We start from the raw sequence: 71,890 nt of genomic DNA on the forward strand, positions 1-71,890 counted from the left end.
TAATCCCTGTAACTGTTTGACCTCCCTAAACGTATGACCTCACACTTTTCTATGTTAAAATCCTTCTGCCACTTTACCGCCCACTCCACCAACCCATTTATATCGTTTTGGAGATTATGGCTATCCTCTACACAATCCACTACTCGGCCAATCTTTGTGTCATCTGCAAATTTCCCAATCATGCCCCCCACATTCACGTCCAAATAGTTAATACATAACACATACATCAAGGGTCCCAACACCGAGCCCTGTGGATCACCACTTGAGACAACTTTCCATTCGCAAGGGTATCCATTGACCATTACCCTTTGTTTCCTGTTACAAAGCCAGCCTTTTATCCAGTATGGCATATGGCTCTGAATCCCATGGGCTTTTACTTTCCTGACCAATCTGCCATGTGGGACCTTGTCAAGTGCCTTGCTAAAATCCATGTACACAACATCCACTGCACTACCTTCATCAACCCTTCTTGTCACTTCCCCAAAGAATTCAATCAAATTTGTGAGGCAAGACCTTCCTTTAACAAATTCATGCTGACCATCCCTGACTAGTCCATGCCTTTCCACATGACAGTTAATCCTATCTCTCAGGATTGATTATACTAATTTGCTCACCACTGATGTAAGATGAACTGGCCTATAATTGTTTGCCATTTCCTTTGATCCCTTTTTTAAACAATGGAACTACGTTTGCATTTCTCCAGTCCTCCGGTACCTCCCCTGTATCTAGTGAAAATTGGAAAATCATCCTCAGAGCATCTGCTATCTCCTCCCTGACTTCCTTCAGCAGCCTCAGAAACAATCCATCTGGCCCTGGTGACTTATCAACTTTCAAGGATTTCAACCCTTCGAGTACTTCCCCTCTCTTTATGACTATCCCGTCCAATATCTCGCAGTGTTCCTCCTGGACTACTATATCAACATCCTCCCTTTCCTTTGTAAACGGAGACAAAATATTCATTCAAAACCCTTCCCACAAACTCTGCATCCACACACAAGTTTCCATCTTCATCTCTGATAGGTCCCACTTTGTCCTTAACTAACCTTTTAGCATTAATGTATTGGTAAAACATATTTGGGTTACCTTTAACTTTACTTGCTAATCTTCTTTCATGCCCTCTTTGAATGCCTTATTTCCTTTTTTACTTTGTCCCCGCACTTCCTATATTCATCTAGGCTGTCTGCCGTGCTTAGTTCTTTGTGCCTATCGTACGCTTTCTTTTTCTGTTTGATCTTCCCCGTTATTCCTCTAGACAACCAGGGAGGTCTAGATTTGGCAATACCACTCTTATTTTTGTAGGGGACATGTCTACTTTGTACAATTAGGATCTCGCTTTTTAGTGCTTCCCACTGGTTTTCCACTGTTTTATCTTCCAGTAGTGCTGTCCAGTCCACCTCAGCCAAGTCCCTTCTCATTTCTGCAAAACTTGTCTTCCCCCAGTTCAAGACTTTTACTCCTGCCTTAGCTCTGTCCTTTTCCATGGTAAATCTAAATCTAATTGAATTGTGATCACTGCCCCCAATATGGTCGCCAAATGTCACTTCACCCAGTTGCCCTTCTTCTCGGTCTAGAATTGCATCTCCTCTCATTGGGTTTGTCACTAATTGGTTGAAAAAAATTTCCTGGACACACTGCATGAATTTTTCTCCCTCAGTGCCCCTTATATCGTTTGAATCCCAGTTGATATTAGGATAGTTGAAGTCTCCTACTATTATTTCCCTCTTGTTCTTACAAGCAGAAATGTGCCTACATATTTGTTCTTCTATCTCCCTTTCACTATTTGGGGGTCTGTAGTATACTCCCAGTAGTGGGACTGCCCCTTTTTTATTTCTAAGCTCAATCCATAAAGTCTCGTTTGTTGACCCATTTAGTATATCATCCCTTCTCACAACTGGAATTGATTCTTTAACAATTAGTGCTACCCCTGCCCTCCTTTTTTATCTCCTACTCTATCGTGCCTGAAGACTCTAGAACCAGGGATATTTAGCTGCCAGTTTTGTCCCTCCTTTAGCCAGGTCTCTGTTATAGCAATGACATCCTGCTGCCATGTGTCTACCTGTGCCCTTAACTCATCTGCCTTGTTTGTAATACTCCTTGCATTGAAGTATAAACAGTTTAACCCCTTCCTCGATGGAAGTCTGGATTCCTGAGCAGCGGCTCTCTGATGACAGACGCTACTCCTGATAGGAGAGAACTCCGGCGTGAGGCAACCATGTTCCAGATCTTAATCAGTTCCCTATAGAAGATAGGCAACTCCTGCAGGGAGGAATGGAGACCCCAGGTCTATGAACAGGTGCTGCAGGTCGTAGCTGAGGCCGTGCACCTGGCAGGAGAAATATGTCGCCAGGGCAGACCATCGGGTAGGGGGCTCAATGTAAAAGGCATCACTGCAGGGTCTGGAGATGGAAAGTCGCCACTTGAGTGTGAAGGCAAAGTTAATATCCAGGCAAAACTCTAATCTCAATGTCCATATTTGTGTTGTAAACAGAATACATGCAGGTTAGCCAGTGCAGTGAGCCAGTGGATTGGCGAGTCCCTTTTTATATTCATTTGAGTAAATTAAATAATCAAATAAACCAATTAACTAAAGAACCACTCCGTAAATGGGCACTGTAACAAAACGCAAACTTTAATGGAAACTTATAAAGTTAAATGGTTAATTCTGGGGCTCTTCTGAGCAAACAAAAAAAAAACAAAAACTAATTAACCAACTAGCAGCCCCACAAACTTCAACAGAAACTTAGCAAATTAAATTAAAATGTCATTTTGGAGGCTGACAATGCATTCCAGAAATGCCTTTTTACACTCTTTTGAAAACCAATCAACAAATATAAACTAATTAACTAATTAGAGGGGCACTGTAACAAAAAACAAAACTTTCAAAGGAAATGTAATAAATTAAATTAAAATGTCATCGCTGGAGCTGATGGTGCACTCCAGCCTCTGTGGTGCCCACTGGTCTCAGGAGGCCTCACACGTACAAGCAGACACTGCGTGCTTCCTATCGAAGGGCATCTGAGCACATACATTGCCATGGAATAGGGGCAGACTGTCGGGTCTAATGACCCCCTCCACGGCCCACTGCCTGGACCTGCTAATGGCCACTTGGCCAGGCCCAGGAGGTCCTCTGAAATGCACTCTGCCACCACCTCTAACACTGCACCGGGTGACCAAAGAATGAACAATTTAACTTTATGAGTTTCCATTAAAGTTTATGGTTTTTTTGCTACAGTGCCCCTTTAAGGGGGCACCAGTGAACATTGCATGCTCCCTTTCCAGGGTCACCTGGACACAAAAGGTCCCTTTTTATATGCGCTCAATATATTTAATCAATCAATACCTTCCACCTGTTTATCCTTAACATTAACACTACAAATAACATAACATTAACACATAGGGCGGGGTTTTCCACACCCGCCCACCCCCGTGATCTTCCGGTCCCGCCGCAAGTCAATGGACGTCTGGCTGGGGTGGCGCCTCGTCCAAGGGGCCGGAAAATCCCGGCCATAGTCTCCGATTGGAGATCACAGGAAACATAAGGAATCCAGAAGATTTAACCTGTCGAGGCTGGGGGAGGGAAGAATCACTGGAATACACCTTATTGTTGATAATCGGTTTGGGGTTTCTCCAGAAACGGAGCGAAGTGCCTTTTGACAGTCTCTCGACTCAGTTATGCCTCAGCGAAATGGAGAGAAGCAAAGCCATTAGAAGCTGATTGCCAGGTTGGACTAGTTCCTGTGGAAACTGTAACTCTGTGGATAGCAAGCATTGCAACAGAAACTACATTTCGAGTAATTCATTGGCTGCAAAGCATTTTTGGGTATCTTGAGGTTATGAAAGGCATGCAAGTTCTGGAGGTACCAGAGAGTGTTGTGTTGTCCATGAAACTCTATGTCAACATCAATCAGTTCAGCAGAGGGGAAAAATGTGACAGGATCTCAAACACTGTTCAATTAATGAAATTGTGGCACAGTCACAACAGCTCCACAGGAACTACCTGGGTTTCGACACACATTAAGGAGCAAACCAGAACACTTCATCACAAGGATAATGTCTAGCTCTGCACTAAACGTAAACCAAGGTACAGAACCTTGGTTAGACCACAATTAGAGTCCTGTGCACAATTCTGGTCTCCACACTATAAAACAGAACATAGAAGCTCTGGGGAGGATTTACAAGTATAGTACTATAACTGAGCAGCCACACTTACCAGGAAAGATTGAATATACTGAGGATCTTTTCTCTAGAAATGGAAAGACTGAGGAGTGGCCTGATAGAGATCTTTGAGTTGATGAAAGCACTTGATGATTTCACTTTTCACAGAGACCAACATTACGATGCATAAGTGTAAGATAGTGACCAATAAAGCCACTAAGGAATTCAGAAGAAGCTTCTTTACCCAGGGAATGTTTTGAATGTGAATCAGTATTTGAGATGTCTTTAAAGGAAGATTGATAAATGCATGAGCATGGTGGATGAGGGTATGCTGCTTAGATTAGATGGAGAGGCTGATGTGGAGCATGAATGACAGCACTGGCTAGTTGGGCCAAATGGCCAGTTTCTGTGGTGTAAGCCTAACAGACTTACTTTTGATGGACAGCTGACAGATGTTGCTCCTTCGACTGACTGGGTTTTCGCTAGTGCAGGTTTAGTAGCCAGAGTCTGATTCCTCTACATTCCTAATGGTTAAAGTACTGTTGCACGCGGAAAGAAAATAACGCTCGTCATCTGGCAGTGTGAGCCCTCCTCTGGCCCACCAAACGGAAATGGCTGTCCCGCTCTGCACCGTACAGATCAGAATAACCGTGTTCTTCTTGAGGCTGTCATTTCTGGTGATGTTGGGTGTGGAGATGGGATCTGGAGAAAGGCACTAACAGAGGGCATTTCACTTAACTTCACAGAACGAACTGATTTACATTCGTATAGTGTTTTTCACAATCCTAAAGCTTTTCACCATCAAGAAAACATATCCACTGCAGTAATGTAAAAAAACTCAACTACCAGTTTGTTCCCAACAAGGTCACACTGAGCCAAGAACGGCCTCAGCAATTAGATATCTTGGGGTTGAATACAGGACTCCTTTATGTCCATGAACTCTCTGTGTCATATTCATTTTTTAAAAAAAATGAGATCTTAATGGATGACAAAAAATTGCATTGTGATTTGTATGAATGAAATCCCAGAGCTCATCGCCACCTCTGACTGTTGAACTTTACCTTAGCCTCTGATCCTGAAGACTTCCTCTGCTGAGGTCGGAGTTTAAAATCCAGAATGAACTGTTCGAGGTGGTGTCTTTCTGATGAGTTGTTAAAAAGAGGCCCTGTCTTCTCTCTCAGGAGAACGTTAAGTGATCCCATGGCACTATCCGAAGAAGAGATGTGAAGTTCCCGATTGTGTCCTGGCAAATATTTATCCCTCAACTAACCTCACAAGAAACAGGTTATCTAGTTATCATCACATTTCTGTTTGTGGAAGCTTGATGCACTTAAATTGGATGGCAGGTTTCATACATTGCAACAGTGGCTGCAAAGCACTTTGAGATATTGAGATCATGAACAAGGCCATATAAATGTAAGTTCTTTCTCCCTTACTGCACTAATTTTGTCCTCAAGCCTCTGGAGTGGAACTTGAAACCACGACCTTCTAGCACAGAGGTGAGTGTACAATCCCTGACACATGGGCCTGGATTTTCATGTAGGGTCCAGAAGATACAAGTTGTGCACTTTTTGTGGCTTCTGGAATGAATAAATGCAACTTATTTTGCTGGTGCGATTTGGGTTCTATAATCGCTTTCATGGATGGACTAGTTTGGGTGAGGAGGTGAGTATTTCTTGTCCTCTACCCAATAAAAGGGCAGTAAGTGGTGCAAAATCACCAAGTCACTCACCGTCCTGACTTGGAAATATATCACCGTTCCTTCACTGTCACTGGGTCAAAATCCTTGAACTCTCTCCCTATTAGCACTGTGGGTGTACCTACACCACATGGACTGCAGCAGTTCAAGAAGGCAGCTCACACCATCTTCTCAAGGGCAATTAGGAATGGGCAATAAATGCTGGCCCAGCCAGCGAAGCCTACATCCCATGAATGAATTAAAGAAAAACAGTCCAATAGCCTTTCCAGTATGAACACAGTGGGTAAAGAGTGCCCTGGAGGGAGGGCAGTATAAAATGGGCCGAACGTCACCCAGCCAAGTCAGTAAATCGGAAAAGGAAGCCGGTGGAGAACGGGTAGCTGATTCCATTTTGGCCAAGAAAAGTTTCACCTCCCACAGCCCCATCCTCAACACAATGAAGATCCCAGACTCCTGCCTCTGCCACTGAGCGACTCCCATAGACACTTAAAACCAACACCCCAGACACAAAGCCAATTCATTCAGATGGCAGATTTGCCGGGGTCTCAGTTAGTGAGAACCGGGCCTGAAAACTGAGTTGGGATGACTCAGAAGCTGTTTAAAAGTGGCAGATGGGTCCTGATTCCAGGATTCCCAAACCCATTCCCGGGCTGTCTGATTTCCGTGACGGCCTTTGAAGGGTGCAGGCTACAAGCTGGCTCCTGTCAAAAGCCCGCACCTGGTACTCCTGACCTGGCCGGCTCCATCGCAGGGATTGGCATGTCCTACTCCTCTGCAATTTTCATGGAATTGGGCCAGGTTTTGGGTTCAGGGCCTCTCAGAGGAATCTGCATGAGAAGGCCTTTTAAAGGATGAGTTCAAAAGGTCCTCCTCTTGCCTCCCACCCCCCCCCACCCCATGCCAAGGTGGGGCCCGCACCCACCCCCATAGCCCCTCATGCCAAGCTGTGGAACTTCCATGCTCATTGACCCACTATATAGTATGCAAGTACAGCAAGTAATTAGGGAAGCTAATAGAATGTTATCATTTATTGGGAGTGGAATTGAATACAAAAGTAGGGAGGTTATGTTTCAGTTATACAGGACACTAGTGAGACCACATTTGGAGTACTGTGTACAGTATTGGTCACCTTATTTAAGGAATGATGTAAATGTGTTGGAAGCAATTCAGAGAAGGTTTTCCATACTAATACCTGGAATGGGCGGGTTGTCTTATGAGGAAAGGTTGGACAGGCTAGGCTTGTATCCACTGGAGTTTAGAAGAGTAAGAGGCAACTTGATTGAAACATATAAGATCCTGAGGGGTCTTGACAGGCTGGATGTGGAGAGGATGCTCCCTCTTGTGGGAGAATCTAGAACTAGGGGTCACTGTTTAAAAATAAGGGGTCGCTCGTTTAAAACAGAGGTGAGGCAAATTTTTTTTCTCTGAAGAGGGTGGTGAGTCTTTGGAACTCTTCCTCAAAAGGTGGTGGAAGCAGAGTCTTTGAATATTTTTGAGGCAGAGGTGGGTAGATTCTTGGTAAGCAAGGGGGTGATAGAGCTCTGAAGAACCACAGAATTGTTATGGTGCAGAAGGAAGCCATTCAGCCCATCGTGCCTGCACCGGCTCTCTGAGAAGGGTCATACAGACTCGAAACGTTAACTCTGTTTCTCCCTCTACAGATGCTGTCAGACCTGCTGAGTTTTTCCAGCATTTTCTGTTTTTATCTCAGGTTTCCAGCATCCGCAGTATTTTGCTTTTATTAGCACGGCCTCAGCTTCAGAATGCATTACTTAAGGCATCAAAGGTTGAGGAAAGTTTCTAGCTAATGACTCAATACGTCCCTCTGCTGTCTTATCATTGCATTGCACATACAGACAGAAGGTCAATAAATAGAATCGTACGTCCAGACTTTACAATGAGGATAATGCTGCCAGCTCAGTTCTCACCGTTTCAAAGTCCGCAAGTTTTCAGGTAAACGTAGAAATCGGGAAGTTACTACCTAAGTTGCCCAATTCCTCCACAAGCTCCACTACCTCAGTATCTCACAGAGATACTTGGCATTAAAATGCATGAAGGGTTAAAGCTGCAGTTCTTACCCACTAGTTATGCGCTAAACACATTAGGAAAGGTAAGGCCTGTGCAAGAAGTGTAAATGAGTTTTTAATATTACGATATCCTTAATTAGTATTAAACAACCTCTCTGGCAATGAAAATTTACTTTTACAACCCTGGAATCTCATTTCTTCAGATTTTAATTATTGTTAGAAATTTTTTTAAAATATTTTTTTCTTTGTCTCTCCTATCTCTTTAGTTACATATTTATTTGCCTCTCTTTATTTCACTTTCTGTACATATTACATTGAATTTACCATGCTATCAGACACTGCTTCAGACTGTGGCGCAATGAAGTTCCTTCAATTTGGTTCATTAAAGAGGCACACTGTTGCTTGCCTTACTCATGAGGACGTAAGATTATAAACAATAGGTGCAGGAGTATGCCATTCAGCCCATCAAGCCTGCTCTACCATTGAAAAGATCATACTGATCCGATTGTGGCCGTAACTCCACTTTTCTGTGGTCCCCCATAACCTCTGACTCCCCTGTCAATAAAAAAATCTAACGCAGCCTTGAAGATATTCAATGACCCAGCCTCCAGTGTTAGAGAATTCCAAGACTAACGATCCTTTGAGAGAAGAAATTCCTCATTCCTTAAATGGGAAACCCTTTAATATAAAACTGTGCCCCCCACTAGTTCCAAGATCTCCCATGAAAGAAAGCATCCTCCCAGCATCTAACCTGTTAAGCCCCCTCAGAATCTTAAGTTTCAGGAAGATCATCTCTCATTTTTCCAAACTCCAATCAAGGTAGGCCTTACTTGCTCAGATTAGCCTCATGAGGCAAAACTGTCAACCCAGGAATCAGCCTAGTGAACCTCCTCTAAACTGAGAGAATGCAAGTTCATCCTTCTTTATTAAAGGAGACTAAAATGGTACACAATATTCCAGGTGTAGTCTCACCAATGCACAGGATATCCTTACTTTTCTACTCTACCTCCTTCCAATAACATTCATTTCCTTCCTAATTACTTGCTGAACCTGCATGCTAACTTTTTTGAGTCATTTACAAGGATACCAAGATGCCTTTTTGTTGCAGCATTCTGCAATCCTCTCTCCATTTAAATAATGTTCTGCTTTTCTATTCTTCCTGCACATGTCAGAAACCTTTCCCACATTATACTCCATCTGTCAAATTTTTGCCTACTCACTTAACCTATCTTTATCCCTTTGCAGGCTCTTTTTATCCTGCTCACAACTTGCTTTCCTACCTATTTTTGTATCATCAGCAAATTTAGCTACAATCCGTTCATCCAAATTATTAATATAATAGTTGAGGCCCCAGCACTGTTCCAAACAGTACTACAATGTTTGGTTTGCCAATCTCAAAATGGTCCATTTATCCCAAATCTGTTTCCTGATAATTAGCTAATCCTCTATCTATACCAAAATATCACCCCCAATACCATAAGCTCTTATCTTCTACAGTAACCTTTATGTGGCATCTTATAGAATGCCTTTTGGAAATCCAAGTACACTACATCTACTGGTTCTCCTTTATCCACCCTGCTTGTTATATCCTTGAAGAGCTCTAATATGTTTGTCAAACAGGATTTCCTTTTCACAAAACTATGTTGACGCTGCCTGATTGTGTTATGATTTCCGTTTGCTTCCTTTCTTGAACATTTTTGGTTTTCCAATCTTCTGGGACCTTTCCAGAGTCAAAGGCATTTTGGAAGGTTACAACCAATGCACCCACTATCTCTGCAGCCACTTGTTTTAAGACTCTAGGGTCTTTCCTTTGTTTTATTCCTTTCCAACTGCCGCTGTTCTTTTTTTTTTTACAAATCTGATGTCAGTTCTAAACATGAAAAAAATGGCCCAGAATTTGCTGGGTTGGGATATCACTCAGTGCTGCCTGATTAATCTGTTAGGTAGACCCTTCAGCTGAAGAATGATTTGCATTCAAGGCTTTTGGAAATGGGAGTTGACAGCAGCATGGTGAGAGTAATGGGGTATCTGGTACCTTGCTAAAAGAGAGGACTAACAGTGTATCTCCAAGCAATAAAATTAAAGAATTGGGAAAGAAGGCATGAGGATGAGAATGAGTTCAATGTTAAATCAGGTACATCAGATACAAATAAAGCGAATAAAGATTGGATTGAGAGAGAGAGAAAAAATGGAAAGGAAAAAAGGGAAGAAAAATGAAAATTTTAAGTTTGAAATTTTAAACATCTCCAATGCTTCATAACCTGAAGGAGGCTCCATTCTTAATTATTAATTTTATTGGCAGATATTGATGGACAGCCATTAACATTTATCATGGTGTTAAAAAGGTACTTAGAATATCCATCAGCGATGAATAGTGTAAGCACTCCTTTGTTACTGAGTACTATTTGTCCTCGTGAGCTTTTAATCCGTTACAAGCATGAGCACAAATTTCTGTGCACTTACACACATACACCAACCAGAAAGCCTATGTTTTCAAAGAAGCAAGTCTCCATCCTCTATCTCACCAAATAACTTGCCTGAGCCGAGGAAGTGATTTCTTTGGGTATTCCTGATTAAAGCTGACACAGCAACAACAGTATCTCAAAACATTTCATGTCAGCAACTTCCTATCAATGCCTTGATACATGGTCTACCTTGAATAAGAACATGGAGCAATGCCAGGACCACATCCGACTTGTAGGCTCTGGTTACCAACCCACCCGCCAGTGAAAACAGTTCCTCCTTATTTACTCCATCCAAAACCATTCTTAGCTTCATCACCCATAAGTCATGTTTCTGTTCGTGCCAGTACGTGCACAGGTTCTCCATGAACAATGCCCAAAATTGAATGGGAGACCAGTACAGTAGTGGTCGACCGATGACTTTCTGACAGCAATTGGGTGTGGGGCAGTGAAAGAGAAAGCAAGTCAGGGAACAGGAAAGCAAATGTAACCCACTCGAAACGAAACAGTCGCCAGAAACAGGGGGTGGCACAGTTGGCGTCCCTGCTGTGGGAAAGACCAGTGATGAGGTGCCGTGATGACCATGTGAAAGTACCAAGGGAGATGCAGAGGCAGACTGCAGGCTTGATCCTGGAGGTCTTCAGCTTGGGACACTGACAGCAGAAAAAACCCGAGGAGCTGCATTATGTTGGATGAAGGATGAAGAGAACAATGATGCTGGGAAACCGGTTGAAAGGGGGATAGCCAGATAGGATAAAGAGAGAAGACAGAGCAGTTTCCAGAAAAGGCTGAAAAGAAAAAGTAGGAGAAAAGGGAAAGGCTTGGAGTGGCATTCATAATGCAAATATGAATAGAAGCAGAGAGGAACCTTACAGTAAGTTCAATTGAAAAACTTAATTTAACATTATATTAAAACCCTTCAAAGCTGCAATGTGCAAACATTCAGGATACATTTATTATAATATGACATGAGATTGTACATTGTACATGAAATGTTTTAACTTTTTTCTCACATCAAAATCTCTAACAAGCTGCCTCAGTTTGTCCCACCCAGCATCAATCTGGAGTGGCTATTAAACACATTTTTGCATTTCTAAGGGAGTAAAATATCCCAAAACATTTCACAAGAGTATTATCAAACAAAATATTCCTCTCCTCAGTCTTACTGATGTATGCTTGCGCCACATCATTCTAACCAGTGCACTGGCATTTCGTCAATCACAGTGAAAGCTGCTTTAATGGATCATGTGGCTACTTCCACTATGTCTTTGCCCAGTCTACTATTTGGCTATGCCATCCTTACACGATAAGATGCCTTGTGTATAGTCGCATCCTTTACTACAATCAGTACTTTTTGGTGATGCAGAATTTGAGCATTGCTGAAAAAAAAAGAGACAATTTGTTGAAGTTTTTCATCTTGCATTCATCAGGACAGATGCAAGAATGTCAAATCCCCATGGCAATGCCTTAACCAATCAGAGTTAACCTGCTTGGATTGAATTTTGGCAGTTAACTGTTCCCTGGTACATTCTCCTTGGTGACATCTCTACCAATCAGAGTTCACTTGCCAACCCTCTTCTCATGCAGTATAAATTGTTGTTCCCTTTGAGATTTGGTATTCTTGCATCTGTCCTGAAGAATGCTAGACGAAAAGCTATGAAAACCTCTTTGCAAAATTTGCAGCACCTGTCTTTTTTGTGCCTGGAAGGAGGCATGCTCAGCCAGCTGAGCAGCTGGCCAGTTTTCAAGTAGCATGGAACAATTCAGGACCCAAAGTTTTCCATTAATTACTCCTTTACCTATTGCAGCCACTTTTAAGAAAACTAGGGGAAATATTGAATAGTTTCTGGATGTCTTACACTTGAGATTCAAGTCCACAGATTATCTCACTTACACCACAAAAAGTGACTACTCGCACATGGAGACTACACAGTGATGTGGCTTGTGGTACAGAATAGCAAAGTGCAAGTTGGCACCGTGTGTCCACTGGTGAGCTCCTAGTGTAACCAGATTGTCAACGCAATGCCCCAAGTGGAGGTCAGATCCTCCTGAGGAGCTTGTGGGTACATGGGGATATAAATAAGTGGGAAAGTCATCCTGCAGCTTAATGAGGCATCTCCTATGATCTAGTTATATAAAGAAACTTTGTTTGGGAAGGTAACAGGTGACAGGAATAACTCAGGAAAGGGGGCGAAAATGAAATAACATTCCCACAAGGAACAAAAGTGTAACTGCGTTAATAGAGAGTATGAGAGGGGAAATCAGAGGGATGACTTAGACTGTACTTCAGCAATACTTCACTGAATATAAAGCAGTTTGGGATGCACTGAATTGTAGAAGAGGCTCAAAAGAAGCAAGTTTTTTTGACAATATCGCTTACAATAATTCAACTGGTGTTTAGCTCAAATGCTCATTACTCAAAAGGACAATATCAGTAAACTTTTCAACTTCTGTTGTACCTTGTATAAAGGGAGCTACTATTTCATCTATTTAAGCAATAGAAGTAACAGAAGTATTAATGCACAGTCAGCTAAACTGAGACAAATTTATACACTAATTCAGTTTGAATAGTATTGTTTGATCAAATTTCTGCTATTGGCTAAGACTTCAATAATAACTTCAAATGTCTTACTTAGAATTAATATTCTCCCCACACCCGGAACCCCAGGGTGTTTGAAACCAAACAATGCTAATCAACCATTAAAACCTGCACATTAGTTTCTGACCTTCCAACTCTAATATCATTAATGGGCATTAACAAAGACTTCCAGAAATCCATTATGCAGTCACAGAACACGATTTTGATAATTTTTTTTCCTCATCTGTATTAAGGCACAGGAAGTTACTGTTAGGGCATGGAACTCTCTGTCCATATTGGGTACTCAGTCATTTGTCATGTACAACACAATTATATACAGGGTAAAACTCCCTCAACTCTGCTTTGCCAATTGCCTCTTACCTCAAACTTCAGGAAAGCAGCATTAGTGTAAATGTCCCCCACCACCCTGCTTTCCTCCTCTCTGTTCTCCATTCCTGTCATTTTGTGGTCTGCAAGCCACAGTTTAACAATATAGGTCCATTAACTACAGGTAGCTGGATCAGGTCCTTCAGACGCACGGACATTTGGGAAATGGGCAGAAAGTCCTTTATCTTTTAAGTTTGCTATTGATTAAATAATAGATCTTAGAGGTCAAAGGCTAATGTACTGCACCACCCAGTAAATCCCTGCTCACAGTCTAATATTTCTTTTCACTGAGGGCTGCCTTTGTAAAATATCTTTTCTGCAGGAGTAGACAGGAGAAAAACTATTGCAAACTGATCAAAACATATATTAGAATATTAGTTATTGTTTCTCACTATTGTAGTCAATCCAATTGTATAGGACTCTTGCAGTCAGAAATTCCAACACTGAAGTTCAGTTTTAGCAATTTCTCAACTAATTGTCTGTCCATTTTACTTAAAGCGAGCTCAGAGCTCCCTCTGGAGCTGCATGCAGTCTCATCAAATGCTGTTCCAGCAAACCCTATTTTCAGTTACCATCGTATTGCTTTAAAGCTCCAGATTAGATGGAGCTTGAGAGTTGACCCGTGGAGCTGGGTATAGGGTGGGGTATGACGGGAAGGGGAGGGGGAATCCTGCTCTGAGGCCCCTTTTGCTCCACAACTGTGTGGATGGTTTATCGATTCATGCATTTTTCCCTCAATGTCAATGGGTGAAAAATCAGAGCCTACTCCCAAGGGTCTCCCTGCCAGCCAGTAACACGTGACCTCTAAAGTAGGCATTCATCCCCACCCCATACGATCTCACAAAACACCTGGGAAAACGTCGTGAATGGCGGTTCCTCTGTGGAGGCCAACTGGAGCAAAGGCCATGGCACTGTGGGTGGTGCAGCTGCTCAGGGTGGGAGGAAGAAGTGTGGAAGGGCATTAGTGGTAGGTGATTATTTCGTGAGGGGAATAGACAGGTGTTTCTGCAGTTGTAGATGTGACTCCAGGATGGTATGTTGCCTCCCGCGTGCCAGGATCAAGGATGTTATGGAACGGCTGCAGGACATTCTGAAGGGGGAGGTGAACAGCCAGAGGTTGTGGTCCATGTTGGGACATATGACATGGGAAGAAAGAGGAATGAGGTCCTGCAAACAGACTTTAGGGAGTTAAGTAGGAAATTGAAAAGCAGGACTTCAAAGGTAGTAACCTCCAGATTACTCCCGGTGCCACGCAGTAGTGAGTATAGGAACAGAAGGATAGAGCAGATGAATGTATGGCTGGAGAGATGGTGCAGGAGGGAGGGCTTTAGATTCCTGGGATATTGGGACCATTCTGGGGGAGGTGGGATCTGCACAAGTTGGATGGGTTACATCTGAACAGGAACAAGACCAACATCCTCGCAGGGAGTTTTGCTAATGCTGTTGGGGGGATTTAAACTAAATTGGCAGGGGGATGGGATCCTGAAAAGTAGTTCAGAGGGGAGAGAATCTGAGATCGAATTAGAAGTTAAAATGCTAGTGAGTGAGTCTAGAAGGCAGAGGAAACATAGGCTAGATAAGAAAGAAGTGGGTTTAGCAAGGCTAAATGAAATATATTTTAATGCAAGGAGCCTGAGGAATAAGACTGACGAGCTGAGGGCACAGATAGGCAATGGGCATATGATATCATAGCTATGACTGAGACTTGACTAAAAGGGAGGGATTGGCAGCTCAACGTTCTGGTTATAAGGTATTCAGACGAGATAGAGAGAGGGATAGAAGAGGAGGGGGGTTGCAATATTGATCAAGGTATCAACTATAGCAGTGAGGAGGGATGATATCTTGGAAGGATCATCAAATGAGGCCATATGGGTAGAAGTAAAAAACACAAAAGGGGCAAACACGCTGTTGGGTGTGTACCATAGGCCCCCAAACAGTCAGGGATAGACAATCAAATATGCAAACAAATTTCAGAGAAGTGTAAGAATAATAGGGCAGTAATAATAGGGGATTTTAACTACCCAAATATTAACTGGGATAGTTTTAAATTACAAGGTAGGGAGGGAGAAAATTCTTACGTTGCATCCAGGAGAACTTTTTTAGCCAGTACATAGAAAGCCCAACAAGGGAGGGGGCAGTTCTGGACCTAATATTCGGAAATGAGCCTGAGCAGGTGGAATGCATATCAGTAAGGGAGCATTTTGGAGATGGTGACCATAACTCAGTTAGATTTAGGATAGTTATGGAAAAGGATAAGGTTGGGCCGGGAATAAAAGTTCTAAACTGGGGAAAGGCTAATTTTACTAAGATGAGATACAATTTGGTCCAAGTGGACTGGGAGCTACTTGCAGATAAAACTGCGTCAGAGCAGCGTGAGGCATTTGAGGAGGAAATAGCAAGAGTACAGGGCAAATATGTTCCCGTAAAGACCAAGTCCAGAGAACCTTGGATGTCAAGGGGCATAAAGGTTAGGATTAAGAAAAGAAAGAGAAGCTTACGGCAGAGACTGAGGGCTCAGTGCGGCAGACTCCTTAGAGGAATATAAAAAGTGCAGAGGGGAACTTAAAGAGGAAATTAGGAAAATTAAAAGTGCATGAGAAAGCATTGGTGGGTAGAGTAAAGGAAAACCCAAAGGGGTTTTTTAAATATATAAAGAGCAAGAGAATAACCAGGGAACAAGTAGGGCCAATTAGGGACCATGGAGGTAATCTGTCTGTGAACCCAGAAGACGTGGGTACAGTCCTGAATGAATACTTCGCATTGGTCTTCACTTTGGAAAAGGAAAACACAGGTATAGACATCAGGATGGAGGACTGTGAAATATTAGAGGAAATTAACAGAGGGGGTACTAGCGGGTTTAGCAGCCTTAAAAATGGATAAATCCGCAGGTCCGGATGAGATGTATCCCAGGCTGTTGAGGGAGGCAAGGGAAGAGATATCAGGAGCCCTGGCAGTAATTTTCAAATTCTCTCTGGCCACAGGTGAAGTACCGGAGGAATGCTAATGTTGTCCCATTATTAAAAATGGGAGGAAGGGGTAGACCAGGAAATTACAGATCAGTCGGTCTAACCTCGGTAGTGGGGAAATTACGAGAAAGAATTCTGAGGGACAGGATATATCTGCGCTTGGAGAGACATGGATTGATCAGGGATAGTCAGCATGGATTTGTTAAGGGAAGGTCGTGTTTGACAAATTCGATAGAATTTTTTGAGGAGGTAACCAGGAGTGTTGATGCATTTTATGTGGTCTACATGGACTTTAACAAGGCTTTTCATCAGGTCCCTCATGGCACACTAGTCAAGAAAGAAGGAGCCCATAGATTCCAAGGCAAAGTGGCACGTTAGATCCAAATTCAGCTGAGAGGCAGGAAGCAGAAGGTGATGGCAGAGGGATGTTTCTGTGACTGGAAGTCTGTTTCCAGTGGGGTTCCGCAGGGCTCGGTACTGGGGCCCTTGCTGTTTGTGGTGTACATAAATGATTTGGGCTTAAATGTAGGGGGTATGATCAAAAAGTTCGCAGACGACACAAAAATTGGTAGGGTGGAAAATAGTGAGGAGGATAGCCGTAATCTACAGGAGGATATCAAGGGACTGGTCAGGTGGGCAGAGCAGTGGCAAATGGAATTCAACCCAGAAAAGTGTGAGGTAATGCACTTGGGGAGGGCTAACAAGGCAAGAGATTACACTCTGAATGGTAGGACCTGGGAAAGTATTGAAGATCAGAGGGACCTTGGTGTGCATATCCACTGATCCATGAAGATAGCAGGGTGGGTAGATAAGGTGGTTAAGAAGGTATATGGGATACTTGCCTTTATTAGCCAAGGCACAGAATACAAGATCAAGGAGGTTATGCTGGAACTGTATAAAACACTGGTTAGGCCACAACTAGAGTACCGCATGCAGTTCTGGTCACCACATTATAGGAAGAATGTGATTGCACTGGAGAGGGTGCAGAGATTTACCAGGATGCTGCCTGGGCTGGATGAAATGAGCTATGAGGAAAGATTGGATAGGCTGGGGTTGTTTTCCTTGGAGCAAGGAAGGTTGAGAGGGGACTTAATAGAGGTGTATAAGATTATGAGGGGCATAGATAGGGTGGATAGGAAGGCACTTTTTCCATTAGTAGAGGGGTCAATAACCAGGGGGCATAGATTTAAGGTAAGAGGTAGATGGCTAAGAGGGGAATTGAGGAGAAATTTTTTCACCCAGAGGGTGGTGAGAGTTTAGAACTCACTGCCTGAAAGGGTGGTTGAGTCAGAAACTCTTGTAACATTTAAGAAGTATTTAGATATTCACTTGTGTTGCCATAGCCTCTGGGGCTATGGGCCAAGCGCTGGAAATTGGGATTAGTGTAGTCAGATCTTTGTTGACTGGTGTGGACATGATGGGCCAAATGGCCTCCTTCTGTGCTGTAGATGTCTATGAGTCTAAGCACCAGGAGAATGGCACCATCTCTGGACTCCACATGCACAGAGGAATTCAGATCTTGTACTGTGATTTGTGGATCTCTCAACCCACGTCTGCCCTCAGCCTAAGGGAACTAGTTTTGTAAAACCCTTGTAATATGTAGTGGCTGGGGTTTCCCACCTCTCTCTGCTCCTAAAATTTGGCACCGCCTCCTCCTCCTGCCCCAGCCTGTGGTATTACAACCTTTAAGTTTAATGTTGGTAAGGTAACAGATGGGGAGTGCAGCTTTGACTAATGTGATTGTTCCTCACGGGAACCAGGAGCACCAGTGATAATTCCCAGCCAGTGCCTCAGGGTCCAACTCATTCTAACCAGCACCTTTAATGCTCAATGCCTGGCAACAAAAGACAGCAGAAAAATACTGAGAGGGGTTCATTTATTTACCTTAGTGTAGTGTTAGAATTCAACAGGCTTCCCCTTTAAGAAGGACCATCACAATTTCTAACCCCCACCGCACTCCTGCCTGGGTAAAATTAATCTTAGCATCCCATGGGATTATGTAGACAAAGTGGCTCTGAATTCCCTTCCTTCTTGTTGTGAGGGTTGAAGAGGGGATACAGCTTTTCCGTGAACTTATCATGCATGGTGTAGATAGGGCACAGGTCGTGGGCATCATAGAAGGACAGCTGTCCCTCCTCGTAATTCAGGTAGACACGGATGGTGCGGGGCTTGCGGCGGAGGGGGAGGGTCCTGGCACCGGGTGCGTTGATGTTGACCAGGTTCCCGTTGAGCATCTCGATCACCCAGTACCCGTCCTTTGGTGTGAGCTGTTTGGTTATCAGCCGGTCGGCAGATCCGCTGGCCACCCCGATGACACATGCGGTATTGTTGCCCAGCTCCACGTCCCAGTAGTGTTGGCCCGACAGGAAGCCGCTGCTGGCCAGGACGCAGAGCCAGTGGTTGAAGCGATGGGACATGAGCGAGCAATCCCGACGCTTTTCGCCATCAATCACACTGATGAGGTCCTCGGACAGGATGAGTCGTGGATGCGCTGTCTTAGGATCCAGTTTCAGAAATTCCCTGGCTGGAAGACACAAATCCACAGTTAGGAGAAACACTGATTTTCTAAAAATATAGAGCTATAGAGCTAACTCACTGAGCGGGTATAGCATTTGGACACGCACCCTCAATTACAGGAGACACTGGGCCTGATTTTGCCGTCCCGATGCAGGGCAAAGCCGTATATGGAATCCGGTGGGACCAGAAACCCAAAATTCCAACCCCTTTTCCTCCAGCTACCATTTTGACTGACTTGAGAAAAGTGGCAAATCGTGATCCAACACACAAGCAAACAAATGTTGCAACTGCTACATTGCTGCCAACTCAATTTCAAATTTCACTGCATTTGAGTTTTCAGTCAGGCAGGTGGGTTTCTGAAGCTGTGTGAACCTGGTTAGGCCAGGGGGCTTGTGAACCATTGAGTAGGCCTGTTCTCAAGTCAGGAGCCTTTTAACAGGCAAGTTTAAAAGGTGTTGTCAATTTCAGATGTTATAATTAGTTGCTGTATGGTAAATTATGTTTTTACTTGAGTGATTACTTTATACAGTACATAAACGGTTCTTCTGTATGAAATAGTATTGAGATTCAGGTTTTCATGTCAACTGGACCCTTTGCTTTGATCTTTACATTGATTGACAGTCTAAACATCTGTTGAGCCTTTGAGATATCTGAATTATTTGATTGACAGCTCAGCCATCTGTTAAGGCTACATAAAAGGCTTTAATGTCTCAGCTGGAGGTTTTGTCGCCATAGATGTGCAATGGAATCTCATTATGAATGATTGGCTGAGTTCCAAAACCATTAATGGATTCAGTTCCGGAGAGATTGTTGACATGGCTATCAAGGGGACCTGAGCTTTGTTTGTCAGTTTTATGATCACTTGATTGTGCTTTTTGAAGTGGTCTTTGTATGGCTGTTTGTTTATTTTAACAGATTTAGGACAACTTAGTAGGTTTAAGGTTTTTTTTAAGTGTAGTTTGAATGGTTGTGTGTTTGATTGACTGCTTTACAAGCTCCTAAGAGGATTAAGGTTTTGCAAGTGGAGTTCCACTGGATGTTTGTTTACTTTGATAGTTTCACAAACACCTCAAATACTTTCCAGTCTCATTATCAGACTCATGAATAGATATTGGATGAATGTGCATGGAGGGATTTGAGGGATCTGCAATGGCATGTGTGGTATGGAGATAGTATGGAGGGGTTTGGAGGTGGCAATGGGGAGTATGGAGGGGGTGAATGGGCATGGGGTTAGGGCTAGGGGGCATAACAGGGTTAATATCCTAGCAAAGGGAGGCAGGTTTTCTAATCGGCCCGCCTCAGCATCGGCCCGCCTCAGCATCGGCCCGCCTCAGCATCGGCCCGCCTCAGCATCGGCCCGCCTCAGCATCGGCCCGCCTCAGCATCGGCCCGCCTCAGCATCGGCCCGCCTCAGCATCGGCCCGCCTCAGCATCCGCCCGCCTCAGCATCCGCCCGCCTCAGCATCCGCCCGCCTCAGCATCCGCCCGCCTCAGCATCCGCCCGCCTCAGCATCCGCCCTGGGCCTGCTTCAGGAGGCGGTGGCTCTGACTCCAGCCCATCCCAACTCGACATGGTGAAAATTACTGAGCGTGTGGGTTTAAGCAGGACGCGGGAACGGGACATTGGGAAATGGCCCAATTTACAATTCCCACTTCAAAGGGCAAATTCCGGCCCAATGGCTGCTCTTTGTATAGGGCTGAGCATATACACTGAGCGTGTGTAGCACTGGGATATGCCCTGTTATTAGGGACACTCACTGTCCATTGCTACATAGTTCACTCACTTAGTACGAACGTCATACTCACCAGCTAATTATTTATTTTTACAAACCAAGATCCCGTAAGCAGCAATGTGATAATGACCAGATATTCTACTATTTAGTGATGTTGATCTGGTGTTAAATATTGGATAGCACATGGGGAGGAACTCCCCTACTCCTCTTCCAAATAATGCCATGGGATCTTTTACATCCACTTGAGAGGGCAGAAGGGACGCTTCAGTTTAACGCCTCGCCCAAAAGACAGCACCAGCGATAATGCTGCACTCTCTCAGTAATACATAGCAGTGTCATACCAGACTTTACACTCAAGTTTCGAGAGTGTGACTTGAACCCACAACCCTTTGACTCAGAGGCGAGACTGCCATCAATTGAGCCTCCAGCTGCCGTAACCACTGTGTAACAAATTCAGTTAGAACTCAGCCCCTGCACTCAGGAGACCAATGGATCCCATACCTGGTACAAACGCTTTAAGCTCATCCCAGATTTTAACGTAACGGAAAGGCGTAATGATGGAGTCGGGACACAGCTCAGTGGGAACATCCGCTGGTTTGATATGCTCCTGTTTACACCTGGAATGGAATAATATCACAAGGAAAGGATGACATCTTAGTGCTTTACAGAAACAACAATCCCCCCTTCCCCCCCACCCAATTTCTCCTCTCCTGAAGCTAGGGACTCTTGGTGAGATATGATTCCCCAGAGACAGACAGCCCTCGACCACCATGTCAAGTGGCCACTCTTTCCATGCAAGCTTGAGACAGTGAAATGTTAGCAAGGTATCTGGCTAAGAATATCAGACCAAGCCCGAGATTGTTCTCAGTTAAAGAAACCTTTCATGGTCACAGGGCATGTTCAAAGTTCTTTACGGATAATTAAGTATTTTTTATTTTTAAGTACAGTCAGTATTGTAGATTAGAAAATACAGCAACTTATTTTGTACAGCAAGGCCCCACAAACAGCAATGTGATAATAACCAGAAAATCTGTTTTTAGCTATAAAACCAGAAACTGCTAGAAATAGTTAGCAGGTCTGGCAGCATCTATGGATAGTGAAACAAAGTTAAAGTTTTGAGTAAAATATAACTCTTCTTCAGATGAATCATATTCAACTCAAAATGTTAGCTCTGTTTCTCTCTCCACAGATGTTGCTAGGCTTACTGGGTATTTCCAGCACTTTTCATTTTTGTTTTAGATTTCTAGCATCTGCAATATTTTGCTTTTATCTGTTTTTAGGTGTCGGTTGAGGGATGTGTATTGGAGAAGTCCTCTGCTCTTCTTCGAAATACTGCTATGGGATCTTTTACATCTGCCTGAGAGGGAAACTGATGCCTCGGTTTAGCAGCTCATTCAAAGGATGGCATCTCCAGCAGGGCAGCACTCCCTCAGAGCTGCATTGAAGTGCCTGTCTGGATTTTGTGCTCAAGTCTCTGGAGACGGATTTGAACCCATGAACTTCTGAAAGAGAAGCCAGAGTATCAACTGAGCCATGACTGACACCAAGCGTGCATCCCACCCAGGGCCACTGGGTAGTGACCAGGCTGGTTAATCCTCTCCCAATCCCAAGGTGCTTAGGTCAACTCTGGCACTGGGGCCATGACCCCAGGCGAGATCTACTAGCTCTCAACACAGATTGGGGATTGAACCTGGGAGCATCAAGGTCTGTGTGGCTCAGGGCTATAAATATATCCAGTGGGGCCAGCAGTGCAATTCAGGAGCATACATTCAGAAAGAACTTGAGACACGCACCTTTCCAGGAGCAGTTTGATATCCTGAAGAAAAATGAAAAATAATCAGGTTATAATTTGACAATCATGATCAAGAATCAAATAAACTGCCTCCTGATTGCATATTAATAAGATTATCAACAAGGGATATGAAACTCAATTAACTGTACCCAGTAGACTTCTGTAGCACAGAATGAGGCCTTTTTGGCCCAATGCACTAGATGACTGAAAGAACTATCCACTTATTCCCATTCTCAGGCCTCTCCCTGTTGATTTTTGATCAATACTCCACTGCAGTATGGAGGGGATTTTGATCCATTGGACATCCTGTCTTTCAGAGATGTTAAACTGAGGCCCAGCCTGCCCTCTCAGGTGTCATAAAAGATCCCACGCCCCTATTTTGAAGAGCAGGGGAGTTCCTGAGCAATATTTATCCCTCAATTAGCATATTAAAAATAACAGGTTATTTAATCATTTATCACATGGCTGTTTGTGGGACCTTGCTGTGTTCAAATTAACAACCACTTTTCCCAATATCCCAACAGTGACTATATTTCAGAAGTACTTCAGTGGCTTTAAAACACATTGGGACGTCCTGAGGTGGTGAAAGTTGTTATACAAATGCAAATTTCTTTCCCCTTTATTGTCTTTTTCAAATATTGATCCACTCCCCTTTTAAAAAGGATTGTAAATCCTGCTTTCACTGTTGTTTCCACTAGGTTACTGTATGTCCTGATAACTCTCTACATTAAAAATACTTCTCCCAATCCCTCTTATTTGTTTGATGATGTACCTAGCTACCCTCTTTGTTATTGACACATCAACCAGTAGCAACTTTAATTGATATCACTCATTTAATGTAGAAGGAAATATCCAAAAATCCTTCACAGAGGTGTAATCAAAAGAGAGACACCAGGCTAAAGGAGGGAATTAGGAGGAGTAGCTAAAAGCTTATTTCAAGAGCTGGACTGCAGAGAGGGTCTTATGGCAGTAGGTGGAGGTGGAGAGTGCAAGGGGTTAAGGAGGGAATTCCAGAGTATGGGGCAAAGGCCAATGATGGGGTAAAGAGCTGCACATGATGCCAGAGTCATTTAGAACTCGACAAGGTGGTTTATAGGTCTGGAGGAGTTTACAGGGTAAGGTTATGAAGGGATTTAAAAATAATTTGAGAATATTAAATTTGACTTTGTTTATGGGACCAAAAGCCAATGTTGGTCAGTGAGGACAGGGATAATGGATGAGTGGAAATTGATGCAGTTTAGAACAAGGTCCAGACGATTTAAACTCTCCAGAGAGTGGATTTGACTCTATGGAGGTTGCAAAATGAGAAGCTAGCCAAGGCAGCATTAGAATAGTTGATTTTAAGGTGTCAAAGGAATGATTGCAGTTTACTGCATATAAGCTAGGTAGATGGACAATTAGTAGGAAGTCGCTGTGATGGAAAGAATAGGTTCAACTAAGGTTGCAAACATTCTGTTTCAGTCAGAGAGTTTCAACCTCAACTAGCATGGGGCCAAGAAGAGTAGTTGGGTAGTTAAGTTTGGTGGGATTGGGTTCAAGGAAGCAAAGAGGTGAATCACATTAGAGAGTGAGGGGAAATGGGAAACTGGAGAGAGACAGGTTCAAGGCCAGAGCAACAAGGAGATTGTGAACAGGCCTGGGTTGGTGGGTAAAGAGGAATGGTGGGAGAAAATAGCAAAGTCAGCTAAATGGGCAAACTGAGCCTTAAATGAAAAAATAAATCCTTGCACTTGCTGCTGAAGCTGAAAGTTTAAGGGCAAGTGCAGGGGTTTAAGTGGACAACTGATATTGGAAAAAAGAAGTCAAGGAATGATCTTTGTTCTCCATGATAATCCAGGAGTAGTGGGTTTGGCACAGATAAGTGTCTGATGGGGTTCAGGCAGACCTGGTGATGGTTGACCAAACCAGTTCTGCACTAGATTCCCTCAAGTCCAAGGGGCATAGACTTGAGTGTATGAAGATTGGTGCCATATCGGAAGAATGATGGGAACGGGAGAGTATGAAGATTTTGCTGAAGATAAGACAAAGTTGGCAGTGAAGGAGTGGTTGTGATAAAGAACAGGTAAGGAAGTATCTTGGTGAATGGAAGACCAGGCGGTTGGCAATTTAAAAGTATAGTTATAAACAACATGGGGTAAGAGTTTTTTTTCCCTAAAGATGGATGCAGACTGTGATGGGGTTGTGGGTGGTGAGAGATACAAGAATGTAGTTGAAGAGGACCTCGTCAGCAATCGAGACCATGGGAGAGATAACAAGATCCTGAGGTTAGCTGTAGATATGGATAAGAGAGTCTATATGGGAGAAGAGGTCTAGGGAAAACAGGGTAAAGGAAATTGCAATAGACAACAACAGCACCAAGAAGGAGAGGCCATTTAGTGCAAGGATTGAGGAAGGACAGGAGGAGGGATGTCTCCGTGAGCACAGTGCACAGAAGATGCAGTAGATAATATGGATTTTAAAAAGGGTGAAGCAAGGTGTGGAGTTCAAAAGGAGAACATGCTAAGGGAAAAAGAAAAAGGCCCATATTTTGAGTTGGTGATACCAACCCACTTTTTTGGACGAAGCTGCATGCTGGGCAAAGAGCAAGGTGCTGCCAAGTTCCAATCCAGGCCATGATGTCAATGTAATCCTCCACAATGAGATCACAGATGGTCAGGGACTTGCTGATGAGCAAACAGACATTCTGGAGTGAAATGCCAGGGAGAGGTTGCCATGACTAATCTGCTCACAGAGTCTGAATGGATAGGGAGATCATGCCCATGGAAATGGGTGCCTAGGACATGTTTGGGGCTTGGTCCTTGGGGGGGGGGGGGGGGGGGGGGGTGGAGCATGTGCCTAAGTTATGGGTGATTAGGAATAGCAAAGGGTCAGAAAACTCTGATGTTTGTAGTTTATAGGTCCTCTAACAGTAGCCAAACTGTTTGGCGAGATAGTAAACAAGACAGCTTTGGAGCTTCTAACAAAGGTAATGCAATAATTGTGGGGGATTTAACTTTCATGTAGACTGGACGAATCAAATTGGCTCCTTCAATCAAAAAGCTATTTTAGATCTAATACTACACTTGAGGCAGGGTTAATTAAAGTTCACAGTAAAAAAAATCCATTGGGAACCAGTGATCATAAAAAAGTGAATTCCACATTACATACTCCAAGCACAAACAAGAATCTTAAACTTAAGCAAAGCCAATTACACAGGTACGAGAGGAGAGCTGGCTATGGTTAATAATGGAAAATAGACCTAAAGGTATGGCGGTGAATAAACAGTTGGAAATATTTAAAGAAAAAGTTCCAGATATTTAACAAAAATGCATTCCATTGAAAAAAAATCTCAGTGAGTCTGTGGTTTACAAAGGGGGTTAAGGATATTATTAGATTACGAGGCTTATAATATTGCAAAGAACAGTAGCAAGTCTGGGGATTAGGAGTGTTTTAGGAATGAGCAAAGGGCCATTAAAAAGTTGATAAAGGAAAAAAATTGAATGAGAGTAAACTGGTGAAGAAGATAAAAACAGATTGTAAGAGCTTTTACAAGTGTATAAAAAAGGAAGAGAGCAGCTCAAGTAAGTGTCCCTTAGAGAAAGAACGTAAATTATCATGAGGAAAACTGCCTGTCTTCATAGTAGAAGACACAAGTTACATACCAGAGATTGAGGGTAGCTAAGTATTAAAAATAGTAAGGAAATTAAGGTAATTAATATCAGCAGAGAAAAAATACTAGAGAAATTACGGGACTAAAATGAAAGCAAATCCCAAGGACCTGATGACCTAGGGTTTAAAGAGATAGCTACAGAGATATAGTGGATGAGCTAGCTATGATTTTCCAAAATTCCCTAGGTTCTGAAATGGTCCCAGCAGATTGAAAGTTAACAAATGCAACACCACTATTCGGGAAAGGAGGGAGAGAACAAAAGGGAAACCACAGGCCGGTTAACCTGACATCAGTCATTGGGAAAGTGCTGGAATCTACTATTAAGGAAGTCTTAACAATGCACTTAGAAAAGCATAGCATGATTAGAACAAGTCAACATGGGTTTACAAAAGGGAAAACCTGTTTGACACATTTGTAGAAGTTTTTTTGAGGATGTAACTAGTAGGGAAGATCAAGGGGACCAGTAGATGTCGTGTACTTGGATTTCCAAAAGGCATTCGATCAGGTGACATACAAAAGGTTAATACACAAGATAAGGGCTCAGGGAGTTTGTGGTGACATTAGCATGGATAGAGGATTGGTTAACAGACAAGAAGCAGAGAGTAGGGATAAGTGGGGCATTTTCAAGTTGAAAGGCTGTAATTAGTGGAGTGCCGCAAGGATCAGTGCAGGGCCTCAGCTATTTACAATCTATATTAATGAATTAAACAAAGAGAAAGAGTAATGTATCTAAGTTTGCTGACAATACAAAGCTAGATGGAAATGCAAGCTGTGAGGAGGACACAGAGGCTGCAAAAAGATATAGGCCAGTTAAGTGAATGGGCAACAAAGTGGCAGATGGAGTATAATGTGGGGAAGTGTGAGACTGTTCACTTTGGTCGTAAGAATAGAAAAGCATGATATTTTGTAAAAGGCATGAAAACTGTAAATGTTGATATTCAGAAAGACTTGGGTGAACACTTACAAGGAGCGCAGAATGTCAGCATGCAGGTACAGCAAGCAATTAGGAAAGCAAATGGCATGTTGGCCTTTATTGCAAGGGGGTTGGAGTACAAGAATAAAGTCGTCTTGCTCCAATTATACAGGGCTTTGGTGAGACCACATCTGGAAAACTGTGTGCAGTTTTAGTCTCCATATTTAAGGAAAGATATACTTGCATTGGAGGTGGCACAATGAAGGTTCAGTAGATTGGCCCCTGAGATGGCAGGGTTGTCCTATGATGAGATAAGAGGCTGAGCAATTTGACGTTTAGAAAAATGTGAGGTGTTCTCACTGAAACATTCAAGATTAATGATGCGACTTGATAGGGTAGACACTGAGGTTGTTTCCCCCGGCTGTGGGCAATTTAGGACTGAGATAAGGAGAAATTTCTTCACTCAAAGGGTTATGAATCTTTAGAATTCTCTATCCCAGAGGGTTGTAATGTGTCACCATTGAATATATTCAAGGCTGAAATACAGCAATTTTTATTTAAAAGAAAAATTTTTTTTTGGTGCCTCAGGGAAACAAGGGACATGGGAAAAGGGTGGGAAAGTGGAGTTGAAGCCCAAGATCAGGCATAAGCATATTGAATGGCACAGCAGTCTCAACAGGCTGTATGGTGTTCTCCTGCTCCTATTTCTTATGTTCATATGTCAGCCTTGGAACAGTGGGTAGCGCACTCACCCCGAATCATAAGGTTGTGGGTTCAAGCCCCACCAAAGAGACTTCAGCACAAGTTTGACACTTTTGTGCAGTCCTGGCAATGTGCTGCACTGCCAGAGGTGCAGTCTTTTGAATGACATTTCAACATTGGGCTCCATCTGTCCTATCAGGTGAATGTAAAATGCTGTTCGAAGAGCAGCCTTGTTATCCTGGCTAATATTTATGTCTCAACCACTTCTGGTCATTATCACACTGCTGTGTGGGAGCTTGCTGTGCCTAAATTGGCTGCAACTTTTCCTACATTACAACAGTGGCTGTACTCCAAAACAAAAGTAACAAATTGGCTGTAAAATACTGAGGATGCCGACTCAGGAAAGCTGCTATATAAATGCAAACTCGTCCTTTTTTTTCTCATCCCATAAAAATTTCCTCAAAGCCTACAAGACACTGAGGAAAGAACACAGGTGAGAGAGGAGCTGGAGAGGAAAGGTACACTTACTCCATGTTTCCCCACAGGCTGCATGCTCCTGCCAGCCTCTTACCTGAAGCAGCTCCAGAGGCTCGGTGAAGCTCAGCTGCACCCGCAGATCCAGGATGGCTTGCTCAATCGTGGAGGTTTCTTGGCGGATCTTTTCCAAGTTTTCCTGCAAGGGTTCAATGGTCTGGCACATTTCCTGCTCAATCTTCGACTCCAGTTCCTGCTTCTTTGCATCTAGAAATTGATAGATGGTGACCAGTTCGGCCTCAGCCTGTTCCTTCAGCAGTTTGCCTTGTTCCTGGGTAAAAATGACCCGGCAGAGTCACATTGGGTAGCCTGCACATGTAACCCAAGGCAGTCAGCATTGGCAGGGCATTGGGCCCCAGAGGATACCACAGTGTGTACCATGTACAGGACGCACTGCAGCAACTGCCAAGCTTCCTTCAACATTACCTTCCAAACCTGTGACCTCTACCACATAGAAGAACAAGGGCAGCAGAGACCTTGGTGGGAACACCACCACCTGCAAGTTTCCCTCCAAGTCACATACCGCCCTGATTTGGAACTATAATCGCCATATCTAAAACTCAACATTCCAACTGAAGGTACAAGAACCAGAAGGATTGCAGTGGTTCAAGAAGGTGACTCACCACCTTCTCAGGGGCAATCAGAGATAGGCAACAAATGCTGACCACACCAGCGACGCACACATCCCGTGAAATAATTTTTTTTAAAAACAGCCTCCGAAGGGCCCACTGAGGCTTGCAGCATTGCCTCATTGCAAGCAGCAATTCACCCTCCGTGTAAACTCCCCAACCCATGTTCATGGCCATCCCCTTGATCACCTACTGAATCAATCACATATATAAGGCCATCTCTGATCACTTCTTTGCATCGCTCCCCACTCACATCCCCCTTCCCTGTCCCAATCCTAGCTCCTCCGTGTTCGCGCCTGGGAAACACTCTCCCCAATTTACTTCCAACTGTATTTTCAAAATCTCACCACAACATTTCTGCAGCTGCTGCTTTGTTCAACCAGACTCTCACTTCTACCTTTGCTGCCATAGCCTCTACTTAAACAATTGCTCTCTCTGTCACCCCAGTTGTTTCCCCTGCACAGCTCTTATCTCTGCCCACTTGAGCCCAAGAGACACAGACTTCAACCGATATGGTGAACAATTGGATTAGCCATCCACTGCTACATCTGCCTGGACCATTTAAAGCACTTTCAGGTCCTGCTCTCATCTACTAAAACGACTCACTATTCCAAGATCATCCAGGAATGTGAAGATGAGCCTCAGGTTCTTTTCTTTGCTGCAAACTGTCTTTTTAAACCTCTCTCATCCCTGTCTCCTTCACCCTCACCTCCAACAAGAGTTAGGAGCGCATGAATTTCTTTGTCACTAAAATTGAGTCTATCCGATCAGCTGGATCTGCCAATTTCCTCCCTTTCCACAAGCTCATTAGACCAATCTTCCTCTAAGGTTTGTACCCCCACAACCCTAGTTCTGAATTTGTATCTTTCTCCAGTTTCTCCCCTATTTCTGCTCATGTCCTCTCTGAGCTCATCTTATCCATGAAATCCATCTCCTGCTCTCTCAATCCCCTTCCAACTAAACTATTGACCACCCCAATGTGTACCATCTACAAGATGCACTGCAGGAATTCACCAAGGCTCCTTAGACAGCACCTTCCAAACCCACGACCACTCTCGTCTAAAAGGACAAGGGCAGCAGATAGATGGGAATACCACCACCTGGAAGTTACCCTCCAAGTCACTCATCATCCTGACTTGGAAATATATCAGCCGTTCCTTCACTGCCGCTGGGTTAAAATCCTGAAACTCCCTTCCTAACAGCCCAGTGGGTGTACCTACACCACGCAGGCTGCAGCGGTTCAAGAAGACAGTTCAACACCACCTTCTCAAGGGCAACTAGGGATGTGCAATAAATGCTGGCCCAGCCGGTGAAGCCCATATCCTGTGAATGAATTAAAAAAACCCCTACCTTCTCTCCTGATTCCCAGGTTAGCTGATAATGTTAACAGTTCTCTGTCTTCAGGTACTGACCCAAACTCCTTCAAATCTGCTATAATCACCCCCGACCCCCCCCAAAAAATCCTTTCCCTCTTCATCCAAAAAACTACCATCCCATCTCTAATTGCCCTTTCCTCTCTGAAGTCCTTGAACATGCTGTTACTTCCCTGAAATAGTGCCCGTCTTTCCCAGAATTCTAAGTTTGAATCCCTCCAATTAGGTTTCTACTCCTGCCACAGGGCTGAAACAGCTCTTACCAAAGTCACAAATGACATCCTCTCTGACTTTGACAAAGTCAAACTCTCCTTCCTTGTCCTTTTCAACCTGTCTGCTGTCTTTGACACAGTTGGCCACATCATCCTCTTCCATGTCGTACAGTTGGTTGGGACTGCACTCGCCTGGTTCTATTCTTAAATATCTAATTATAGCTAGAATATCACTTGCAATGGCTTCTCTTCCTGCTCTTGCAGCGTTATCTCTGGTTCCCCCACAAAGATCAATTCTTGGCTCCATCCTAATTCTCATCTACATGCTGCCCCCTGGTAACATCATCTGAAAACACAGTGCAAGTTTTCATGTAGCTGTACCTCATCATCACCTCTCGACTCTTCCACTGACTGTAAATTACCAGAATAGATGAGCAGGAATTCCCTCTGGTTATATATTGGGAAGATCAAAGCCATTTGAATTTGGTCCCTCACAAACTCCATCCCCTGGCTGCTGACTCTATCCTTTTCCCTGGCAACTATCCGAGGCCGAACCAGATTGTTCCTTGCAACCTTGGCATTGCATTTGACCCCGAGGTGAGTTTCCATCTACAATACACAGTGTTACTAAGTCCATCTGTTTCCACCTCTGTAAAATCACCCCGTCCCAGCTCATTTCCTGTTGAAACCCTTGTTGATGCCTTTGCTACCTCTAGACTTGACTAACCCAATGCGTTCCTTGCTGGCTTACCACATTCTGTCATCTGAAAACTTGAAGTCACCCAAAACTCTGCCGCCCTTAATCTTTTTTATTTCCTTTCTTAAAATGTATTTGTTCATGGGATGCGGACGTCGCTGGCTAGGTCAGCATTTATTGCCCATCCCAAATTGCCCTTAAAGGCAGTGGTGATCCACCTTCTTGAACCGCTGCAGTCCATGTGGTGTAGGTACACCCACAGTGCTGTTAGGGAGGGAGTTCCAGGATTTTGAACCAACAACAGTGAAGGAACGGCGATATAGTTCCAAGTCAGGATGATGTGTGGTTTGGAGGGAAACTTGGAAGTGCTGGTGTTCCCAAGAATCTGCTATTCTCATCCTTCTAGATGGCACAGGTCGCAGGCTTGGAAGGTGCTGTCTTATTTATACCAAGTCCCATTCGCCCATCAACCTGTGTTCACTGACCTACACTGGCTCCAGGTTAAACAATGCCTCAATTTTAAAATTCTTATCCATGGTTTCAAATCCCTCAATAGCCTCACCCCTCCCTACCTCTATAATCTTCTCCAACCCCACAACCCTCCAAGCTCGCTGGGCTCCTCTAATTCTGGCTCTGGAATTCCCTCCCTTACACCTCCCACCTCTCTACCCTCCAAGACTCCCTTAAAACCTTCTCCTTTGACCAAGCTTCAGGTCATCTGCAATAATATCTCCCTACGTGGCTCTGTGTCAAATCTTGCTTTATAATGTTACTGTGACATCTTGGGATTTTCATGAAAGATACTATATAGATATAAATACATATTGTTGCTGATCTAAGTTCGATGGTCTGGCTCTGTTTTTAAGTTTATGTCCTTTTGTTCTGGCCACCCCCACCAGTGGAAAGAATTTCTTCCTATCAAAATCCAAAATACTTCAATCATGTCTTAAGCTTCTATATTCCAGGGAATACAAGTTTAGTTTATGTAATGAAAACAGAAAATGCTAGAAAAACTCAACAGGTCCGGCAGCATCTCTGAAGAAGAGTCATATGGACTCGAAACGTTAACTCTGTTTCTCTCGCCACGGATGCTGCCAGACCCGATGAGTTTTTCCAGCATTTTCTGTTTTTATTTGAGATTTCCACCATCCGCAGTGTTTTGCTTTTGTTTTAGTTTATGTAACCTCTCCCTGTAATTTAATCTTTGAAGCCTCAGTCGCATTCTGGTGAATTTACACTACACTCCTTTCAAAGTCAATCTATCATTTCAAAGGTGCAGATCCATAACTGCACATAGTACTCCAGATGTGGTCCAATCAGGGCTTTGCATAGCCTGGGCAAAACTTCCCTTTATATTCTAGCTCTCCGGATATAAAGGCGAATATTCCATTGCATTTTTTGTTATACATGACTACTACATTTTAATGATTTCTGTACCTAGATCCTCTAAATCACTTTTGAGCTCCATTGTTCCTAGATTTTCAGTGTTTAAATAATACTCAGACTTATCCTCTATTTATAAAACCAAGGCTTCCATATGCTTTTTTAACTTGTCCTACCACCTTCAAAAATTTGTGTCCATTAGAGAGTCTTGTGTGTTAACTAGTTGCTGGTATACAATGTTTAAAGGCTCAAAGCATCCTCTACCTAGAAAGCCAAAGGATGGGACACAACCAGGGGCAAGGGTGTGACACTTGCCTTTATTTGACAAATCTTTGCCTCTTCTTGGCTTTGGCTTTGGCAGGCCTGCTCCTTCTGGGACTGGAGTAAGTCGATGGCTCGTTCCAATTTCCCCTGCAGAGAAACAGTGAGCTTTCTAAGGGTAGGCTTGCGTAGATTATCAAACAGAATAACATGAGAAATAGAGTGAGACCCCACCATCGGGCCCCTCGAGCCTGCTCCACCATTCAATCTGATCACGGCCGATCTTCAGCTTTAACTCCACTTTTCGACCTGCTCTCCATACCTGTTGATTCCGAGACACCAAAAAGCTATCTATCTCAGCCTTAAATCTACTTAACGACTGAGCATTCATAATGTTCTAAGATAGACAATTTCAAAGATTTACAGCCATTTCAGTTCAGGTATCTCTCATCATCTCAGTCCAAAATGATCAGCCCCTTATCCTGAGATTGGACCCCACGTTCTAGTTTCCCCAGCCAGGGGAAACAACCTCTCAGCATTTATCCTGCCAAGTCTGAATGCTTCACTGAGATCACCTCTTCTAAACTCCAGTGCACCCACTTTACTCAGCCTCTCATCATAAGCCAATCCTCCCATCCCAGGATCCAATCTAGTGAACCTTCGATGTGTCACCTTTAAGGCAAGTATGCCCTTCCTTAAATATGGAGGCTAAAACTGTACACAGTACTTCAGGTGTGGTCTCACCAAAGTCCTGTGCCATTGTAGCAAGACTTCCTTATTCTTTTACTCCAATCCCTTTGCAATATAGACCAGACATGAAAATTGCCTTTCTAGCTGCTTGCTATATCCGAATGCTAGCTTTCTGTGTTCTTTGTACAAGTATACCCAAGTTTCTGAACATCAACATTTAGAAGTTTCAAACCGTTTAAGAAATATCCTGCTTTTCTAATATTACGAACAAAGTAAATAATCTCACTTCCCCACATTATGCTCCATCTGCCATCTTGTTACCCACTCACTTAATCCATCTACATATTTCTTTGCAGCCTCTTTGTGTCCTCCTCACAGCTTATAGTCCCACCTAGATTTGTATTGCCAGTAAATTTGGATACATTACTCTCGGTCTTGATGTTCATCCGAGACATTAACATAAATTGTAAATAGTTCAGTACTGATCCTTGCAGTACTCCACTAGTTACCAACCTGGAAATGCTTCATCTATCCCTACTTTCTGTTTCCTGCTCATTAATCAATCCTCCACCCATGTAAATATTACCACCAGCTCCATGCACCCTTATCTTGTGTATTAGTCTTTTTATGTGCCAACTTACCAAATATCTTTCAGATTATCAAGTCTACCACATCTATCAGCTCCCTCTTATCTAGCCTAATAGCTATATTCTCATCAAACTGAAATACATTTGTCAAAAGTAGTAGTAAGCTAATTGTCATTACATACTAAAAACAGAAAATGTTGACAACACTTAGCTGGTCAGGGCAGCCTCCATGGAGAGAAAAGTAAAGTTAAAGTATCAGGTCGATCACCCTTCATCTGGGCAATTCTGCTTTATAGAAACCTAGAAAATTCTAACAGGGTAGATGCAGGAAGGATGTTCCCGATGGTGGGGGAGTCCAGAACCAGTGGTCACAGTCTGAGGATACGGGGTAGACCATTTAGGGCTGAGATGAGGAGAAATTTCTTCACCTAGAGAGTGGTGAGCCTGTGGAATTCGCTACCACAGAAAGTAGTTGAGGCCAAAACATTGTATGTTTTCAAGGAGTTAGATTTTGCTCTTGGGGCAAAAGGGATCCAAGGATATGGGGAGAAAGTGGGACCAGGCTATTGAGTTGGATGATCAGCCATGATCATAATGAATGGTGGAGCAGACTCGGAGGGCCGAATGGTCTACTCCTGCTCCTATTTTCTACGTTTCTGTGCTGGAAATCATCACCCCAAAACGTTAACTCTCTTTCCCTCTTCACAGAGAATGAATGACCTGCTGACAGCATCCTGTATTTTCCCTTTTTTAAATTTCAGATTACCAACATCTGCAGTATTTTGCTTTCAATTTGGCATTATTTAATATTGCCCGGGAGTGGTTAAGTTAAAACACGCTTCAAAAGGCACACAGATGTACTAGGCAGGCCTTTAAGGCAGCAGAGTGCAAAAGCCAAAGACGTCCTTTTTTTTAAGGTAGGGTGCACAGCACAAGTGTGCCCCTAATTGAGTCATGTGTGGTAACCTTACAGCAAAGGGCTACTTGACAGCTGGTGTGGGTAAGGCAAAAATATCACGCAGGTGCCAATGCCCACGGTGAGAACAGGGGGCACTGCTGTATAGCGTCAAACTTATTTTTATGCAGCTCCTGACACGTAGGAAGTACCCACGACGAGTGGGCAGCGAGAGGTGGATGCGTGCAGAAGTTAGGGAAGGTGACCAAAGGCACAGATGGGAAAGTGGGGTAAAGGTGGGGTATACATAGTTAGATTAAAGGTCATTATCTTACTGAATGGCAAGCCAGGCTCAACAGGCTAAATAGTGGCGCCAGTTCTTCGGATTCCACAAGGTTTCTGAAGGAGACAGAGAGAGAGGGGTATCCAGGTAGAGAGATTAGGAAAACAATTCCAGAGGCAGGATATGGTGGAATAGAGGAGGGGAAAGCAGGCGGAAAATGTGGGAATGGCAGAGTGTATGATAGGTCAGAGAAAATTAGAGTTGGGTGAACCGAGGTTATGAAAGGAGATCAAGACCAGAAAAAGGACTATGGAGTTGGCATACTGGGAAGAAATGAGATACCCGAACCCCTGTATATTCCGCACCCCTATGCCTGCCCCCACATGCCCCACACCACTCTCCCTGCTCCCCTCTATGTCCCAGACGCCTCTCCCAGCCCCTTTGTCTGCCCCACACTTTCTCCCTGCATTCTGCATAACCTACAACCCCCTCTCTGCACCCTCTATGTCCTACACCCCTCTCCCAGCCCCTTGCCCTTCCTGCCCCCGCCCCGGGTCCCACACTCCTCTCCCAGGCCCCAGTATGTCCCAGACACCTCTCCAGCCCCATATCTCCTCCCTGCATTCTGCACATCCTACAACCCCCTCTCTGCCCCACACCCCTCTTCCAGCCACTTGCCCTTCCTGCCCCCCTGTATGCCCCACGCTCCTCTCCCTGCATTCTGCACCTCCTACACCCCTCTCTCTGCACCCTTTTCACCCAGCGTCCCTATCCTCTGTATATCCACAACTTCCTCACCTTGTAGAGAATGGCAGCCTCTTCGACAGGGATGAAGCTATGGCCCCGGTGCTCTTTGGCACAGGAACACACCACGCAAATGGCCCCCTGGCAGTCCAGGCAGAAGAGCTTGCGGCGTTCTTCGTGCCGCTGGCAGTAGAAGGCAGGGTGGCCCTGGCGAGGCTGCAGTTTTAGCTCCCTCACCCCCTCCACGATGTTAGCCAGCATGCGGTTTGGCTTCAGCTTCTTCTCCCGGAACTCCTCCCTGCACTCGGGGCAGGAGTAGAAAGCACTGCCCTGCTCCCAGCTCCTGGAGATACAGAGCCGACAGAAATTGTGTTCACATTCCAGTGCCACCGGCTCCTGGAAGAAATCCAGGCAGATGGAGCAGGTCACTTCACTGAAGAGTCGGTTAACATGCTGAGCAGTAGCCATTGTCAAACCAATCTGGGAAGAATGTCCTTCCAATTCCAATCCTTCTCAAATATCCACCTCAAAATAATTAAAATACCAAAATTAAAACACATCCACATTACAACTAACCTTTCCATTCACCTTCATTCCTGATAGCAGTCAGTCACGGTTTAGTAGGTAGCACTCTCTGCTGAGTTAGAAGACAGACACTCCAGAGGCTTGTGCCCACAATCTAGGCTGACACTAGTCCAGTGCCGAGGGAGCTTTATTTTTTATTCGTTCATGGGATGCGGGCGTCACTGGCTGGGCCAGCATTTATTGTGGCTTGCTTTGCCATTTCAGAGGGCCGTTAAGAGTCAATCGCATTGCTGTGGGTCTGGAGTCACATGTAGGCCAGACCAGGTAAGGACAGCAGATTTCCTTCCCTAAAGACTTTTACAACAATCGGCAAGGTTTCATGCTCATCATCAGAATTTTAATTTTTTATTGAATTCAAATTGGTGGGATTTGAACCCGGGTCTCTGGACATTACCGCTATGCCACCACCTCCCCTGAGTACCGCAGTCAGTGGTACCAGTGTTCAGAAGGGCTGTTAAACTATGGTCCCTGTCTGCCTTCCAAGGTCGGTGTAAAAGATCCCCTGGCACCATTCTGAAGAAGAGCAAAGAAGTTCTCCTCTGTACCTTGGTCAGTATTTGTCCTTTAACCATCACTTTTTAAAAAAACCCACAATTATCTGGTCACTGCTGTTTGTGGGATCCTGCTGTGTGCAAATTGCCTGCTGTGCTTCCTACATTGCAACAATGACTCTCCTTTAAATAGTCCCAAAGTGCCTTACAGCCATTCTAGTGACATTAATGTCGCAGTGCAAGTGCATGTTCTTTCTTAGCAGAGCTGATAGCACAGAACGTAGCCATTGGGCCCATCATGTCTTTGGTAAAACTATCCAAATCTAATCTCGATGCCCCACCACCACCACACTCCTCTTCCAATCATGTGTCTTTCCCTGTTTCAAATATTTATACAACTTGTCCTAAGATGCAATGGTCTCTGCTTCAACTTCTCTCTCCCTCTGTGTGTCAAAACATTTTATACTCCAGCAACTCTCTATGCAAATACTTTTCCTCTCTTATTGACAACTCTAAACTGATGACACTTTATTATTGACATCCCAACTGGGAGAAACAGTCTCCTCCTCCTCTCTGTTAAATAACTTTTTAAAAAAATACCTTCATTGAATCTCACCTCAAGCCTTCTCCCCTCCAGCCAACAAGACCCCCAGAAGCAAGTGCTGTATCCCCTCGTAACTATAATTTCCTACTCGAAATATTTAACACGCAAAACTTGTTAAATAAAGTTCATCCGCACATCTACAATGATCTCACCGCTCAATGCACTGATGTGTTTTTCAAATCGGGCACAGTAAGTGGTGATGGAATGTTAACCGCCCGAATCGTTAACGGTCTCTCTCACTCCCCCGACCTGCATGTGCCTTTCCAGCATCTTCTGCTTTGAATACAGTAAATTGAAATGTTTTTGACTGAATCAAAATGTTTTTTTTTGGGGGGGGGGGGGGAGGTGGAGTTTTAAAAAAGCAACCTTCATTTTGCTGGCTAGGCTGCTACTTTGAGGCTGGACCCTGGAAACACAAGAAAACCTTCCCCCGCTTATTCTTTACATGTTCATTTGATGCAATTTCAGCAACAAATTATTTATTATTATTTTTTTTGGGGGGGGGGAGGGGGGGAAACCAGTTGCTTGTTTATTCAGTCGATTTATTCCACCCATTCAGTCACCAGCTTTATACAAGAACGCATAGACCACGCTTCACGGAACTTTTGCAGACACGTTTCTCAATTTAAAAATAAACTTTGAAATCGCCTCGGACGGGGATTTAAATCAACGGTGTCGGTGGTCGCCACCTTCGCTCATTGAGCCGACGACGCTTCGCAAACTACAGGACAAGTTGCTTTCACTTTCATTTCCCACTTTAACCCCAATTAACTGCCACGAGCTTAGTTAGTGTATGACTGCGGCCTTAAAACAAACCTAAAGTTCCTCTTATGCACAAACTCCTTTCATTCAGAGCCACGATCTGTCCCTCCTGTCCACTGTGTGGAAGTGACGAAACCTCCGCCCCCGGTATTGGGGAGGCGGGGCGCGGGTTGGGGGTGGATGGCCGGCATCACGGCGCTGCCGTACCGCTCCCGGCCACCCAGAGCGCTGCAGTACTGCTCCCGGCCACCGAGAGCGATGCAGTACCGCTCCGGGCCACGCAGAGCGCTGCAGTACCGCTCCCGGCCACCAAGAACGATGCAGTACCGCTCCGGACCACCCAGAGCGCTGCAGTACTGCTCCCGGCCACCGAGAGCGATCCAGTACCGCTCCGGGCCACGCAGAGCGCTGCAGTACCGCTCCTGGCCACCAAGAACGATGCAGTACCGTTCCGGACCACCCAGAGCGCTGCAGTACCGCTCCCGGCCGCCAAGAGCGCTGCAGTACCGCTCCCGATCACCAAGAGCGATGCAGTACCGCTCCGGGCCACTCGGAGCGCTGCAGTACCGCTCCCGGCCACCCAGAGCGCTGCAGTACCGCTCTCGGCCACGCAGAGCGCTGCAGTACTGCTCCCGTCCACCAAGAGCGATGCAGTACCGCTCCCGGCCACCCAGAGCGCTGCAGTGCCGCTCCCGGCCGCCAAGCGCGCTGCAGTACCGCTCCCGGCCACCCAGAGCGCTGCAGTACTACTCCCAGCCACCGAGAGCGATGCAGTACCGCTCCGGGCCACGCAGAGCGCTGCAGTACCGCTCCCGGCCACCAAGAACGATGCAGTACCGCTCCGGACCACCCAGAGCGCTGCAGTACCGCTCTCGGCCACCAAAGGCGCTGCAGTACCGTTCCCGGCTACCCAGAGCGCTGCAGTACCGTTCCCGGCCACCAAGGATGCTGCAGTACCAATCGTGTTGCCAAGGCAGCTGCTGTACCATTTCATGCAGCCAAGGAGGGGACGCTGCACTATTGATCGCTTCTCAAATGGAACAGAGGCCTTGCTCTGGAATGTTACAAGGTGGAATACCTTATTCACTGTCCAGGGCCACACATGAAGAATGACCACTTAGCCAAGGGACCAATAAGTGTGAATTGGGTGTAGAATCCTTAGCAAATGACCCTCAGCATAAGGTAAAGTAAAGAGAGAACTTCAAGCTAATTGATGGACAGGGGGACCCTGACATCTTGGATCCCAGTCCTGTATTCATTGGTAGAAAGGTTCAAATAAGTGATTGGCATAGGGTAAACTACCAGCCCCTAGAATTAAAGTATATGAACGAGAGCTCGGAGACAGGGGCCGTCCTCGTCAGCCAGCCACCTTCTTCAAATGGAAGATGGACCAGGGAAAATGGAGGAAGACCGGAGGGGGGGGTGGGTGGGGGGGGCGCCGGGGGGAAGAGTTCCCGAAGTCTTCGGTTAGAGAGTAGAATGCTGCTGTCACAAGCTACTGAGATCAATACTCCCTCTGCCAACTGTCCTTATGCCCTCTGGTAACCCACTGTAATGGGTTATACATATTTAGCTGATGCATCATATCGAAACTGTAACTTCTTAATAAACATAATAAACTACCTTAAAATGACTTACGAATACTTGACTGCCTATCTTCGGCATCTAGTCCAGGAGCAGGTCTTGAATGGATGATCAGGTGGATCTGAATCCGACAATGGGACCGCTTTTACCAGCGGGGAGTTCCACAGGTTCAAGACCCTTAATGGCATTACCCATATCAAATGGTTAGTCCACATTCTCTTAAAGGTACACGGTACTCCACTTTACGACATCCCTTCCCCTTTACTTAAAATATACAGTTGACAATTTTTGGAATACATTTCCTGTCTAAACATGATTTGTTGCCAATCAGGTCTGTTGATAATTCAGAAAGGAAATGAACATTGAACTTTCTTAATTCTGAGTCATGTGAAATTTGAGAAAGGGTGGGGACGTTTTTCAGAAACAAAACTGAAAGTTTAAAAAAGGCAGATGAAGAATGAGCTGTAAAATGGCAACCGGGAAAGACACAGAGGATCTCACACATGAGCTGTCCTGCCCCATCTGTCTGGAGATGTTCACCGACCCAGTGTCTCTAGAATGTGAGCATCACTTCTGTAGGTCCTGCATCTCTCAGAGTTGGGACAAGGTCCCGGGAAATGTTTCCTGCCCCCAGTGTCGGCAGGTCTTCACCCAGAGGAACATCAGGACCGCTCGGATCCTGGGCAACATCGTGGAGAAGTTCAGGCTGCTCAAGGTGAAGGTGACACAGCGTGAGAAGGGGTTTTACTGTCAGGAACACGAGGAGAAGCTGAAAATGTTCTGTAAAGAAGAGCAGGAAGCGATCTGTGTGGACTGCTGGAGTTCAGAACATCAAACTCACAATGTGATTACTTTAAAAGAGGCTTCCCAGATATACAAGGTACTGGATCACTGCTCTGCTGGCACAGGTCGATTGTGGAGCTGGGATGGATGGTTGGGGTAAGGGGAAGGGGGCATGCGGAGATGGGTTTTTAAACAGGATTGGATAGGACGAATATAGGGTGAGAGAAGAGAAAGAGGGGTAGGAGAGGAGTTAAAGAAGAGGTAGAGAGAAGTTGGGAGGAGGGAAGAAATATAGCAAAGGGAAAGAGGAGGGTAGGAGTGGAAAAACAGGATTAAGAGAATGAACAGAGAGGTAGGGGAGAGGGATAGGGAGGAGGGAGGAGGGGAGAGAAGGATGGTATCAGAGTTTACAAGTTATTAAGGGGAACAAATAGGGTAGATTGTGAGGGACTATTTCTGTTCGTTGTGGAATCCAGGACTAGAGGGTACAGTCTAAAAGTCAGAGCCAAACCTTACAGAAGTGCAATTCGGAAACACGAAGGGTGATAGAAGTTTAGAACTCTCTTCTGCAAATGGCAATTGAGGCTTTGATCAATTGTTAAATTTAAATCTGAGATTGAGGGCGGAATTTCCTACTCCCACCTGAGGCAGGGATCATGGTGGGCGGGGGCACTAAACTTGGCACGATTGAAACAGTCAGTTTTCCACCAACGGGAAATTACTTTGGAATTTTGTTCTCCTGACTTTGATGGCAGATTAAAGGTGGGTAGGGTTTCCTGCTGATCCGTGTCGGGAACCACATTTCCAATCACTTGCATCTCATGAATGCTCAAAGGCCAACTCACCAGAATTATGTTGCCCTCCAAATTAACATAGAAACTAGGAGCAGGAGTAGGCCATTCGGCCCTTCGAGCCTGCTCTGCCATTCAGTATGATCATGGCTGATCACCCAACTCAATAGCCTGCTCCCGCTTTCTCCCCATATCCTTTGTTCCCTTTCGCCCCAAGAGCTATATCTAACTCCTTCTTGAAAACATACAATGTTTTGGTCTCAGCTACTTTCTGTGGTAACGAATTCCACCGGCTCACCACTCTCTGGGCGAAGAAATTTCTCCTCATCTCAGTCCCAAATGGTCTACCCCATATCCTCAGACTGTGACCCCTGGTTCTGGACTCCCACACCATTGGATAATTAGAATGGCCTGTTTCCCGGCTGTATGTAAGTGGCAAGCAGCTGCCAAGCTTCACTTCAACAATGAATTTGAGGTCCATATTTTGAAGGTGTTTTCTCTTTCTTGGGAACCTCACATAACCTCACTCATATTGAATCCTGCTTGCAAACGCTGCACCAAGGCTGGACAAGGTGGGGGTCAGTGAAGGTTGGAGGTATGGGTGGGGTAGGCTGGAAGGGTGGAGCGAAGGCTAGACAAGGGTGCCAAGCTTACGGGGGGGAAGGGTGGGGAGGGTGCCCAGGGAAGGGGGGATAATGTCAGGGGAAGGGGAAGAGAGAATGCACAGAGAAGTGGGGCATGATTGTTCGGGGAAGGTCAGGGGAGTGACTTAGAGGGCAGGTTGGTGGTGTCGACAGTGAGGTCTTTAGGGAGAAATCTCAGGGTACTGGTAATGGGGGAGGGGGGTGGGGGTGGAGAGACCAGTCACAGTCAGATGGGGGAATGGGACGCGGCAAGGCGGCAGGTCCAGGGTGAGAGCCTGGTAGGTGAAGGTCTCAGGTTGGTCATAGAGGGGGACAAGACAGGTGGCTGGGATAGCGGGAGGGGGCAGGGTCAGGGTGGGCGTGGGGATGGTAACGGGCATTAGCTCTGAGGGGAGGAAAGGCATGTGGATACGGATTGTGATAGTGTCCAGAGTAACGGGGGGATTTTCAAGGATGACAGAAGGGAGGGAAATGGTGATATTGGGTGGGTCAGGGGTGATGGGGGCACGTTGGTGGGTGACAGGGGCAGGGTGAATGGTGAAGGAACGTGTTTGAAAGGTGACATGCCATTTTCCCAAACTGACCTTGGCCACACAGTCAGTCAGTGAGATCGCTCAAAGTGGGAGGAGGGTCTTTTTGGGTGGGTGGAGTTCAAGGTCAGCACAAGTGGCTGACTAAAAGGACACCCGAATAATTATGAGGCAACTGGATGTCAGCCACACTCAACTGTGTTCTCCTCTCTATGGTTAAGCCTGCATTGCAGCAGGTTTGTTTCCAGATCGTGGGTCTCATAACATCGAGATCCCAAGCTGTCATTCGTTCTGTGCCATTTGCCATTGGCTGCAGTCAGAGGCAGGGATGAATGGAGGGAGGGAAGTGGAATGCCTCCAAAGGGCAGTCAATTCGTGACTCCAAACTCCATCCTCCTGGGTGCATGGTCATGGCTGACAAGGGACCATGTGGTTAGTATTTCTATACTGCCATGGTAATGGTCTCTCCATAGAGTCTCGAGGGTGGTGGAGACAAGTGGAAAAGTGCCCATGTGAGGCTTCTTGCACATGGCTCTCATCACCCTGGTCAAAGAGCAATGTCTCCATACGCATTCATGTATGAATGGGAGAAACACCCATCCCTGGTCCTCCAGAATGTACTTTACCTGGAAGGGGTGGAGTGGGGATGCCATGTCTAGATGGAGCCTAGGTGAAGGGTTTAGCACTTGCATGCTTGCTTTGAGATGGAGAGTAACCTGTAAAGGACATGTCCGCTCAATGTATCACTTCAATTTGTTCACACATCTACTGGGGCATCAATGATTCAGGCTGCAGGCAACCCTGCCTTGCTAATGGCTCTCATCCAGATGAGGAGAAGGAGGGCCCATCATAGGTTTTCACAGGAGGAGCATGGGCCTGAGCAGCAAGAGGCAGCAGGGCCTCTATAAGGTCAAGAGGCTGGCAAATATGGACCACTGCAAGGGCAAGCATTGGCCCGACCATGCGTGTACATCTGGCGGTGCTCTTATCTAGAAATGACCAAAAGGCAATGCCAGAGTTGCCTTCGCATGTCCCGGGATGTCATTGCTCACACCTGCCGGCTTCTTCAGAATGGGCTGCGACTACAAGGGTTCTGTAAGAGTAATGCGGAGTAACTCTTGGCCTGTAAAGAGTGAATCTGTGTCCGGGTGCCATTTAACTACGTCACCAGGAACTTCAACCCCATGAGGTAATGGCAGGGCAGGCGACTTCCTGTCTGACCCCGCCACAAGGATCGCTGAGCTCCTCACAGATGCATAGTTAATGAGCTGAAAAGCAGAAGATAGTGCGTGTTCACCGACCCAGCGGGAATCGCGCTGAGATTCCCGCCTGCCATCGGACTTAGCCTCCAGAATAGAAAATTCCGCCGTGATAGATTTTTGTCAACCAAAGGTATTGTGGGTTGTGGCATGAAGGTGGGTGTTGAGACCATCCCATTGAACAGCAGAATAGACTGAAGGGGCAAAATGGCCTGCTCCTGTTCCTATCATCTTAGTATCTAGCTATGCCAATGGGTAACCCAGTGTCTAGCCATGTATATGGGGTATTCCAGTCTCTAACTTGGCATGTTGAGTAGCCCAGTGTCAATTTCTGTATGAAGGGGAACCCTGTATCTAGCTATGTATATAGGGTATTCCAGTATCTAGCTATTTTTATGGGCTATTTCAGTGTCTAGCCTTGTATATTGAGTATCTCAGTGTATGTGGGGTACCACAATCTGTAGCTATGTATGTGGGGGATTCCAGTATCTAGTTATGCATATGGGATTTCTCCATCTCTAGCCGTGTACTTGGGGCATTCTAATATCCAGCTATGTATATGAGGTATCCTGGTGCCTAGCCTTGTATATGGGGTACCACCATCTCTAGCTATGTAAATTGAGTTTTCCAGTGTCTAGCTATGTATTTGAGGTGTCCCCCATGCCTAGCTATGCCCATGGGGTGTCCCTGTGACTAACTATGTTCATGTGGTATCCCAGTATTTATAGCTATGTATGTGTTTAAGCTGCTGCTGAGATGTCTAAGGCCTATCAATGGTTCCTGAAGGAGATTGTTTCGGTCCCAACTGCATTGACTGTCACACTGTTGACTGACCCAATGAAACCTGTCTAATTAATTTACACTCAGGTCATCAGTTTTACTGGAAATCTCATTCATTTGTCCAACTTAAATACATTAAATTGTTTCAGGAAAAATTAGAAACAACTTTGGATTTGTTGGAAAGGAAAATGAAAGAAGTGACTGAAAACAAAAAGAAAGCAGAGGCGAAGATGGAAGAACTAAAGGTAAAAATCAATTCCACTGTTAATTTTTAAAAATTAATTCACAGGATATGGCAAGGCTGGGATTTATTGTCCAACTCTAGTTGCCCTTGATGGCTTTTCACTGAAGTTGCAATCCAAGGCATTAAAAGGGTTTTAAAAAATCGCAAAATATTGCTGGAAATCTGAAATATAAACAGCAATTGCTGGAAAAACTCAGCAAGCCTAGCAGCTTCCATGGAGAGAGAAACAGTGTTAATCTTTCAGGTCTGTGACCCATCGGAACTGGAAAAAGTCAGAGACGGATCTGGTTTTCAGCAAGTACAGGGAAATGAGAAAGAGAGCAAAAATCGGAAGGGAAAGTCTGTGATAGGGTGGAAGGCAGGAGTGATTGAGACAACAGCAGAATTATTATCAGCATCTCCTGTTGAAAAAATGGGAGTGGTGGTTACAATTGAAATTGTTGACCTCAGTTTGGGGTCTGGAAGGCTGTCGAGTGACCAATTGGAAGATTGGAGAGTACGCAGAAAAGATTCACAAGAACGGTTCCAGGGATGAAGAACTTCTGTGATGTGGATAGATGGGAGAAGCTAGGGCTGTTCTCTTTGAAAAAGATAAGATTAGAAGGGAATTCAATAGAGGTGTTCAAAATCATGAGGGGTCTGGACAGAGTAGATGGAGAGAAACTGCTCCTGTTGGCAGAACGGTCAAGAACCAGAGGACACTGATTTAATTAGCAAAAGAACAAACAGCGACAGGAGGAGAAAACTTGTTGATGCAGCGAGTGGTTAGAGTCTATAATGCACTGCCTGAGAGAGTAGTGGATTCAATTGTGGCTTTCAAAAGAGAATTGGATAAGCAGCTGAAAGGATAACATTTGCAGGGCTACGCGGAAAGGGTATGGGAATGGGACTAGCTGAGTCACTCTTGCAGACAGCTGGGCCAAATAATCTCCTTCTGTGTTGTAACCATTTTTGATTCTAGGATCTAAGGAACATACTGGCCTCCCTTGCAGCATTGCTAAGGCTGCGCACGTTTGCCAGTCCTCAATTGGGCTGGAACGCACAAAAATTGAGAGGAAAAGAGGTGGGGATAATGAGGCTACATCCCAATATTTGTTTCCACCCACCACGAATAAGGCGTCATTGTGTCAAAGAGCCCGAGGGAATTCAGCGCTTGTATCTCCTCTTTACTTTCCATGTGGATTTGTAATTCTTGCTGCTGATGTTGTCCGTGAAGCACTGCTGTCAACTTTCCTCACTGTGTCAAAATGAAATCAGAATTACAGCTTAAAAGGAGGCAGACAGGGAGGGAGAGTGCACCAGCCTTGGGATGGCCTCTTACCCACAACCTTGTAGAGATGGGTGGCCCTTTGTCTTTCGATGATGAGGATCATCCTTCAAAGAGAGTAATTAAGGTGGGGAGGTGGATATAATTGCAAGGGAGACCACTCAATCTCCCTGTATTTCCTGCTACTGGGCGATTCAGTACGTCCACACACACAACAAACCATCAAATGACACTGTGTCTTCAAAAATAATTCTGTGTATTAACAGGTGTGGCAAAATATCAGGAAGAGGAATGTGATAATCTATTAACCATCAGCACTATGTGTATTCTTGGGGTGTGGGCAGTATTAGCAAGGCAGCATTTATTGCCCAAAACAAAAATAAAAAATACCAGGAAAAACTCAGCAGGTCTGACAGCATCTACGGAGAGGAAAACAGTTAATGTTTCGAGTCCGTATGACTCCTCAACAAGAGTCATACGGACTCGAAACGTTAACTGTGTGCCCCTCCGTAGATGCTGTCAGACCTGCTGAGTTTTTCCTGGTATTTTTATTTTTGTTTTGGATTTCCAGCATCCGCAGTTTTTTGCTATTATCTTAGTATTTATTGCCCATCCTTAGAGACCCTGGTGGTGCTCATTTATCTGCCTATTGTTAGGCTAACAAAGTTCTTGAATGTCCTGCCGAAAGTGTGCTTGCGCTTCCTGGGTAGACTTTGGAAACCTGAAATACGGGTGCTATGTGACCTTATTTCTAAACTATGGAATTTTACAGTGCAGAGGAGACCAGCTCTTTGAAAGGGCCACACGATTAGCCCCAGGCCCCTGCTCTTTTCCCATGGTTTTGCAGCATTTTTCCTTTTCAAGCATAAATCCAGAAAAGTTGCTTTCGAATCAGCTTCCGCCATCTTTTAGACAGTGAATTCCAGATCGTAACAAGAAGGGAAGTCTCTCTGTCACATTAGTAAGAATGTCCCGCCATCTTTTTGTGGCAGGTACAAGCGGAGCAGCTGACGGGCACAATCAGAGAAGAATTTGAGAAGATGCACAAGTTCCTGAAGGAGCAAGAAGAAGCCATGAGAAATCAACTGAGGCAAGTAGAAGAAAATATATTAAAGGGATTGGAGGAAAACGTCAAAGCAACTATGGGGGAAGTATCGGCTATTGAGAGAAGAATCTCAGAGGTACAGACACGACTAAAGATGACAGAGGCTGAAGAGATGCTCAAGGTAGTAACTAATATTGGCAAAAAAAGGTTGGCTTAATTAGGGAATTACATTTGTTCCGACATTAATTCCTGTTTTTTTTCCCCTCTCTATTTAGGGTATTAAGGACCTTCTCACCAGGTGCGTTCTATCCCATTTTGTGTACTAATCCTGAGCTTTTTTTTGTTTCTGTTGCTCACACACATAATCTGTCTTCCCAGTTGTGATGCCCAGCCCCAGCTCCCAGAGGAAGTTATTGTTGAGCTGACAACGGAAGTGTTCGGTGAGCCCTTCCAGTTTTTCAGAGTGTGGAAGGAGATGAGGAGAATAATCGAGCCAGGTAAGCGTCGGAGTCCCTTCTCCATCCATTGCCTCCACTTTGCTTAGTCACTAGTGGGAGAATGGGGTTAAGTATTCAACCTTCCATTGACTTCAGCAGAAATGGTAATTGGGCTGTTTGTATAATGGGTGCCCAATCCGGAAAGCTGGATTTATGCCCTGGGTGGCAAGTTGAAAATCACTCCATATACTTTCCCTTGTGCAGTAACTGTTTTTCCATTTTGTAGCAGCTGTTTAGAGAAATGCCTTCGTGCACTGTGACTTGCTGTAGTCATGTGACTTCTGAAGTGAACTTTTGTAGATAAAGGTTGGAGGGCAGAGCCTTTTTATCCATGTTTTTTTCTTTTTATGTAAAGGAGATGTTTGGAGGAATGCCTTTGGGCTCTGTTGCTTTTGTGTACTGTGGCTTGCCATAATTATGTGACCTTTGATGTCATCCTTTGTTGATAATAGCTTGAGGACAGAAGCTGTTTGATCCACCACATGGAACAAAAATCGCCTTTATTTGATCCAGTAATAAATATCTAAGTAGGATTCACACTGTTCAGTGAATGTTCTTGGGTATACATTATCTACAGACTGTGATGTATGACTCAGGCCAAATTGGAGTAAAACCAATTTGTTAGAGCAATGATCCATGTTCTTGTCTTTACGGACTGTACTGGTATCCACGTTAAAACCTTGCGGAGGTAAACAGAAGTAGAAGTCCCATTAATTTACTCATCTCAAATTGCTGAAATCTTTGTTCTCCAATTTTGGATTTATCCTACCAATGAGACAACAGTGCCAAAAATAGCCCTTTTTCCAATTTACAAGGACCCCACATTTTAAAAGGACAAGCCAGAAAATACAGCACTGTTAATAGTCTGAAAGACAGCACCACCAACAATGTAGCACACTCTCAGTACTACACTGCTGGGAAAATCATCATAGATTTTATGCACATGTCGCTACAGTGGGACCTGCACCCATGACTTTCTGACTCAGAGGTGGCAGTGCTGCCAACTGAGCCACAGCTGACACCAAGTAGCTAATGTGTGCTACAGTTAGCTCAGTTAGCTGGACGGCTGGTTTGTGATGCAGAGTGACGGCAACAGTGTGGGTTCAATTCCTGGACCGACTGAGGTCATCCATGACTGACTGAGGTAATCTCAACCTTGCCCCTCGCCTGAGGCACGGTGACCCTCAGGTTAAACTCACCACTAGTCGTCTCTCCCTTGAATGAGACAGCAGCCTAGGGTCCTCTGGGACTCCAGTGACTTTCATTCAACATGTGCTTCATGTGGGAGAGAAGTGGCTATGGTCTAAGAATGGACATTCAACCCCTCTTTGAAAGGAAGAGGCAAAATCTGCTGATTCAGAGGCAAGATCATTGCCAACTATACACAGCTAACAATTAGAAGGTATGCCTTGTTATTTAACTTTAATGTGAATTATTACACATGAGAAGGTCCAATTTAGATATATTGCCACTTGCCATTCATCAAACAGGTCTGGGTGCCACCTTAAATATCCTTCAAGGGCAAGGGTGGTGTAATAAATATTGAATTGAACTTGCCCCAGTTACTACTCTTTCATGAGCGGGTGAAGTTGCAAGTGAGATTATTTAACTCTGTGGTCCAGTCCCATCCAGCCATTAGAAAGGACTTCACTACTGCTTAGAAAGAGCTTAAATACAGCAGGCCAGGCTCAGAGTTGGGGAGACGGGGATCATTCAGTTTCTGATCGATGAGGACTGGAACTGTTGTGAGATGTTTATGTTCAATAAATTGATGCGAACCTGTGCTGAGTAAATAGGGCAGAAGAAATAGTGAGGAATCCCTTCAGAGGCCCTGTCCCCGAGGCTCCACAGTTCTTGGGCTGCATAAGCAAAGGGGGCGATGGCCCATCACTGTCTCGTGATTCACTCCTGTTTTTCTTATAGTCGCAACTCCCCGTTGTGTTCTCTTTCAGTTCCGGCGTCCCTCACCTTGGACCCAAACACAGCAAACACCCAACTCATCATTTCGCAGGACCTGCTGAGTGTGAAGTACAGCAACGACAGGGAAGATGAGGAGCAAGATTGTCCTGATACCCTGGAAAGATTCAATGAATACCTGTATGTTTTGAGCTCACAGTGTTTCACATCGGGGAGACACTACTGGGAGGTGGATCTTAGAAACAAGGTCCAGTGGGTTATAGGTGTCTGTGGAGAGTCTGCCAGCAGGAAGGGAGACATCTTCGTGGCATGTACAGAAGGATACTGGGTCATAAGTTTGTTTAATGAGAATAATTATAGAGCATCAAACTTGGAACATACCAGCATTCCTGTTGAAGTGAAGCCTTGGAAGTTGGGAGTTTCCCTGGACTATGAGGCGGGACAGATTACATTTTACAATGCTGATAACATGTCTCACCTGTACACTTTTACTGACACATTCACTGAGAAACTCTATCCCATTTTTAGCCCCTGTAATAACCTAACTGGCAAAAACAGTGAACCACTCACATTACTCACTGGTTAACAGGCCTCTTGTTTTTCTATCTTATATATCAAAAGGTGAACTTAGGCATCAGTCACCCATTCTACACTCTGCTTGATATTCAGTCTCATTGGCTTCAATAGAACTGAATATCAGAGGCTGAATTTTCAATTGAGGTGGGCAGGCCCTCAGTTTGGCGCCACCAGCCATTGCGCTGGTTTACCACCACAATCCTGACCTTGACCCATTTTCAAAGAGGCAGGGTCAGAGGTCGGAGGTAGCCAATTGTCTGCAAAAATTATTTAAGGGACTTATTAAGGCCCTATTCTTGCACCAGCTGGGATCTCCGGTCGGCAATGCAGACAGACCACATTGGCCTGGGTATGGAACAGGCCAGCCTGGTGGGCTCAGGGCATGAAGTTGGGGTCAGCAGAGAGTGGGAGTGGGGTGCGGGGGGAAGTGGGGTGGTGTGATGGTGAGGGATACCGTGATTGTTCACACAGGAAATGCTACTCGCCACGGGCCACGTCTGGAGGGGGCAGCACTTCCAGTATCACGCCCAAGCAGCTGTGGCAATTTTAAGAAACAACAAAAAAAGATCTGACCTTCACCATCTCTGTCTCTATCTTCAGTTCAGCAGCTCCCACCTCGGCCGGTGCATCTGCTGATCTGTGAGTATTAGAGGGCATCCTATTGGTCCTCCAGCGTCAGCAGTCCACCTGCTGTCCCTGATTGGATGGTGAGCCTACTCCCTGGCCTTTAATTGGCTCCTCATTTCAGAATAATGGTGGACATGCCTTGAACACATGGGGGCAGGGTAGGTTGGGAAGATGGGGTGAGGGGACGTGGTGGTCTGGACCAGCAATTAGTGCCAGGTCAGGTTCCTGACCCCTCAATGAAAATTTAGCCTCAAATAGTTGGCAACAAATGTGATTCTGCCTGTTTTACAATCTCACCCATGTCAAATTTCACCCCCACCTTTCTTTCTGCCTGTGTCAATCTATCTTGCTATATTTGTCTATCTACCTGTCTACACCTAGTTGTCTATCTGTCCACCTGTGTATTTGTGATATTTACACATTCCAACATCATTCACTTATTACCTGGAATAGTAAGACAGCCACAGTGGACACTTACCAACAATGACATTGGTGTGGATGTGGGCTGGAGACAACCTCACTTCCAAGAGGCAGCTCAGCTTGCTGCAACTATCACTTTCCCTATTGTTGTTTTAAAGAATTTTATGATATTCATTATTACATTAATAATTACATTATCACACTGCTTCATATTCAGCTTAGCTATGATACAGCAACAGTAGGGAGATCAAAGAGTTAAATTGTGAGTACAGGTTGCATAAACTTGTCATGCATTCCTTGTGTACAATGGGTGATCAACGCTGATGAAAAGATGAAACAGAAACTATTTTGTTTCTGATGGGAGAATTAACAAAAGCAGGGCTTGCCTCTTCATACAAAAGATAGTGGTAATCTGGAACTCTCTCTTTCAAAAATCTGTGGATATTGGGAGATAGATGGAACTTTCAGCACTGAAATGGGAAGATCTTTTGTTGGATAAGGATATCAAGGGATATGGAGCAATGCAGGCAAATGGAGTCAAGGTACGGATTAGCAATGATCTGAATGAATGGCATAATAGGCTCGAGGGACTGAATAGCTCCCTCTTGTTCCTATGTCACCGTCAGCTCAGACCCCGTATCCAGGGCAGTGCTGCAATAATGTCTCGGCTTGACAGTGCGCAGCGCATTGTAGGAATGGGCCAGTAGGGTGATGAGCTGATCTCAGTTGTGATTTAGGTGCTGGCAAAGGAGCTACATTTGGTTTCATTGGCAGCAAGGGTTGGCGGGGTGAGGGCTGGGTGTTGGGGGTGCGGTGGGGAGGTTGAGGAGGTGGGCAGGGAGGGCAAGGGGGCATGTAGGAACCAGCCAGAGGTCCAACTCCTGATTGCTATAGCCAAATCTTTCATGAAAAATGTGCACGTCTGGATGGCAGGTGAGAGCAGCTAGCCCACTGCTCACACTCTGGGTTAAAGCACTGGAAGGTAATGCAAAGCACTGAACACCAGCCAAGGGGCAGCACTTCAGAAGTGGATTATTGGGCTTGATTACAAAAAAACACATAAAGGAAAAAAAAAGAAAGAATTTGCAATTTTACAGCACCTTTCAAGACCATTCACAGCCAATGAAATATTTTGGAAGCATAGCCACTGCTATAATGTAATAAACAACACAGGCAATTTACACAGAGCAAACTTCACAAACAGCAATAATGCTGCATAATATATCAAACAAAGGGACAAACCAGTTGGGTTGAATGGGCTGTTTCTGTGATGTAAGTTTGATGCAATTCAATGTAATATATACTTTAATCTTATATATATATTGTGATTAACTTTTGCTAAGCTTCAGAAAACATGAATTAAAATGGCTTTGATGGTTATTCCTATTTCATAACTCAGAAACACTGTCAATTAGCCAGAATATTTGAAATTTGTACAGTCCTGATGTTGATGTAAGAAATAATAAGTCTGCCTGCATCATTATCTCAATCTTTAGATTTTGAAGAGTGGAATTTCTGAATAATCTCATCATATATATTTATTTATTGCAAGTGTGTAACCTTTGCTCCTGGACACATTTCTCTGTTATTCCTGAATCCTCCTCCCTATTGACCACCTTTCCAACAAAACTAAAATTGGCTCATGAACATGAGCCCTCCTGAGATCTACACCTCAAAGTGGTTTCAATCTTGACAATTAAAATGCGGAGGGAAGAGGGAGTCAGAGTCTGGGCCTTATGTGTGTTCATTGGCCCAAGATCCTCCCTCCTACCCCGTTTGCTTTAATGTGAAGGAAAAATGCAAGCAGACAAACACAGGATGCTGCAGAGTGTACTGAGAAAGCAGATTTAATGTAATTAGTAAAAGCAGAAATAGTGATATGAGGAAAAACCTTTTCACGCAGCGAGTGGTTAAGGTCTGGAATGCTCTGCCTGATAGCATGGTGGGGCTGGTTCAGTTGAAGCATTCAAAAGGGAATTACACTGTTATTTGGGCAGAATGTGCAGAGCTATGGGGATAAGGCAGGAGAATGGAACCAGTTGCTCATTCAGAGAGCTGGCACAAACATGATGGGCCAAATGGCTTTCTTCTGCACCGCATCAATTCTGTGATTCTGTGAATTATATCACCAGTTCTCAATAACCCTGTAAAGGTGTACAAACCCCTTTTCCTGTACTTTTTCACCCCCTTTTGCTTTTTCCTGTCGCTATTCTTAATATACAAATATGAGAGAGGCACTAAACGACCAGCTGGTCCAACAAGACAGCCTCACATACATGATGGCTGGGGCACCACTGGATACTTCCTACACAGCTATACGCCCCCACTCTCCCCCATCCGCCCCCCCCACCCCCCACCCCACCCCACCGGCCACAACCCTTCAAACAACCTGCAGCCATGTAATCTCCTGGGAGATGTGAAATGCCAAAGAAAAAATAAATCTAGGTCAATTTGGGGGGGGGGGGGGGGCAGGGGGTGGTGATTGGGGGTGAAGGGGGGAGGGAATAAATCTCTGGATAAATCCTTTCTGATCCCCTTGGGCAATCAACAGCAGTCCAGGACATAGAGCAAGCATTATCTATAACCATACTTACCATGCATATGTTACAATCTCTACTCCAGTCAAGAACTGGTCCACCTCCCTCTTGAAGCGACTCAACAATGACAACACCAGTTGGCAATGTATTCCAGAGACTCACTACTCTATGAAAAGAGGAACACATATTTTCTCTGCTGGCTGGGGACTAATGTAGTGGGAATCGTAAAAGGATTGATCTCAACAGGGTGTCATTTCACTCTCGCCTCCCACTTTCCATTGGTCTGTCCAATAGTTTTTTTATAAGTTCATTTATGGGATGTGGGTGTCACTGGCTAGACCAGCATTTATTGCCCATTCCTAGTTGCCCTTGAGAAGGTGGTGGTGAGCTGCCTTCTTGAACCGCTGCAGTCCATGTGGTGTAAGTACACCCACAGAGCCGTTAGGAAAGGAGTTCCAGGATTTTGACCCAGCGACAGTGAAGGAACGGTGATATAGTTTCAGGTCAGGACGGTCCGTTGGTTGGAGGGGAACTATCAGGTGGTGGTGTTCCCATTGCCTCGATTTGGTCCATGAATCGCTGGCTAGAAAACCATAGTGACGGCTGCTTTTCAAAAATTTAATGATGACCAGCAGCTCTGTAGTCCCAGCAGCGCCAGCTGAGAGGAGTGGTTACTGCTGGGGCTACAGTCAGTCCAGACAAAGAGGAGCTTGGACTTCAGATAAGTCCGAGGTATCGCTGGCTCCAGGGTCACAGGTCCTGCACAGTGAGGGGTAAGAGGGGCCAGGTTTGAGAGGCCAGAGTGGGAGGGTAACGTAGGAGGGTAAAGGATGACCTTGGGAGGGAGTGTGCCTCTAATGGGCTCATGGGACCCACAAAGGAGTTTCCCCCCCCTTTACCTGACACTAGACAGCACAACTAAAGCTCCCGGGCTTCCCAAGTGATATGGCCTCTCTATGCCATGGTGAAATAGCAGCAGGGGGTAGGGTGGGAGTGGGGTGTTGGGGGATTGAATGGGGGGGTGGGGAATGAAGCCCTTAAGTGGCCATTAATTAACCCAAGGCCTCCATTGTTCCCCCTTAAAATTTGAGATATAGGTTGTGTGGGTGGGCAAGCAGGCCACACACTGGATTTTATGAGCCACTCACCCCCACCTCACCGCCTTCAAACCTGCTGGTGAGGGAGCATAAAATCCAGCCCCGTAGGTCTGCTTCTAAGCGGTAGGGTTCACAGGTTTGGAAGGCGCTGTCGAAGAAGCCTTGGCGAGTTGCTGCAGTGCATCTTATATAATAGTAATATCCCACTTCCACTCTGTGACACACTTCCTCTTCATCAGGGATGGGAGAGCAGCACCGCCTCAGATGTGAATTCACTGACGTAACATCTCCTATTCAGAATGTAATCATGAGATTATTTATTAATTCTGAAAATAACATCTTTTGCATAAATATATGCAAAACAAGCTTCAGATAGACTCGCTGTATTGAGTTATTTTATAATTCAAAGGCACTTCTAATATCCCCAGCCTCATCAATTATTGATGCTTGTCCAAATATTTATCTTGAAAATATGTCAAATTTGCCGTTAAAATAGATGACTTCAGGTCATGTTGACCCTATTATATTTGGGAAACACTCAACTGGAAAATACGTTGTATTTGGGCTCCTGGTGCACAGAGGGACTCAGATTATGGTCGTCCTCCTATGGTGTATCTGCAGATAGCTGCACTGAGGTTAATGTATCCCTGGGCATTTTGTTCTGTGGAATGTGCAAGCCTGCAATATTCAGCCTCAGAGAGCCTCTCACTGTGGAAAGTCTGCAGGTCTCAGGAAAAGCAAATGATTTATTTTCTAGTCGAATCTATGTATCACAGAAAAAAACCTCAATAACCTATGCTACTGTTTATGCTCCACATGAGTCCATTCCTATTGTAATGACTTTGTCCAACCCTGTCCCTAGTTTCTTGCCTCACTATCCCACCTCATGTACACAACAAACCTTCCCCACAGCCACTGCCTCTAACTGTGAGTTCCACATTCTCCTCACACTCTATTTAAAGAAGGTCCTCCAAATTAAGGTGGAAATGATGAACCTCCAAGGCTTTCCGGCATCAGTTGGTTTTTCGTGGGAGGCCAATGTGCCCAGGGAAGATCCGGAGAAACACAGAGGCCTGTGTTGTGACATGTGGGATTACTTGGCCTCAACAGGAAATCACTGCATCTTTCCATAGATATGTTTTGCAAATGGACAGTCCAGGAACAGGTGGGTAACTGCTAGTTCCCTGGCTGGCTACCAGTAATTGTCAGCTGTGGCTTATTTGTTAGTGCTTTTTTGCCTCTGAATCAGAACGTTATGTGTTCAAGTCTAGAGACTGGAGCTGAAAATCTTAGTTGCTGCTGCAAGTACTGAGGGAATGTTGCACTGTAAACAGATATTATGGCACAGCAGATGGTAAATGCTAAGCTGCTCAGATCCCAAAGGGAAATTTGAAACAACTGCCACAACTTCTTTGCAATTTGTATATTTTGAGATGCAAGCCTTAAATACAGTAGTAATAAGACCACCAAGTCTTATAGTTTCTTACAAACTAAATTAAACCTTTATTAATAGAATAAATGATTTTAAGCACGATAGATAGATCTACAAATTACTACTATGATAACTTCTAAATTCCCTAATTAATCTAACTCCCAGTTACACCTCCTTTAAGGCAACAGTAAAACACATAGGTTTATAGCAAAGTAACACACAATACTCTGAACAGTCGAATTCAAAGTGAATTTTTCTTAATTTTGGTTCCTTGTAGACAGCAGCTTGAGGCTTAGATGCTGGAGGCTTTTCACATGTGTTAGATCTTATAATGCCTGCCCTTACACACAGCCTTCTGTCCTTTTTACATATTTCTCCCTTTTCAATGTAAATCCCATTGCCCCAATATGTATTTTCAACTCTACTTTTCTAATAATAAAAATCTTTCATAGTGCCAATTTTATCAGTAAGCTTTGGGAAAAATAAACACACTGTTTGGCTTAGCTTCTGTTGGCTAGGTGTAACACCTTACCACCTCTATCATTCTATGATTCTATGAAATTGATGCTCATTTATCTTATGACTGTTAGTGAGTCTTTGCCAATCGGCTGTTGTAGGATTTCCTACAATAACAACAGTGACTTCAATTTAAAAGTACCTTCATTGCCTGGGGCGCACTTTAAATTAAAAAGTCTTGCATTTGCGTGGCACTTTTCATGACCTCAGTATGTCCCAAAACGTTTTGGGATGTATTGAGGTGGTGAAAGACGCTATATAAATGCAAGCTCTTCCTTTATTCAGTTAATGGATTGCCATATACACTGCATTTCACCAGAGAGAATTGCAGTCTGCCCTGAGTTCAGTCTGAAACAGATTTACAGTACTATTGAGTACAAGGGGATATTAATCCCTGCCTTCTCCCTCCATATTCAACCTTCCCTCCTTGCATGAATTCAGTATTCCCTTTTGGCTCTGTTTTGGCCTTTGTCTTAAAATAGTTTTATTCTCTCTGAGTAAAATTGGATGGGACAGAGTCCAGTTATAATTGCCCGAGTATTGGCAGCGCAGTAACATTGTCGCTGGGACGTCATTGCAAATCAGGAAGCACCCAGTGTGTGAGCATGGCTCCCAGGCAACTGCAGGAGAGTTTGGACTGAGGAGACAAGTTGTGCTATTTGTCTTGATGTTATTTCAATGACATGGTTATGTTGGGGTGTGGGCACAACTTCTTGATGCAGCTGCACAGGCCACAGATGATGAGTTGAGTAGTGAGTCCAAAGATGAGCACAGCGAGGAGAATGCTGAGGGCATGGAGCCAGACGTCAGTAACCTCCAGGAAGGCAGGGACACTAGGGACGCCTTGATCCAATGCTCCCTCAGCTAGGCTACCAAAGATCAGCTTCAAACTCATGCAAGGTCAGCCGCCTCCATCCCGGATGTCTGAAAGGACACTTTCATTTGAACACAAAGAACACTCAGCAATAAAGTTCAGGGCAACTTAAGTCCAGCATTACATACTGATGTACCCTGCACTAATAAAATAAAAAGGTGAAGCATACTCAGGCCATGTTGACAAAGACAAAATTTATATTATTTTGACAATTTCAGACTATTTATATAAAATTATCTGGCCTTCTTTCCCAGACCAGTGTACATTAAGTAAACATAAATGAACATAGAATCACCCATGACCTATCTGTCTTGTGCTCATGGTCTCTTTAACTTATGTTTGCAAATGCTACGTCTAGGTGCTCCCCCTCGCTGGCAGCAGCATTGGAGAGAGCCTGCTGACCCTGCTGTCTTGTTGGCCTCGATGACCTTGGTGGTCAGTGGATCTTGTGCTGGCCCCGCCTGGAGGAAGCGGTCATTCCCACAGCTGGCATCTCCTCAGTTGCCGCAGCCTCATCAGATGCCACGGTCACTGGCGGAGGGGCGGAGGATCTGCTGCCGTCACCTGGAGTGCCCTGAGAGGACCCCACAGAGACGACAGGCAAGTCATGCGCCAACGTGAGGTTGCTGTGTACCTCCATGCACACAATTGATGGACGGGCACCTAGCTGGGATACTGGGTGCCTCTTCCATTTCCCACACTGACACTGACCACCTGTGGTCAGTGCCTGTGTGGGGGCTTGCAGGCCCAAGAGCAAACCCAGGAACCCCTCATTCTGTTCCTGCAGCTGCCTATCCATGAGAGTCACCACTCTCTCAATGGAGGAGGCAATGCGCTCACCCATGACTGTCAACACAGTGCTCATGCTCTGTGTGGACTCCTCCATCACAGAGAACATTGCGCATAGACCCTCATGGATCGCCATCATATCCTCCTGCACATCTCGCTGGACATCCAGCATCTTCCGCCTAATGGACGACTCCAGAGGCTCAGCATCAGCCTTTGACTGAGCATCATCCTGGTCCCCAACAGTCCTTCGACTTCCGGCGCCCTGGGCCTCTGCCTGCACCTCAAGCAAGTGTGAAGTGCCCTCACCAAGTGCACCAAGAAATTAGCCTCTGATCTATTGCTCACCAAGGTGCTGGTATCTACACTGGTGCCTGCTTCAGAGAGCAGGTGTGACGCAGGAGACAATGATGTCTGGTGGTCCTCCAGCGTCAGGGGTGGCCCTTCGGCGTCTGCAGATGGGACGCCTGCTGGCGAACCTGAAAGGGAGAAGAAGGACATGTAATTAGCTAAAGACATCTGTTGTGGTCACTTTGACAAACGGACTACAGGAGTCTCAGGTACAGGTCATGATCTTTTATTCGAGCAATTGCAAGGAGAGTTCAGCTTGCCTGGAGAGACTTTAAAATAAATAAAATATTCTCATAACAGTTTTAAAAACAGAAATAAGGCATTGACTTGTCCCTTATCTTCTTCTCAAACAACATTTTATTGTCTCAAAAGTAACTCAGTAAATTGTGTCTGACCCGTTTCTTTTAGAATTACCCCAGATTCATTAACTCGGCCAAAAATTGGATTTCTGCCAAACTTTGTCAAGGTCTTGAGCTTAGCTTCATATCTTGGGAACAGACTTACAAATACAAAAGCTTGCAGCATTTGAATTAGTGCCAATTGTTGTCAAACCTTTTAAAATGAAAATTCCCTTTTGAGAACTTTATCAGGAACCAAACCTCAAAGCCCTGGCTACCAAGCCCTAAGTAATTCATTCCCTTTCAATAAATTCTCCTTTACCATAAATTCTTACTTACTTTCTTCCCCCTAACAACACTGCACTGTCACTGAGCATGCCAGGCACCCTGGTGAGACAATGGAGATCTGCATCACGGTGCCACCATCTTCCAATGATCAGTGGGGACTCCAGGTTTGAGGCTCCCTGTAGAAGAAACTACACTAGAATGGTTGCACAATCCGAAAGTCTCACCTCTGTGCACTGCACTCTTACCTTCGTCTGACAGCCCTGCCTCTCCACGGCTGGTTGCATGAGGAAGGTGCTGGCTTTCCAGCTCTAGGACATCCTGTTCGAACCTGGTGAGCAGCAGTAGGTTGGGCGGGTCTCCAAGCCCTCTTGGCTTGGTTATGGTTTGTCTTCTCCTGAAAGGACAGAGGAACATTGATTAGTCCACTCTCTACCTGCAGCGCCATTGCAGCCTTGCCAATCTCAGCTAAGGAACACCTTGCAGGGCGCATCCGAGTTGTGGCCCTCAAGCCGCAAGGCACTCAGTCCAAGCAGCCAGGGCTCACCCCCTTGGCCAGCTCCAGCGTCATTGACAGTTGGCACTCAGACTCTAGCACCCCTGAGGTCCACGGGGGGTGGGGGAAGGGGCGGGGGCCAGACCTTAACACTTCTGCAAACTGACCCATGCCAACATGGTACTCACCCTTCCTGAGTGTAGCAGGCCATTGAAGCGCTTCCGGCACTGCACCCATGTGCGCTACACCACGTCATAGCTGCTCACCCGGGCTACCACCTGCTCCCATGCCCTCTTGGTGAGGTGCGGTAGCCTCCTCCTCCCATCTCTGGGGATGAGGGTGTCTGTCCTGGCAGCCACCTCCCACAGCAGGACCGTGAGGCACTCTTCTGAAAAGCAGGGGGGGGGTGCCGTGTGTACACTGCTGCTGCACTCGAGTGCGTCTTCAGAACGGTAGCCAGACGCTCTTCCCTGGTAGCCTTTTTGGGGCTACCTGGGCCTTCATTATACCGGCCGCCAGGTTGCCATGGGACCTGGCAGCAAATAGGACCTCCACCCCCTGCTCGGTCCTTTCCGGCCAGTGACGAGTCGCGTTTCACGCTGGATGGGCCTTAACTGGCCTGCCAATGTGAAATCCTGGTCGGGGCATAACGGCGGGCAGCGGTCGGTTGCATAGCCACCCCCTGGGCCTGGCTGCCCGATGGGAGAAAAAACCAGCCCATATTCTGCAGTCCCACATCACATCCGAGTTCACTAAAACGCACCAGATTCTCACTGTGAAAGAGCAGCATTTCATCAGAGGTGAAATTGAAGAGAATTTATGTCGGATGGAGGAAAAGTTGCAGAAACGAACGGAGCAAAAAGATGATCCGATATTCCTGAAGGTGGGAATTATGTTGTGGCTTCGATGAATGGCGCTTCAGCCTGACGCAAAATAACATGAGTGCATTGAAGTAAATGAATAATTTGAAACTGGTTTGACCAAATTGGTTGCTCTGTCTATTCCTGGAGCAGGTCTGCTATTCGTCCCCAAACTGTCGGCTTCCCGCAGTGGGCGGAATTTTACGGCCACTCCCGTCGGTGGGATTTTCTGGTCCTGCCAAAACCAATGGACTTTTGAACGTCTCACCCCATTTTCTGGCCTTGCACCCCCCACCACCCCCCCAAACCTTGCGACGAGGCTGTAAAATTCCATCCAGTGCCTAGACAATTTGAGAATTCCTGCAACCTCCTTGGAATAAGTTCCGACAATCTTCCATTCAGTCTGCAAGTGTGGCTCTGAGCTTTTGGTCACTTGCTATTTTACTTCTCCCCACCCTCGCAGCCTGTGGGCAGAACTTTTTGCCTGCCAGGCGGGCGGGCCGAACCCAATGTCCGGCGGGTGGGGAGCTGATCCCCACCGGAGAAGCGGGCCCCGCCGCCATTTTACGTGCGCGGGCCAATTAAGGCCCACCCAGCGTGATGTCCACTGGGAAGCGCTATGCGCTTCCTGTGAGGGCGGGGGGTGGGGGGAGGGGGGAGGGGGATTCCCCAAAAGCGGGAGTGCGCTCTTTCGCGCATGTGCACAAAAGAGAGCACATCTCCCTGAGGCTAAGTGCTGCCTCAGGGAGATCGCTGACCCTTGTAATTAAAATAGAAAATAGATTAAAATAGATTAAAAATAGAAATTTAAAAAATCCTTAACATGTCCCCCTCATGTGACAATGTCACTTGAGATGGGACATGTTCATAATTTACACTATAACATTAATAAACTTTTTAAAACCCTGCATGAAACCTCACCCCACCGGTGGATGAGGTTTCATGTTTTCTCTATTTGCCACTGGGGTTCCTGGCCGACCCGCCAACCTTAAGGTTGGACGGGCAGGTCCTTTAGTTGTTTAAATGATCCTGTCAATGGCCTCAATTGGCCATTGACAGGTCGGCGGGCCCGCAGCTGATTTTGTTGTGCCCCCGCCTTCCTGAAAATTTAAATGGGGCAGGATGACATCGGGGGTTCCGCCTGACGTCATCCCGTGTCATTTTACGTGTCGGCGAGTGGGCCACGCCCCCTGCTCACCGACCCCAAAACTCTGCCTTCTTTCCTTGGACTCCTGTAGAGCATCTGCTTGAGAAACAACATTCGGAATCTTTTGATCAGGAAATTTACGACCTTCCAGAAATGATGCTTGCATTCAACGACTTTGGATCATAAGACCCAGCTGGTACTGGTTCTGCTTTGCTCCTTTACCTTGAACAATCGTGCCTTATGTCATTCAATCACTCTTGCCCTCTACTGTATCATGGGCCTCTCGTTTGTTCTTTCCTCTCCACCACCCATTTTCCTGCATCCGTGCTTACTTATAAAGTATCAAATCTCTGCCTTTCTCCCGTTCTAATAAAAGGTCATTGATCTGAAACAGATTTTACCTGCCCCCACTGGGTGAGTTTTCAACAGTGTTGGAGGGGTGGGAGGGGCAAGTGAAATGGGGCAGGCGCCCACCCACACCCGAGCTCACCCCCATAACACGGTGGCTGGACGGGCATCGAAATCTGGAGCCCACCCACCATATTTAAATAATAATCCAGGGTCAACTGAGCTTGTCAAAAAGCCTCTTGACCCTGATACTACGCTGCCCTCACCGTAATACAGCTGGCAGTTGGGCAGGAGTGGGCAGGCCATTTTTGTTAAAAGGGCAGGAAGGGAGGAGGATACTGTCTTCAGGGGAGTGCCTTTTGTGCATCTGGAGGCAATCCCCCACCACGCAACCCCCGGCAAGTTAGAACCTCTCTTTCTTCCTACCCAACAGCACTCCAAAACCCACCACCCTCACCCCCTCCCAAAGCAGGCCAAACCTTCCCCGCTCAATACACCGGGCTTACCTCACCCCGGGATCTATTGGGCCTCCTCCTTGCGTGTGGATGCAGTTCCGGCAGCGCCCATGAATGAGACCTTGGCACTGCCGGGATTGGCTGGCAGCTCCCGAGGGTGAGACTTTCTCTCCAGTGAGGGGCCAAAGTCCCACTGACAGGCAATTTTGCCTGCCTGCAGCTTGATGTGGCTGCGGGGCGGGCTGTGGCATTGATTTTTGCTTCCGGGTTGAGAGTCGGGAAAATTCCCTGTCTGCAAGGCTGAACCAGGAGAAAGTTACCTGGAATGTTGGCTTTTTGTTCAGGGTGGCAGTGTTGCCTGAGAGTCATACTGAGCACAGAGGAAGATGGTTGTGGTTGTTGGAGGTCAATCTCAGCTCCAGGACCGTTGCTGCAGGGATTCCTCAGGGTAGTGTCCTCAGCCCAGCCCTCTTCAATTGCTTCATCAATGACCTTCCTTCCATCATAAGGTCAGAAGTGGGGATGTTCGCTAATGATTGCACAATGTTCAGCGCCATTTGTGACTCCTCAGATACTGAAGCAGACCACGTCCAAATGTAGCAAGACCTGGACAATGTCCAGACGTTAGCTGACAAGTGGCAAGTAACATTTGTGCCACACAACTGCCAGGGAATGACCATCTCCAACAAGAGAGAATCCAATCATTGCCCCTTGATGTTCAATGACATTACGATCACTGAATCCTCCACTATCAACATCCTGGGGGTTACTATTGACCAGAAACTGAACTAGACTAGCCATATAAATACTGTGGCTACAAGAGCAGGTCAGAGGCTAGGAATCCTGTGGCGAGTAACTCACCTCCTGACTCCCCAAAGTCTGTCCACCATCTACAAGGCATAAGCCAGGAATGTGATGGAATCCTCCCCACTTGTCTGGATGAGCTTGGCTCCAACAACATTCAGGAGGCTTGACACCAACCAGGACAAAGCAGCCTGCTTGATTGGCACCCCATCCAGAAAAATTCACTCCCTCCACCACCAACGAACAATGATAGCAGTGTGTACCATCTACAAGATGCACTGCAGGAATTCACCAAGACTCCTTAGACAGCACCTTCCAAATCAACGACCGCTACCATCTAAAAGGACAAGGGCAGCAGGACTCATGGGAACACCACCACCTAGAAGTTCCCCTCCAAGTCACTCACCATCCTGAGTTGGAAATATATCACCATTCCTTCACTGTCACTGGGTCAAAATCCTGTAACTCATTTCCTAACAGCACCATGGGTGTACCTACACCACATGGACTGCAGCAGTTCAAGAAGGCAGCTCACCATCACCTTCTCAAGGGCAATTAATGATTGGCAATAATTGCTAGCCTAGCTAGCGATGCCCATATCCCTTGAATTAATAAGAAAAGGCTGGATGAACCTGGAGTGAGTGCGGAGGCTGCTGGGTTCAGAGGTAAGCTGGGCATTAGGCTGGCCTTGTTGCTCTGGTGCTGTATCAACTTTTTTTTTGTTAAAAAGGTGAAAAGCATAAAATAGCCTCCAGCCCTTACTGCTCACACCCTCTAACCGTCCCCACACACTCCCATGCCAACCCATGCCACCTCATGACCCTACCCACAACCCCCCCATGATCCCTCATACCCTCCATGCTAATCTATGTCCTCCACCCATCCTCATGGCTTCTTATATCCTCCATGCCAAACTATGCCCCCACCCACCCTCATGACCCCTAATATGCTCAATGCCAACCTATGTCCCAACCTGCCACCTTGGCCTTTCATACCCTGCATGCCACCCTGTGCCCCAATGACCTCTATGGAGTTTTATTGCCAGCCTAGTGCAAAATCATGCCAACTCATGCACTGAGCCACTACCCTTTGCCTTTAGATCTACCATGCTAACTCACCCAATATCTACCATAAGCAAACCACAGTTCCCATGTTGAGATCAAATGAAATAAATACCAAGTGTCTATTTCAGAATCTACTTCTAGAAAAAACATTCTTACTTATTAAGAAAAAAATATTAAAATTACATTCCCTCAACTACATAATTCCTTATATAACAGCAAGCATTTCATTCAAATCCATAATCCCTCATAAAAACAAGCATTGGAACTCATGGTCTCACTTCAAAGACTCCATAAACACTTGGAGCTGGACAGTTGTGAAATCAGTCAAGTAACACTAATCCAGTAATGGGAGCCCTAAGGCTTATGCCAACAGAGTGTAATAGCAAGCAATCATTTTTTTTTAACACTCCAGTTTTTTCAAACATTTAAAGGGATTTAAATGCCTTGACAGCTTGACAGCTCTGTTTGACAGTTCATTTTAACAGTTTTGACAGTTGTTTTTGAAAGTTTCAATGAGCTTCACAGTTCCAATGAGTTTATGCACTTGCCACCACATTCATGTCTAATTTTAACAGTCCCAATGAGCACCTTACCTCTCTCAAATAGCATCTCACCTCCCTCAAAGAAATCTGACTTCCCCCAAAGGGGCCCTGGGCTGATATCCAAAGGTGTACCTTACCTCTCCCAAAGGGTACGTTGGCTATCCAAACAAATCCTCAAATTTCAGACCTGCTCCTACCAGGTCTAATCTACACACATTGGGTTTCAGGCACCTCTCACACCAAAATCACAAATGAGTAGAGGCAGCTGCTGATTCATATGGGCAGCTGCCTCCACAAAATGCGCATGTGCAAAACATGACCCAACCCCATTCCCGCCCTTACGAAAATGGTAGGTGCCTTATTTTGGGGGTGGGACTCCCAATTTATGGGCTCATCAACTATTTCGGTCACAACAGAGAAGCGCTCGTCTCCACAGATGCTGCCTAACCTGCTGAGTGTTTCCAACATTTTCTGTTTTAACTTTTTTCCATTAATGGGAGATGGGCATTGCTGGCTAGGCCAGCATTTATTGCCCATCTTGGCTCCTTGGACAGCACCTTCCATGACCGCTACCATCTAGAAGGACACATTGGAACACCTCCACCCACCACCGACGCACAGTAGCAGCACTGTGTACCACCTACAAGATGCACTGCAGGAACTCACCAAGGCTCCTTTGACAGCATCTTCCAAACCCATGACCACTACCATCTAGAAGGACAAGGGCAGCAGAAAATGGGAACATCAGCACCTGGAAGTTCCCCTCCAAACCACTCACCATCCTGATTTGGAAATATATCACCGTTCCTTCACTGCCGCTGGGTGAAAATCCTGGAACTCCCTCCCTAATAGCACTGTGGGTGTACCCGCACCAAATGGGCTGCAGCGGTTTAAGAAGGCAGCTCTCCACCACCTTCTCGAGGGCAATTAGGGATGGGCAATAAACGCTGGCCTAGCCAGCGAAGGCCACATCCCATGAATGAATGAAAAAAAAGTCAAAACCTAAAAGGCAGGTTAAATCCGAAGCCTCATTAACATATTTAAAATGCCAACTCACCTTGTGGAGTGGTCTGGCTGCCCACCCTTTCACTGGGACTGTCTAGCCCTGCCGCAATGGGTTTTCCGTCGGCGAATGCTGATCATCCCATCAGCAGGAGGGCCTGGAAAATCCCGCCCCTTGTCTCACCTGACTGAGTCAGAGATATGGAGCTTCCTGACGCGCCTAGAATTTTTGCCCATTTAACCCCCTGCCTCCCCTCACCCACGTTGAATGCCACTGACTCGCCCATGATAAAATTCAACCTGGGTTGCCATTTGTCAGGGTGACTAATGCCCAATGCCATCAATGCAATTGAGAAAGGCATGAATAAATCCAATAAGAAATTCAGGGGAAACTCCTTTAACCAGAGAATGTGGAACTCTCTCTCATACGGAGTTGTTGAAGTGAGTCATGTTGATGCATTTAAGGGGAAGCTGGACAAACATGAGGCACATAAGAAATAGAAGGATATGCTGATGGCGTTTGATGAACACAGTTGTAAGGAGGCCTGTGCAGAGGATAAACACCAACAGAGACCCCAGGGGCTGGATGGTCTGTTTCTGTGCTGTAAATTTGGAGTAAAAATGTAAATCACGAATTGAGTTATTTTAACTTCCCTCCCATTCCCAGCTCCAGCCTCTCTGACCCTGGATTTGAACACAGTGAATCCCCAGCTTCTCCTGTTTGAAGACCGGACCAGTATGAGACTCAGTGACAAACGGCAGTGGCTCCCTGACACCCCAGAGAGGTTTGATTCCTGGGGCTGTGTCCTGGGGTCGGAGGTACTCATGTCAGGGAGATACCACTGGGAGGTGGTCATGGGGGACAAGGCATTCTTGTCTGGGGGCATGGCTCAAGAGTCTGCCGACAGGAGAGTGAGTATCAGACTGAGACCTGAGGCTGGATACTAAACTTTGTGGCTGTTGGCTGGAAGTGACTGCTTTGCATTCGCCTATCCAACTTCCTCCTTCTGAGTGTGAAGTCCCAGACAATCAGACTGTTCCTGGACTGTGAGGCTGGACAGTTGTCAGTTTTACAATGCAGACAATATGTTCCATCTTCACAATTTCATCCATGTTTTCACTGAGAGACTCTTTCCAATCTTCCATCCAGGACTGACTGACGGTGGGAAAAACTCAGCGCTGCTGACACTCTGCCAGGTTAAAGGTCATTGACATGTCTAACCCATAATTCCCCACTACTGACTGGCCAGCTGCAAACTGCTAAGCTTTGATCTCTGTCACAGGTGGTACAGATGGTCCAGAAGCTACTGACGTGTTGCCAACCCTCCAGGATTGCACTGGAGTTCCCAGGACTTAAATAGCTATTAATTTCCAGGACACCTCTGTGAGTAAACCCTGGGAGAAAATCTTAGGGATGTTAAAGAACAATTGTGTTTGACAGAACTGTCTGATTGAATAATAAAGAGTTCATTCACTTTCTGGTTGGCTGTGCACCATGAAGATGGACATGTTGGGCAACCAATGGCAGGAGTGTGGGGTTGGGGTGTTTGGAAGCTGATGGACATGTGGTCAAATCTCCAGGAATATGTCCAACTGGAGCTGCAATGTTAATATCTCCTGAGGCCAGGGTGGGTGTAGCTCAGTTTTTATTCAGGCACTGCTGTGAAGTTCTTGGGACAGAAACTGTTATATATCTGGCTAGAGACACTTAGAATTAGAGCTGCATGAGCGAGCTGTTAAACATAGACCCTCTATTACTCCCTTCTTGCAGACTCTCTCTGCTGGTACAAGTGTGTATAATTCCTTTAGTGGATAAAATGTACAATGGAATTTTCAATACACTACAATGTTGCATAACAAACAGGTGACAGATGTTTCAGAGGCTCCTACAAAATGAAAAAAAAAGAACAACATGAGGATTATCAGGTCATAGATGGACAAAGAGAATTAAAATACGGGGAGAAATACACCAAAGGAAACCTCAGACTTCAGTTGGGAAGTTAAAGATAAAGAGGGGCAGGGATGAGAAGCTGAACACCAGTGGCAAGTACATCACCAAATGGAACCATCGGGCTGCAGCAAATTAACTAATACAGGGACAGAGCGATAAAGTAAACAAAGCACCCAAAGAAAATACAAGTTAAGAAGAGGGTATTGAACAGAATTCAAATCAATATGGAACAGATGGAATTTGAAATAAGTTAAACTAAAAAGGGGCACTAAAGAAAGAACAAACTTGTGGTTAGTTATCCAGAACTTTTCACAATCTCCAGACATCCCAAAGCACCTTACAGCAATGGAGAGCTATTGAGGTGTCCTCATATTGCAATGGGAGGTGTCTTCTACACTGTAATGTTCTTTGTGATGTAATAGCTGGTCACGCAAGGAGGTGTAATAGCTGAGAATTGTGATTAAGACAATGACTGGGAGGTGTGTTTTCTGAGGGATGTTCACAGGTGAGGAATTTTTTTCCCTCATAAGATTGTGAGTCAATGGAATTCTCTGACTCAAAAGGCGGTGGAAGCAGAGACTTTGAATATTTTTAAGGAGAAACTGGATAGATTCTTGATGAGCAAGGGGGTGAAAGGTTATCGGAGGTAGGCAGGACTGTGGAGTTGAGGTTACGATCAGATCAACCATGATCGTATTAAATGGCGGAGCAAGCTCGATGAATCGAGCCTATTCCTGCTCTACTTCATATGTTTGTATGAAGGATCACTAGATATAAAATGTGGCAAAGAGACGTGAAAATTGTGTGTTAATTAGTAACCTTACAGAAAAGAGTTTGTAATGCAAGGAAAAGGAATTTGCAATGTACTATACAATGGCAAAATACTGCAGCTGCTGGAAATCTGAAATAAAAACAGAAAATGCTGGAAATATTCAGAACTTGGCAGAATTAATGTTTCAGATCTGTGACCCTTCATCAGAATAATATAATCTGCTTCCCTCTGCTTTCAGGCAGTGCATTCTATGTCCAAATAATTCACTGCATTTTTAAAAAAAGTCCCCTTATCTCTACTCTGTTTCTTCTGTTAATGATCTAAATTCTTGTCCTCTGGCTACTAATCCTCTTAATGGTGGAGTTAGTTCCTCCTTACTCGCTCTATCAATATCCCGTATTTGATGTGCAGTTTTGCCTCCCTACCTAAGAAAGGGTATACTTGCCTTAGAGGTTCACCAGGCTGATATCAGGGATGGCAGGATTGTCGTATGAGGAGAGACTGGTTTGACTGAGCCTGTATTCATTAGCGTTTAGAAGAATGAGAGGGGATCTGATTGAATCGTATAAAATTCTAACAGAGCTAGACAGACTAGATGCAGGGAGGATGTTTCCCCTGGTTGGGTAGTCTAGAACAGTCTCAGGATACAGGGCAGGCCATTTAGAACTGAGATGAGGAAAAAATTCTTCACTCAGAGGGTGGTCAACCTGTGGAATTCTCTACCACAGAAGGGTGTGGAGGCCGGGTCACTAAGTATATTCAATAAAGAAATTGATAATTTTTTGGATATTAGGGGCATCAAGGGGTATGGAGAGAAAGTGGGAATATGATGTTGAGATAGAGGATCAGCCATAATCATATTGAATGGTGGGGCAGGCTCGAAGGGTCAAATAGCCTACTCCTGCTCCTCGTTTCTATGAACACCTGTATTAGATCTTCCCATAACCTTCTCTGCTCTATTGAGAAATCCCGGCTTCTCCAGTGTCTCCACATAACTGAACTCTGGTATCATTCTAGTAAATCTCCTCTGGGTCCTCTCCTAGGCCTTAACATCCTTCCTAAAGTGTGGTGCCAGAATTGGACGTAATACTCCATCTAATGCCTAACCAGTAATTTTCAAAGGTTTAGAATAAGTTGCTTTTGTATTCCATGGCTCCAATAGTTGTGGAATGGTTGTGGGGATGAGGTGGAAATTGTGACAGGAAACCCGGAAGTCCCAGGCTTCAAAGATTAAAAACAGGATGCCTTTGAACATTTTGCATTAGGTTTCCTGCCCCAACACTGGCTGCCCTCCAGACAGGAAAGCCTGCAGCACAAGGATGCCCCTGAGGGGCAGAGTGGAAACTAAGAAGGAAGAAGAGACGAGTTTGGAGAAGAACCGGCAAGGGGGTGGCATCCGTGGGGATCACTGTTGCGGGGTGGTGGAGTGTTGGATGAATACTGGGGATACAGAGGCTCATTTGTTGGGCTGAAAGGGAACATTCCTGCTCTTTTTGGCCAAGCAGCAGTGTTGTAAGTGCACTTTCCGTATGAATCCAGACCTTTTCCAAGCTGGGTTTCCCAAGTCTCAGGAAAATTGACTAAAATGGATTTTTAAAAGCATGTAAAAAAAAAATTGCATCTTCCTTAACAGTTTTTTTTATTGACCCACCTGTCTTCTGTGAGCATATTTGTGAGTCCTTTGCACTCCCACTCACTCCCATGACAGGCCTCTTAAAACCAGTGGACAGGTTGGGCTTGTCGATAAATTTTTCACATTTTTACTTCTCACTCAGCACAAACTCAGCAGATTTTGGGGATCAAAACTACCCCCTAACCCTGTTTATAAAGAGCAGGGGCTGGATTTAATGGGGCACAGTCATCCCTGCCCCACCGCCATCACCTGCCCCGCCTCCCAGCTGAAAAGTTAGGGAAATCGCCCGTGCCTTCAATGACTGCCCCCAACCACTTAACATTCCAGAGAGCATTAAGCGGTTGGAGGTGGGACTTCTGCCCCTATCTCAGGATGACTGGCAGCTCCCTGGTCCCAGCAGCGCCACTGGGAGGGGTGGCCACTGCTGGGACTACAACCAGTCCTGATGAACAGGAGCCCTGCCCCGACTCAGAAGTAAGTCTGAGGTCTCGCCGAGGCCAGACTGGCAGGTCTGATGAGACGAATGTGGGTTCGGGTGTGGGAGGTGCAAGGGTTAAAGGGGTGAAGACTCTCCGATGGGCCCAACTGGCCTGCAAAGAGGTCCCCCACCCTTTTCCCGGCACCAGCACTAAAGCTCCCAAGCTTCCTCCATGGCTTGGGCCTCCCTCCATTGCAGGTAAAGTACCAACGGTGGTGGGATGAGGCCATTTAGTGGTATGAATCGGACACTTAAAGGCCTCAAATGGCACATGGCAGATAAGGCAACTGGTGGCTCTCCCAACCTGCACAGGGGGCAGGCCCAAGCGGGTAGTTGGCAGGTATGGTGCTCACTACATTTTAAGTGCCCCCAATACCCAGCTATGTGGAAAATTGCCCAGGTATGCCATGTACACAAAAAGCAGGACATATTCAACCTGGCCAATTATGGCCCCATCAGTCTACTCTTGGTCATCAGTAAAGTGATGAAAAGGGTCATCAACAGTACAATCAAGCAGCACTTGCGTAGCAATAACCTGCTCACTGATGCCCAGTTTGGGTTCTGCCAGGGCTACTCAGCTCCTGACCTCATTACAGCCTTGGTTCAAACATGGACAAAAGAGCTGAACTGCCCTTGACATCAAAGCAACATTTGACTGAGTGTGGCATCCAGGAGCCCTAGCAAAACTGGAGCCAAAGGGAATTGGGGGTTCGAGTCATACCTAGAACAAAGGAAGATGGTTGTGGTTGTTGGAGGTCAGGCATCTCAGCTCCAGGACATCACTGCAGGAGTTCCTCAGGGTAGTGTCCTTGGCCCAACCATCTTCAGCTGCTTCATCAATGACCTTC

General features: G+C 45.4%; 2 protein-coding genes across 2 annotated transcripts; one reads left to right on the top strand and one right to left on the bottom strand.

Annotated features, from left to right (window-relative positions):
• Positions 1 to 18,136: 18,136 nt before the first annotated feature.
• LOC144695738 (zinc-binding protein A33-like) lies at positions 18,137 to 38,426 on the bottom strand. Its single transcript, XM_078566703.1, has 7 exons — positions 38,365 to 38,426; positions 35,923 to 36,393; positions 32,724 to 32,819; positions 28,152 to 28,385; positions 22,318 to 22,340; positions 21,026 to 21,141; positions 18,137 to 18,798 (listed from the first exon to the last, which is right to left on the bottom strand). The coding sequence occupies exons 2-7, from the start codon at positions 36,334 to 36,336 to the stop codon at positions 18,254 to 18,256; spliced, it is 1,428 nt and encodes a 475-aa protein (XP_078422829.1). The 5' UTR covers positions 36,337 to 36,393; positions 38,365 to 38,426; the 3' UTR covers positions 18,137 to 18,253.
• Positions 38,427 to 40,348: 1,922 nt separating this feature from the next.
• LOC144695739 (zinc-binding protein A33-like) lies at positions 40,349 to 52,681 on the top strand. Its single transcript, XM_078566704.1, has 6 exons — positions 40,349 to 40,774; positions 44,831 to 44,926; positions 47,185 to 47,418; positions 47,513 to 47,535; positions 47,616 to 47,734; positions 49,687 to 52,681. The coding sequence occupies exons 1-6, from the start codon at positions 40,352 to 40,354 to the stop codon at positions 50,235 to 50,237; spliced, it is 1,446 nt and encodes a 481-aa protein (XP_078422830.1). The 5' UTR covers positions 40,349 to 40,351; the 3' UTR covers positions 50,238 to 52,681.
• The last annotated feature ends 19,209 nt before the right edge of the window (positions 52,682 to 71,890 follow it).

This window comes from Cetorhinus maximus, chromosome 21 (assembly GCF_964194155.1).
Source record: "Cetorhinus maximus chromosome 21, sCetMax3.hap1.1, whole genome shotgun sequence".
In the NCBI taxonomy this organism is placed as follows: Eukaryota; Metazoa; Chordata; class Chondrichthyes; order Lamniformes; family Cetorhinidae; genus Cetorhinus; species Cetorhinus maximus.

Bases quoted from the DNA above. Each gene is read 5' to 3' on its own strand.
- LOC144695738 (XM_078566703.1), bottom strand. From the start codon at position 36,336: ATGGCTACTGCTCAGCATGTTAACCGACTCTTCAGTGAAGTGACCTGC. The intron at 32,820-35,922 runs GTGAGGAAGTTG...GTTTCTCTGCAG, and splicing joins AGGCTGCCATTCTCTACAAG to GGGAAATTGGAACGAGCCAT. The intron at 28,386-32,723 runs GCAAGTGTCACA...ATTTTTACCCAG, and splicing joins CAAAGATTTGTCAAATAAAG to GAACAAGGCAAACTGCTGAA.
- LOC144695739 (XM_078566704.1), top strand. From the start codon at position 40,352: ATGAGCTGTAAAATGGCAACCGGGAAAGACACAGAGGATCTCACACAT. The intron at 47,419-47,512 runs GTAGTAACTAAT...CTCTCTATTTAG, and splicing joins AGGCTGAAGAGATGCTCAAG to GGTATTAAGGACCTTCTCAC. The intron at 47,735-49,686 runs GTAAGCGTCGGA...GTTCTCTTTCAG, and splicing joins GAGGAGAATAATCGAGCCAG to TTCCGGCGTCCCTCACCTTG.